This window comes from Oncorhynchus gorbuscha, linkage group LG23 (assembly GCF_021184085.1).
Source record: "Oncorhynchus gorbuscha isolate QuinsamMale2020 ecotype Even-year linkage group LG23, OgorEven_v1.0, whole genome shotgun sequence".
NCBI lineage: Eukaryota > Metazoa > Chordata > Actinopteri > Salmoniformes > Salmonidae > Oncorhynchus > Oncorhynchus gorbuscha.
In genome coordinates this window covers 64,797,822-64,869,532 of record NC_060195.1, presented here as the reverse complement: position 1 = coordinate 64,869,532, position 71,711 = coordinate 64,797,822, and the positions used below count along the sequence as shown (strand labels likewise).

At 45.9% G+C, this 71,711-nt stretch overlaps 3 protein-coding genes across 3 annotated transcripts; all 3 read left to right on the top strand.

The window, feature by feature from the left end:
* The first annotated feature begins 13,210 nt into the window (after positions 1–13,210).
* On the top strand, positions 13,211–17,035 carry LOC124011213 (T-cell surface antigen CD2-like). Its single transcript, XM_046324345.1, has 5 exons — positions 13,211–13,344; positions 14,616–14,894; positions 15,145–15,390; positions 15,613–15,771; positions 15,905–17,035. The coding sequence occupies exons 1-5, from the start codon at positions 13,281–13,283 to the stop codon at positions 16,201–16,203; spliced, it is 1,047 nt and encodes a 348-aa protein (XP_046180301.1). The 5' UTR covers positions 13,211–13,280; the 3' UTR covers positions 16,204–17,035.
* Positions 17,036–28,717: 11,682 nt separating this feature from the next.
* LOC124010716 (prostaglandin F2 receptor negative regulator-like) lies at positions 28,718–47,509 on the top strand. The gene is made up of 6 exons (XM_046323364.1): positions 28,718–29,081; positions 32,851–33,219; positions 36,394–36,804; positions 38,024–38,383; positions 47,059–47,377; positions 47,497–47,509. The coding sequence occupies exons 1-6, from the start codon at positions 29,024–29,026 to the stop codon at positions 47,507–47,509; spliced, it is 1,530 nt and encodes a 509-aa protein (XP_046179320.1). The 5' UTR covers positions 28,718–29,023.
* Positions 47,510–47,535: 26 nt separating this feature from the next.
* LOC124011512 (prostaglandin F2 receptor negative regulator-like) lies at positions 47,536–68,451 on the top strand. The gene is made up of 6 exons (XM_046324954.1): positions 47,536–47,653; positions 49,704–49,923; positions 50,137–50,321; positions 52,284–52,391; positions 65,410–65,715; positions 65,809–68,451. Exons 1-6 carry the CDS (start codon positions 47,542–47,544, stop codon positions 65,970–65,972), a joined length of 1,095 nt encoding a protein of 364 aa, XP_046180910.1. The 5' UTR covers positions 47,536–47,541; the 3' UTR covers positions 65,973–68,451.
* The last annotated feature ends 3,260 nt before the right edge of the window (positions 68,452–71,711 follow it).

The following is a 71,711-nucleotide window of genomic DNA, read 5'->3' as shown; positions in this document are numbered from 1 at the left end:
AGACGTTCCATAAATGCCCTCCAAACACGGGAGATAAATTGGGGGCCCCGATCAGAAACTATATCCTCGGGCACCCCGTAGTGCCGGAAGACATGGGTGAAATGAGCTTCCGCAGTCTGTAGGGCCGTAGGGAGACCGGGCAATGGGATAAGACGGCAGGACTTAGAGAACCGATCCACAACGACCAGGATAGTAGTGTTACCCTGAGAGGGGGGAAGGTCAGTAAGAAAATCCACCGAAAGATGGGTCCACGGCCGTTGTGGAACGGGAAGAGGTTGTAATTTACCTCTTGGCAAGTGTCTAGGAGCCTTACTCTGGGCGCACACCGAACAGGAGGAAACATAGAATCGCACATCCCTCCTCAAAGTGGGCCACCAGTACTTCCTCTCAAGACCTCTCACTGTCCTATAAATACCTGGGTGACCCGACGAGGGTAGACAATGAGCCCATCGAATCAATTGATCACGAACAGCTAGCGGCACGTACCTACGACCCTCCGAACACTGTGGAGGCGTAGGTTCCCCCCTTAGCGCCCGCTCGATGTCCGCGTCCACATCCCATACTACCGGTGCCACCAGCTTAGCTGCCGGAATGATGGGAGTAGGATCGATGGACCTGTCCTCAGTGTCATAGAGTCTTGACAGCGCGTCAGCCTTAGTGTTGAGGGAACCTGGTCTATATGAGATAGTGAAACGAAATCTGGTGAAAAACATGGCCCACCTTGCCTGACGAGGATTCAGTCTCCTAGCTGATCGGATATACTCCAGGTTACGATGATCAGTCCAGATAAGGAAAGGGTGCTTAGCCCCCTCAAGGCAGTGTCTCCACACCTTCAGGGCCTTAACCATAGCCAACAACTCCCTATCCCCCACATCATAATTCCGCTCCGCTGGCCCGAGTTTCTTAGAAAAAAAAGGCACAGGGGCGGAGCTTCGGTGGCACACCCGAACGCTGTGAGAGCACCGCTCCAACCCAAGCCTCGGATGCGTCCACCTCTACTATAAACGCCAAAGAAGGGTCCAGATGTGCCAACACCGGCGCCTTAGTAAACATCGCCTTCAACTTATGAAAAGCTCCGTTCGCCTCTGCTGACCACTGTAAACGCACCGCCCCCCCCTTCAGCAGTGAGGTAATAGGGGCAGCTACCTGACCAAAACCCCGGATAAACCTCCGGTAGTAATTGGCAAATCCCAAGAACCGCTGCACCTCCTTTACCGTGGTCGGAGTCGGCCAATTACGCACGGCCTTAACGCGGTCACCCTCCATTACCAAACCAGAGCTGGAAATGCGATAACCCAGGAAGGAAACTGATTGTTTGGAAAACTCACATTTCTCCGCCTTCACATACAGGTCATGCTCCAGCAGTCGTCTAAGAACCTTGCGCACAAGAGATACATGCGCAGAGCGTGTAGCGGAGTAGATCAAAATATCGTCAATATAAACCACTACACCCTGTCCGTGCAGGTCTCTGAGTATTTCATCCACGAAGGATTGAAATATAGCTGGAGCATTCTTTAAACCGTATGGCATGACGAGGTACTCATAATGGCCCAACATAGTGCTAAATGCAGTTTTCCACTCATCTCCCTCCCGAATACACACCAAATTATAAGCACTCCTGAGATCCAGTTTAGTGAAGAACTGCGCTCTGTGAAATGATTCCACTACCGTAGCAATGAGAGGTAGCGGGTAACTAAAACCCACTGTGATGGAATTTAGACCTCTATAATCAATACACGGACGCAAACTACCATCTTTTTTCTTCACAAAAAAGAAACTCGAAGAGACAGGTGACATGGAGGGCTGAATGTACCCCTGTCCCAGAGCCTCGTGATATAATTTTCCATAGCCACCTTCTCCTCCTGGGACAAAGGATACACATGACTCCTGGGGAGTGCAGCTTTAACCTGGAGATTTATCACGCAATCCACCTGCCTATGGGGTTGTAATTGGGTCACTTTCTTTTTACTGAAAACGATAGCCAAATCGTCATACTCAGCTGGAATGCGCACGGTGGAAACCTGGTCTGGACTCTCCACCGTTGTAGCACCGATGGAAACCCCTACACACCTGCCTGAACACTCATCAGACCACCCCTGTAGAGTTCCCTGTTTCCACGAAATCGTAGGATTATGAATAGCTAGCCAGGGAATCCCCAGAACAACTGGAAATGCAGGTGAATCGATAAGGAACAAACTAATTCGCTCCTTGTGATTCCCCTGCGTAATCATCTCCAACGAAATTGTGGCTCTCTTCACCAGCCCTGACCCTAATGGTCGACTATCTAAAGAGTGCACGGGAAAAGGGGGGTTTACTTTTACTAACGGAATCCTCAACCTCTGAGCGAGTCCGCGATCTATAAAGTTTCCAGCTGCGCCTGAATCTACCAGTGCCTTATGCTGGAGAGATGGAGAATAATTTAGGAAACAAATTAATAGGAACATGTGACCAACAGGAAACTCTGGGAGAGTGTGGTGCTTACTCACCTGGGGTGACCGATGAGTGTTCTGCCTGCCCTCATGATTCCCGGATGAATTCCTCCAGCACCGACCAGACGTGTGCCCTCTCCGGCCACAACTGGTACAGGAGGAGCTTCCTCCTCCGATCTCCCTTGATGCGGTACCTCCTAGCTCCATCGGGATAGGAGCAGGAGGATCAGGAGGTAGAACTGACAGCACCCTTTCAGAACGTCCACGAGCAGCTAGCAGATGGTCCAACCGGATCGACAGGTCTATCAGTCCATCCAGGCCAAGTGTAGTATCCCGACAGGCCAGCTCCCTACGGACGTCCTCTCTCAGGCTACACCTGTAATGGTCTATCAGGGCCCTGTCGTTCCACCCTGCTCCCGCAGCCAAGGTCCGGAAATCCAGCGCGAAGTCCTGCGCGCTCCTCGTCCCCTGTCTCAGATGGAACAATCTCTCACCCGCCGCACGACCCTCTGGAGGGTGATCGAACACGGCCCTGAATCGGCGGATAAACTCCGGGTAGTTGTCTTTCGCCAAGTCGGGCCCGTTCCAGACCGCATTAGCCCACTCCAGGGCTCTACCGGTCAGGCAGGTGATGAGGAACCCTACTCTCTCCTCCTCCGAGGGGGCCGGTCGAACGGTGGGCAGGTAGAGGTCTAATTGCAGCAGGAATCTCTGGCACCCTGTCGCTGCTCCATCGTAATTCCTCGGAGGCGTCATGTGCAGAGCGCTGGAACCGGATCCAGATGGGGGAGATGGTAGAGTTGCTGGTGGGAGGGTCGGTGGGGTAGTAGGGAAACCATTCCTCTCCCAACGATCCATCCTCTCCATCATCTGATCCATCGCTGATCCTAGGCGATGGAGGATGGATGTGTGATGATGGACTCTCTCCTCCATAGTGGGAAGAGGAGTGGTCGCTGCTCCTGCTGACTCCATATCGAGGTGCGGGCTTCTGTTACGGTAAATGAGTGAAGAGGTGTGGAGTCAGGCACAGAGACCAAAAGATGTGGGAAAAACAACACGCTTTAATGTCCCGGAAACATAACATGTACAAAAGTGGAAACACAAATGAACAGAAATATAAACGGACAGCGTGAAACCCAAATGCCAACAAAAATACACTCAAACAACAAAACAGACAAACAAGCCCGCACGAAACAGAAGCGGGCTAAACAGACTATATATAACCCTATCCTAACAACCAAACTAGAAACAGGTGCTACCAATTAGACAAAATTAAACGAACACAGAACAATGGATCGGCGATAGCTAGTAGACCGGCGACGACGACCGCCGAGCGCCACCCGAACACGAAGGGGAGTCACTTTCGGTAATATTCGTGACAACATCAGCTGAAGTAAGAAGGGCTTTATAAATACATTTCATTGATTGAAATTTGTTTGGTTTGGGAAAACCTGCACTACAGTATATTCTGTAGGTAAAGTGCTGTCATGTTTAGCCTATTATTGTCAACTTTAAATAATGTGAATTATAATGAAACATTGATCCATACAATAGCATGGCAAACATGTATTATATGTTTTGAGTAAAATAATTACTCTTCTGAATGTTTTAGTGTCATCATTGGGATTGAAAATTCTCGTGACAACTTGGTCCTTCGAGCCCAATCTCAATACCTGTTTCTGTCGTCCCATGGGAGTGCCGAAAACCGTGCAAGAGTGGATCAGAGATCCGTAGATTAAAGACCTGTCCACATTCTGAGGGTTCTTTACAGGCCGATTGACGAACTGGACGGAAACGGTGATGAGATCCAACCAAAATTTCAATCTCAGCTGCAAGGATAAGGTCAGTCATCTTTATTCATTAGTTTGGGGGTTAAGTTCAAAAACTTGCTTAAAACTTTACATTAATGGACTGAATTAAATTCCTCTAGAGCATTGGTCGAAGAAGAGTGGGAAAGGCTTGATTCTTAAAACAAACAATATATCCCCTAGGGGATCGCCTTGCCATAACAGGTTTTAAGGGGAAGGGATCTAAGGGAGAAGGGAAAAATGGACAGGATCAGACAATAGAAAGTGTTTCAATTGCGATAAGACAGGACATTTCACCAGGGAGTGTAAGGCTCCCTGTAAACATTGAGCCCGAGCAGGGCACAGCCACCGAAACTGCAAACATAAGGGGAAGGACAGGCGCAACAACCGGGAGAGAAAGAGAGAGACAGAGACAACGAGAGCGAGAGTATAATGAGACTCGTCGCCTGAGTAACGCTTGGATCTTTAAAGTAGGACAATTTCCTGGGAATTGTCTCGTTAGTACGTTCCTGATTTTATGACTACAGACAATTATAAATGGGGTTATTTGCGGGGAGTCTTCATCATTTCTAAAGCTTTGGTGGTTCAGTGGTAGAATTCTCGCTTTCCACACGGGAGGCCCAGGTTTGTTTCCCGACCTATACACCAATTGACTAAAATCTGCGTTTCTAATTCAACTATTGGTATGCTTTGCTTGGAAAGATACGGCCGCTAGTGTTTGTTTAAGATATAAACTGAATGTTTTAATAGCTTGTTTAGTTTAAATTGAAAGACGAATTCATTCAAAATAATAGCGATTTAAGGTCATTTGTAATACTGATTTTAAAAATTCTTGGTGGAGTTTTTCAGAGTAGTGATTTTAATTTGATTATGTTATTTGAAATTTTGTCTTATCTTTTGACCAATAGTAGTTTTTTTTCTACATTACTCTCATGGAGAATTATGTGTTGAAAATGGGGCGAATGTGGGTTTATAAAAAATTGTCATAAGGTTATTTTGAAACTCCCACTATTTTGGCTTAAGTAATGTTTAGTAACCTAGCTATGTTTTATTTTCCCTTAGGTAGTTAGCTGTTGTTGTATGCAGATTATATTTTTGTGAGAAATTTAACACAACAAGGCTGTGAAATTGATATAATAGTATAATTATATTTTGTTGTTGAATAATTTTGTTGTTGAATAAGGTTATAAAGTTAGTAAAAATAAGTTAGGTTAAGTATTTAAGATATATTTTAAGCCTGAAGGAGTACGAATAAATGGGGAAAAGATTTTGGTCCGTTCAGCTTCTGGACATCCGACTGTCTGCTCCATAGGTTCTAAAAACAGGAGAGGTCGGGAGGGCAGGCATGTATTCCAGTCCGTATCTCCAGGTTATGTTTAGTTCATCTGTTGGGAAAAGATGCAATGACTCTGTTGAATGTGGCCGTCACCCCCACAGAAAGCCCGAGGCCATAAAAGAGATTACTCCAACCTTTGAGGATTTGGTAGAGGGGGGTGTAATTAGAGAAGCAGATGCACAGTGCAATTCTCCAATGTTCCCCGTAAAGAAAGAAGCCCCCAGTAATGATTGGAGAATGGTATTAGACTTACAAAGAGGGATTCACATGTTGTTTAAACAATTGAAAATAGAAAATACCTATTGTTCTGTCTACCAATCTTACCAAAGACACTGTTGACATATGCGGCAATATTGACAGAGCCACGATTATGGTAGCTAAAACATTAGGTCCAGATATTATCCCTAGAGTTGGTTTACTAGGATCTATTTCTTTAAACAAAGGATGGCATTTTAGCTAATCAGGTAGACCATATAGAATGCCAGAGTTAGGGAGACCAGAACGGACCGACATAGAAATTGAAGATATACTAGCAGAACACATGAGAAGACTCTTAGTAACCACACCCGTATGTCAAAGATTTTACGCCCAACAGGAGAGTTGCAGAAGGAGATAACACACAAGACCCAAACCAGGAGAATGGGTCTGGGTCCAATCCCTAAAGAAAAAAGACTGGAAACAGCCACGGTGGGACGGACCATACCAACTGCTACCTATCCAATATACAGCAAGGTATACGGCAAAGGAAGAGTGCTATGCCTGTGCAACAGCTAAACCCTGATTAACGACTACCCCGTTCCCACTTGATGGAACCAATTCACATGGAGGAGTAGCGTGTATGGTAAAGCTTTTCATGAAAGCAGGAAAGCCTGACAATGATAGCTGTACTGATCTACATTATTTGTATCCCCATGCGCCTATTAGATATAGGCTTCCCCCTTTCATAGTGGCAGGAGGAGACTATAACTGTTTGGCCCGGTCCAATACTCATGGGAGAGACGTGGGGGAGGTGGCAAGATGTTATAGGACTGAAAATGTCACAACTGATCAGACTATGAGAGATCTGACAGGGTGGTTGAGCTCTGAGGTCTTCAGTAAGATAAATGTGCTCTTGTACAATTAGGAATGCTTTTCACCCTCATCCAACACCATGACCTAATGCCAGTAAAGCAGGCAAAAAGAAGCTCTCCGTCTGGGTCCTTTGACGATAGAGTATATATTGATAATATTGGGGTTCCAAGGGGGGTGCCAGATTAATTTAAAGCAAGAAACCAGATATTAGCAGGGTTTGAGTCAAGCATTTTCTAATGGTCAACTCTCAATAAGAATGCAGATTGGATAAATTATATCTATTATAATCAACAGTGTTTCATCAACTACTGTATACTAGAGATGTGATAAAAGGGTTAGCAGAACAGACAGAGGCAACTAGTTTGATGGTATGGCAGAATAGAATAGCATTGGATATGTTACTGGTCGAGGGTGGTGTGGGTGGTGTGTGATATTTGGATCAGAGTGCTGTACTTACATCCCAAATAAGGCCCTGGTCGGTTTAACCACATTGGCTAATGAGTTGGGCAAGGTGGGCAGAGTAGGCCAAGGAGTGAACAGCTAGCCCTGTTGTCTCTCTGTAAACGGCCTCCAGATCTTTTCAACAGGCACAGTTCAGGGGTGAGCCAGGGACCAGAGTGGGAGAATTAGACCGTGTGTGACTTGAGAGGGGCAAGGGCATCAAGGGAGGAGGAGACTCAGGGCTGGGGCAGGTGTTTATCAGGTTTAGATGGTAATAGTCATTTTGTTGTTGACATGATCTCTTGTCAAACAGAAAATGTCAACATTTTTGTCAGTGATAGTCACGAAGAGTCCTTGAAAAGACCAGCATGTTGTTGCCAGGGTCACCAAACTAAACACACCACTGTTAAGTATGGCTACAAGCAGACACATTGGGATGAGCAAATACACCCATGAATGACTACAGCACTTGACATATTAGGCCTATATTCTTTCAGAAATGCAAATGAATCCAACTCTACAGTGGGGATCCCTATATAAAGACAACATTGTAATGTGTTACTTTTGTAATGTTCGATGGTCTGGAAAAAAACATAATGTTTACCCTGAAGCAGTGCAATAAGAAAGGCCTGTTATTTTATCACTGAATAATAAAAGATGTTAATAGCGCTATTACTAATGAACTTGTTAAATTATTGGCTTTTTAATTGTCTGCCCAATGCAATCGCAAAGTAGTCAAGACTGTCGATAAACGTTTTGACTCCTGAGACTGCTTGAAAATAAATCTTAATCACCAAAGCTTGCTCCCGCTCGAGCACCAGGCTGCCCAGCATTATGCACTCCTGCCTCGGCTCGTCACGCGCTTCAGCGATATTGGACTCACCTGGACTCACTTAACCTCTAGTGACTCCCAAACCCGCATGTCCGGCGTCGGTCTTTACAAAGCTTTATTCACATATCAAGTCTGAGAGGAGTAAAACAGTGAGCTGACATTCCCTGTTTATCTATGCATTGTAGATCCTCTGGGTTGGGTTGGCATCCCCTTTGGGTTGTGCCATGGCGGAGATCTTTGGGCTATACTTGGCCTTGTCTCAGGATGGTAAGAGGCGCTGCTGCCTGGTTTTCATGTACACCCCCCCCCCCCCCCCAAAAAAGAGTTTTGACAGTGAATATATGAATGTAACACACATGTAATGTTATTTTCCTTTAACAACAATGGCCACAGAAACAGGAATGTGGAACAGGATATGGAACAGGCTCTCTGGCCACTGGAAAAGGTTCTGGCTGAGGTCCGCTAGCGTCAGGGGTTCTGGCCCACTGGCTGCTGAAGATTCTGGGGGGAGGTCTACTCGCCTCTGTATGTACTAGCTCACTGGCCATCGCGGAAGGTTCTGGAGGACCACTAGCTTTCCAAGGTTAGGGTACGTAGGGTAACCTGGGAAAGAAGTCTGGTTGCCCCCTGGGAATGGGCCTGGCTGGCTGCATGGGCTGCTGCAGACCTGAAAGACTGGACGTGAGTAAGGATCGTGGATTGGAGGGAAGAGGTCCCCGAAGCAATAACAGTTGGTTGTATTCATTAATGTCATATTGGGTGGAAGCTGCGGAAGTTTTAAGGAAGTATTTGTAATGTAAAGTACATTTAAATTTATAGAAATAATAGCCGGTGTCAAAAAATGTAAGGAATTGCCGTAGATCGTACAGTCATGGCCTCCCAATCAATAACAGTCATATGGGGTGGACGGTATTTAAGTTTTTAGCAAGTTTTTTATTTTTATTTTACATATACTAAAATGAATTTAAAATAGCCAAAGTAAAAACATTTTTAAAAAGTAATTGCTGTAGATGGGAGGGAAGAGGTCCCTAAACCAATAACAATTGGTTGTTTTCATGCAAGTGATATACGGCAGAAGCTATTGCTGTATTAAGGAAGTGGATTTGGCATATTCTGATATTAAATTAATTGAAAATAGCCAAAGTTCAAAAATACAACTGTCATTTCCATAGATTGTACAGACCAGGTCCCTGAATCAATAACAGTTGGTTGTATTCATGCAAGCTATATGGGGTTGAAGCTATATATGTTTAAGGAAGTATTTTTTTAACATATTAAAACATTTTATTAATTGGAAACAGCCAAAGTAAAAATGTAAAAAATATTTGTAATATTTCTAAGTCATGTGGTGAGAAATCTGTTGTCTTTCTGTTAACACTAGGTTTCAATTGCCCTTTTAAGACGGTCCCTTAGCTGTGACTACACTTAGAAATGAACTTTTTTTATATATATATATATTTTTTTTTACATATGATATTAAATTAATTGGATGGGAGAGTAGATGTCGCTGAATGTATTTCAGTTGGGTTGAGTTCTCTTTCATTTGGTTGCAAAGCTATTTTAGTTTTTCAGTTAACACTACATTTTAATGGCACTTTAAGCAGTGGCGTGTATTCATGGATGCCAAGGGAAGCCAGGCTCCCCCCCCCAAAATTGACCAAACATTAATTTAAAAAATGGACAATGGCAACAACATCCGCTAAATATGTGTATGTGACCAATGTTTTTTTTAAACATTTTATGCAATATGCTTTGTGGACTTCACTGGACAGAGGTTGCTATCTGGTTTTGTGATTTAAAAAAAAGTGTGGTTGAATTTATTCTGTCACTATCTTATTGTCTCTGCCTTTAGGCCTATGTATCACGGTCGCAAGGCCGATTAAGTAACCGGTTATAGAGCAAACAAGCAATTATCACAACACAGGTTGTACTTTTTTTGCAGGGAGGGAGGTTTATCCTCACACTACTACTGCTTTTAAGACAGTCCCTTAGCTGTGACTACACGGATAATCAGCCATAGAAATGTACATAAAATATTTTTGGGGAAAACAGAACGGAACAGAATACTCAATAGTGTTGCTGTGGACACTGGATACTCCGACTAACACACACACCTGTTTGACCTTGCTGTGATACCGTAGGCCTACTTATGTTACTTTTCTGAGTCAATTCAGGTAGCATTCAATATCCTGCATGCATTTTTGTTAAACCATGGCAACCAGCATTGCAAATAAAGAGATGTGCATAAATATAATCATCCTCTGTCTGTAGATCCTTTCCCCTTAATGTATTTGTCATGTCAGCCAGGCCAATCTTTTCAAAGTAACAATATCTAGTTGAGTAAAATAAGGAGTCTATGGCTTCATTCCTTGTTTCGTTTTTACTTGTTACCTGGTAAATAACCAACAACCATCGTGAGGAAACCGTCCATGTAAGGTGAGGAAACCGTCCATGTAAGGTGAGGAAACAGTCCATGTCAGGTGAGGAAACCGTCCATGTAAGGTGAGGAAACAGTCCATGTAAGGTGAGGAAACAGTCCATGTAAGGTGAGGAAACCGTCCATGTAAGGTGAGGAAACCGTCCATGTAAGGTGAGGAAACAGTCCATGTAAGGTGAGGAAACCGTCCATGTAAGGTGAGGAAACAGTTCATGTAAGGTGAGGAAACAGTCCATGTAAGGTGAGGAAACCGTCCATGTAAGGTGAGGAAACAGTCCATGTAAGGTGAGGAAACAGTCCATGTAAGGTGAGGAAACAGTCCATGTAAGGTGAGGAAACAGTCCATGTAAGGTGAGGAAACAGTCCATGTAAGGTGAGGAAACAGTCCATGTAAGGTGAGGAAACAGTCCATGTAAGGTGAGGAAACAGTCCATGTAAGGTGAGGAAACAGTCCATGTAAGGTGAGGAAACCGTCCATGTAAGGTGAGGAAACAGTCCATGTCAGGTGAGGAAACAGTCCATGTCAGGTGAGGAAACAGTCCATGTAAGGTGAGGAAACAGTCCATGTCAGGTGAGGAAACAGTCCATGTAAGGTGAGGAAACAGTCCATGTAAGGTGAGGAAACCATCCATGTAAGGTGAGGAAACAGTCAATGTAAGGTGAGGAAACCGTCCATGTAAGGTGAGGAAACAGTCCATGTAAGGTGAGGAAACAGTCCATGTAAGGTGAGGAAACCGTCCATGTAAGGTGAGGAAACAGTCCATGTCAGGTGAGGAAACAGTCCATGTCAGGTGAGGAAACAGTCCATGTAAGGTGAGGAAACAGTCCATGTCAGGTGAGGAAACAGTCCATGTCAGGTGAGGAAACAGTCCATGTCAGGTGAGGAAACAGTCCATGTCAGGTGAGGAAACAGTCCATGTCAGGTGAGGAAACCGTCCATGTAAGGTGAGGAAACAGTCCATGTCAGGTGAGGAAACCGTCCATGTAAGGTGAGGAAACAGTCCATGTCAGGTGAGGAAACCGTCCATGTAAGGTGAGGAAACCGTCCATGTAAGGTGAGGAAACAGTCCATGTAAGGTGAGGAAACCGTCCATGTAAGGTGCGGAAACCGTCCATGTAAGGTGAGGAAACAGTCCATGTAAGGTGAGGAAACAGTCCATGTAAGGTGAGGAAAAAGTCCATTTCAGCCTAGCGCATCTTTTTAAATAAACACAATTTATTTCAATCTCGAGTTGAGTAAAAAAAAATGTTGTTCTGGTTAAAAGACAACAGAAAATTGCAGTGAACAGCGCCACGCTCAGGCAGAAAACTGGACGTTCTGTTCTGGCCAGACCAATCTTTTCAAAGAAAACAACATTTCATTCTATATCTATTTGAGCAAAATGAGTAGTTTTGTTGTGATCACCAGGGAATTCTAATAATTCAGGTAGAGGCATTGAGGCAGATACATCTGAATGTTCTATCAAAGTGAGTAGTATAGTTTCCCTGGTTATGTGGCTGATAGTTTGAAATAATATAACAGTAATTAATAGGTGGCATTCAACGCTATAAACCTGTCTCCAATATAACCGCATAGTTTACACAGAACCACCGCAGGCCTTTGACAAATACATCTCCGTGTAAAAAAAACCCATGGACTGTTTTGTCAACGAGCTCATCATATAACCAGGTAACTAGATGACCCCAATAATTAAGGTAATAAACGATGGCATGTTTTATTGCAAACTGTCTGGGACTTGATCGTTGTTTCCCTGTTTACTACTCAAAGATATTTTACTTAAGTCAAAAACGAAATTAACTGCAATATACTGGTCTCAAATATATTAGCGACACAGAACCATGGCGGACCCACTGTAAAATGGAGAATAAAAAAAAAAATCAAATGCGTCCCAGTCCAACATGCCTGAGGAACAGTGGGTAAACTGCCTGTTCAGGGGCAGAACCTTGTCAGCTCGGGGGTTTGAACTTGCACGGTTGCGAGTTCAAGGTGTACATTCTCTCGTAGCATAGGCTAACTAAAACTACCGGTATACTGACTGTTTCAAGTTGACAAAAGGCTATTTGAATTTCAAAAGTGCAGGTGATGCAAGTAACACTAGATGTCAGCATAGTTCTACAATCCATGAAAACTGTAGTTCACTGGCTTGGCCTATTCCAATTCAAGCCCAGTCACCGACACCTGGGTACTTCTGGTAGACAGAGGAATGGAAAGTTATCAACACGTTCTACCATGTTGCTTTCATTTGTCTAATCCTTTCAGATGTTCTCTCCAGTAGGTATATAGGTCTCAGTTTGGAATTGGTAAGTGATAACAGTGTATGAGCTTGCCACTCCTAAGTACAGACCCAGGGTCAGTTTTGAACGATGACCTAGTGTTAGGTTGAGAAAGGAAAAGCTGATCTGAAACCAGCATCATAAGTCAACGTTATATGACTAATGTAAATAAAAAAAGAAGGAAAAGAAGTCCATTTGTTGACATCGTCATCATTTATGAGAATGTCCTAATATGGAGTTTTGTGGCATTTAATGAATGAATAAAAAAATAAAACTAAGTTAAAAAAGGTTGTGTTTAGGACGTGCCTGAGAAAATGGCTGTGTTGATACTGATGAGAAGATGAAGAGTTTGTTTGAAGCTTATTTTAACATATGACATCTCTGCACTGCTGAGGGAGTAGATACATACAGGGCCTGCTGTTTGGATCATTTCCTCTTCTGACACACACACACACACACACACACACACACACACACACACACACACACACACACACACACACACACACACACACACACACACACACACACACACACACACACACACACACACACACACACACACACACACACAGAGAGAGACCCAGGAAAGAGTCTGACTACTAAACTGAAACCTGTACATTTTTCTCACAGTACATGTAGTAACAACACAATGGCCTGTACATTACCACTGGCATTCCTTGTCCTTCATGGATTTATCTCTATTTCGGCAGAAGGTAAGACTCTCTCCCTCTAACCCCCCCCCCAAGCCTTTGGATTGGTTTTTGAAGATTTTTGTTTAGTCCGTGCTTTTTTTTACAGTAAAAAAGATGAGTAATTATTGGTTCAGTTATTTGAGAAGAGGGTTTCTATTTATTTTAAATAGCACGCTTTTCATTTAAATGATCATCAAATAGGGTCAATCTGGTAAATAAAAAGGTCTTACCTATTGATGGTCACATTCATGGTTTGCTATTGAACCTTTACATTTGATCATTGATTTGAGCAATGTTAGGGAGAAAATGAACAACGACGTGGGCATGAAAAATGACAACGAAAATGTCTCTTCTCTTGTAAATGTAGCTGTCATTTTAAACATTTTACCTTTATTTAACTAGGCAAGTCAGTTAAGAACAAATTCTTATTTTCAATGACTGCCTAGGAACAGTGGGATAACTGTCTTGTTCAGGGGCAGAATGACAGATTTTTACCTCGTCAGTTCGGGGTTTCGATCTTTGATATCGCAATTTTATCTCATTATTAGAATGATTTGTATGGATATTGTAAATGCTATTTAGATATTTTAAGATCATTATGTGGGACAATACTTATTTCTTTACTTAATTGTTTTTTTTCCATGCCAATGTGATTTATTTGACTTCAATTACCATTTGATATATAAATGTATAAATTATCGGTCATTTGACCAAGATTAACATCCTATTTACTCAAGGAGAAGGCTTAATTTGACCATCTCTGTCTATGAGATTGTCCCCAGATCGGCCATTTGTTTTAAAGAGGTTTATTTTAGTATCTGTGGCCTTTCAGACAGTTGTGGTTTTAGACATGTTCTGTTTCAAACACCCAGTACACAAAAACAGGAAGACTTATTAGAATGATCTGGGTTACTGTGGCTAACCCAACCAGTTGAACATGTCTTTTCATACAGTAACATTATTTTAATATTATCCAAGTTAGAAACACTTGGTATAAGTTGTGACACTTTATTTTATGGACCTGTTTTAGAGCATATTTGCCTGGTAGTTGGCCTAACTGACAAACCATGAGGAACAGTTGTACTTGAAATTAACGTATTTTACTTTGAAATGTAGCATACATAATTGGTCATTTATACTGTAGATAAATGCTTGACCAGAAATGTCAAAAATAAGATTTGAATTCGATCACATTTTCTAACTCTTTATTGACCCCAAAATGTAATAAAAGTGTGCTACCGTCAGCAACAACAGAGAATTATTCTGATCTCTTTTCTTCTCTTCTATCACAGATTCATGCAAATATTATTTCCAACCTGGAACTGACTTCACCATCCGTCTTAATTACAATGAATTGAGTTCGAAAGAAATAACCTGGAAACACAATGGCAACGTTATATTTAAAAGAAAGAATGGAAAGTTCAAACCAGGCAAGGCTGAGGACATCTTAGATGATGGGTCTCTCCAACTCAAAGGCCTGGTGTCGGCAAACGAAGGTACTTACAAAGCAGAGGTGTTCAACAGTGACGGGACAAGCATCAAAGATCAGTCCTTCAGACTGTGTATGAAGGGTAAGTCTCTTTCTCTCTTTCTTTCCAACCATACAAGTACCAACCATCCTTCTGTAGCTCAGTTGGTAGAGCATGGCGCTTGTAACGCCAGGGTAGTGGGTTCGATTCCCAGGACCACCCATACGTAGAATGTATGCACACATGACTGTAAGTCGCTTTGGATAAAAGCGTCTGCTAAATGGCATATATTATTATTATATATTTACCGTATCCTCTCCTTTAGAGACACTGACATTTTGTTTCCCTCCAGAAAAGGTCTCCAAGCCCTCCGTGGAATTCAGCTGTTCTAAAAAGGACGTCACCTTTACCTGTATCTTGACAAACACTGAGGGAGTGACTTTCAAGTGGAGAAAGAACGGAGAGCCTTTAAATGGGGAGAAAAAAAAAAACTTGATCATCGGTCTGAAAGAACTGAAAGAGCCGGACACCATCACCTGCTCTGCAGTCAATGAGGTCAGCGAGGAGACAAGTGACATCATCAAACCAACATGCAAGGGTACAGTATGTTTTGAAGGGCTCAATTGCAATTCTCTTTGTGTATCTCTCTGTCTCTTTCTCTCTGTTGTTTTTTCTCTCTCTGTTTTTCTTCTTTTGTTTTCAGGAAAAAAAAGTGGCCGATATTTAAGATTGGGCACCACATAAAAAAGACAAAAAGACAGTAAAACATCTCATTTGTCTCTCGTTCTGCTCCACCCCTCATCCCCCACCCTCATCTCAGCTGTCCTAAAACCGATTGATCAGCGTTCACTGTTTGGTTTTGATTTCTTGACCATGGTGGGCATCCTGGCCGGGGGAGGGGGCTTGGTACTCCTCCTCATCATCATCACCTTGGTGTGCTGTTGCCTCAGCCGACGCAAGAGCCAGATGCGCTTTGAAGGTAATCGCTTCAGACCAAAACTCAAATGTCTATGGCTATTGTGTTGATGTCCTGCGCACAGAAACATTTATGGTGTCTACAGTATCTTTCTTTTGTTCCCTCCCTCATTTCATCTGTTCATTCTCCTTCACAGAGGAAAGAGAGTTGAGACTAGCCCCCCTGACCAAGACCCAGCCTCCTTACCACTCAGAGGGCCAGACAAAGCATCCTTCTCAACCAGAGGGCCAGAAGCAAAGGCAGAGACCCCCCGGTGGGGCCCCACCTGGTTCCACCGGCCCCAGGCCCACGGCCAGAGCCTCCAACCAGGCAGAGCCCCAACCCAGAGCCCAGGCTCGAGGGAGGCCTCCACAGACACCAATGGATGACGATGAAGAGCATCCCCCACCACTACCCCAGCCCAGGAAGAAAGGCCCTCACCCCTCCAGACAATGAGTCTGGAAACAGGTTTAGCCTATATACTTTCTGATCCAAGGAAAGGAGTTCCAGCAGTCTACATGTTGAACATTTTGTTATCTAAAGAATAGAAAAGGAAGGAAAAAACACCCAGACAGTGTTCTATTGTACAAATTAATGTAGATTATTTTTACACTCGTTTTTATATAAATTAAATGTTTTTCTTCCAACGCCTTTTCAAAATTTGGTTTCATTGTTTTTATGTTGAGTTGAGTGTTTATCAAAATCATCCATAGGTTGTAGCCTACCTATCTATCCACCTCCTCTTGAAGTAGTGATCTTAACTTGATGTCTGTGTAGTTGTCAATAAAAAGTAAAGAATTACAGGCACATACTGTAGTCATTGACTGAATTATGTGATTGCCAACCACAAAGCTAATAATGAAGCTGAGCTTTGAGGCAATGTATGGCATCTTTCAATGATTAATAGCTTAAACACCTGGATTCACTTCAAATACTATTTAGAGTGTTGCAATTACTTTCAAATACATTTTGAATTTAGTATATGGATATTTTTCTATGAAAGTACAAGTACACCTAACAAAAATATTAAGGCAACATGTAAAGTGTTGGTCCCATATTTCATGAGCTGAAATAAAAGATTCCAGAAATTGTCCTTTTTCAAAAAAAGCTTTTCTCTCTCAAATTTTGTGCACAAATCTGTTTAAATCCCTGTTAATGATAATTTCCCCTATGCCAAGATAATCCATCCATCCACCTGACAGATGTGGCATATCAACAAGATGATTAAACAGCATGATCTTTACACAGGTGCACCTTGTGCTGGGGACAATAAAAGGCCACTCTAAAATGTGCAGTTTTGTCACACAACACAATGCCACAGATGTGTCATGTTTTGTGGAGCTGTGCAATTGGCATGCTGACTGTGGGAATGTCCACCAGAGCTGTTACCAGAGAATGTCATGTTAATTTCTCTACCATAAGCCACCTCCAACGTAGTTGAATTTGGCAGTATGTCCAACCGGCCTCACAACCGCAAACGTTGTGAACAGAGTGCCCCATGGTGGGGTTATGGTATGGGCAGGCATAAGCTACAGACAACGAACACAACTGCATTTTACCAATGGCAATTTGAATGCACAGAGATACCGAGATGAGATCCTGAGGCCCGTTGTCGTGCCATTCATCCACCTCCACCTCATCTTTCAGCATAATAATGCACAGCCCCATGTCGCAAGGATCTGTACACAACTCCTGGAAGCTGAAAATGATCCAGTTCTTCCATGACCTGCAGACTCACCAGACATGTCGCCCACTGAACATGTTTGGGTTGCTCTGGATCGACGTGTACGACAGCTTGTATTTGAAAATAGTTTAAAATAGTACTTTCAAATTATCTAGTTGATTCGGGCAGCATTATTTGAAAATACTCAGATACACAGGAAATAAGTATTTCAAATACAAATAATTAAAATGCAAATGTATTTGAACCCAGGTCTGATAGCTAACAATTGCAAGAGGATAAGAATAGTTGTGAAAATGTTTCCATTCACATCATTGTGCATTTGAGTCATTCTCTGTATTCACACCTCTGAATAAAGCGCTCATGTAAACTCTTGTTTTCCTGTTACATCGCTGAGGCCTCTTGGCTGTGGTTTTTAGCACAGCACCAACCAATAGCATGCAGGGAGCAAAGATGCTGAAAGCAACACTTATCTGAAGCCTTCGCTTCCACACCTCTTACATCCTTTTCCTGTGTGTGTGTGTGTGTGTGTGTGTGTGTGTGTGTGTGTGTGTGTGTGTGTGTGTGTGTGTGTGTGTGTGTGTGTGTGTGTGTGTGTGTGTGTGTGTGTGTGTGTGTGTGTGTGTGTGTGTGTGTGTGTGTGTGTGTGTGTGTGTGTGTGTGTATGCTGAACTGCACAACTGTTTGATTTGGAAAAAACCTCTCCATCACACGCCTGTTCTCTATATAAACCCTAGATAGCGCTTTGCTTCCATGTTCATTTAATCTGCTCGCATGCCTATTCAACAGTAATAGTGGAAGTGGGTGGGCCAGGGACCTACTTGTGGGCCATTAACGTTTTCCTTTGTGTCACATTTAAACTAGTTAGTTGACCGAAATCTGAATATGTTCCTGAAAGACTTTGGCTGGGTCACGGACAGCGAGTAACTGGCAGGAGTCACAATAAAGTTAACCGAACGTAGCAGGCGTAAGAGAAACGCCTGAACGGAGTTCCCACATCCAGGTTTTCAGTGAAAAAGGAAGCTAGGTTGAAAATAGCTGTATCCCCGATACACGTTGGGGCTACAGTAAACTCAGGTTTATCACTCAGAGCCATGTTCGACAGTCTGAACTCTGACCCCTAAACAAATCACTTCCCGTCTCTGAGTTAAATCAATGTGCCCTTAGGCACAGATCTAAGATCAACCTACCCTCCACAAATCCTATAGCCATAATCGTTTAGGAGAAAACACAAAATTGACCTAAGATCAGGTTTGAGAGGCAACTTGCACCTACGGTCTAAAACAAAGTGAGAAGGCTTGTGGTTTGACCTTCAGTTTCCGGTCTGGGTTGTTAATATTGTACAGTCAGTCACTTTCAGTTATTCACACTGAGGTACTAAGGCTTCAGCCTTCAGACAGAGACGTCATTCACATGCATTCCATGTTAAAGATCGGTAAGGAGAAAATGGGTCAGAAAGATGAGAGCAACAGTCACTCTGTTGTATGGCCCAGTATAAATAGAGGTCTGGGTGACGGTGATCCATCCACTGTTTGGCTTTGGGCACCTTTCCCCAACACACACACTTAGACCCACAAACACACCCCAACGCTCAAATAAAATGCTTCATAAACAACAGGTGTAGCCTTTCATTTTTTTTAAACAGTTTTTCTCAATTGCTAAAACACTAAAACCCATTGGCTGAACAAAGTTCTCAGTTGCCTGGACATTTAGCTAATTATGCAATCTGTGTCAATACCTTAAACCATTTCACATGGTAAAAGACAATTTGCAGATCTCACTTAGACTTTTCAGCAAAACTCTAAACACATTCTCATTCTCAAAACACATTCTGCACTCTAATGCACATGTCATCCATACTGGTAAACACAAGTGGCAACAATCAAATACATTTAGAGAAGACATGTCATTGATTGAACACAACCACTCAAAATGTATTTAACCTGTTTCAAATGATGCGACACAACCAATATAAGCCAGTTCAGAGAGCAAACAAGTTGTTGAAGGAGAAAGTCTGAGAATGGATAGTAGAAACAATGTGAGAGGACGAGGACGAGTGTGTATGCGAGGTGGGAGACGAGGAGGAAGAGGAGGACGAAGAGGAAGAGGAAGACAAAGAGTGGAAATATCTGATGAAATTCGAGCAACAGTTATAGACCGTGTTCTTGTCCATGGACTGACAATGAGGGAAGCAGGACTTAGAGTGCAACCCAATTTGAGCCGATTTTCTGTGTCCACCATAGTAAGGACATTCAGAGAAGAGAACAGGTACAGTATACTACTGTATTTTTGTAATTGCAAATTTACTCTACTACACTATATGCAGCTGTTTCAATAGACATTTGTAAAGTTAATCACTGTATGTATTGTACTGCATGAATATGTTTTGTAACTGCACAACTACTTTTTGTAGAATTGCAAGGCAGCCACATGCAGGTGGAAGGACAGCTATATTCACTCGGGAGCAAGAGGCCGTTATAGTTGGTATGGTCCTTCAAGATAATGCCATACGACTCAGAGAAATCCAGGAACGAGTGATACAAGACAGCACACACTTCCAGGGAATCGACAGTGTGAGCATTTCCACAATTGACCGTGTCCTCCATCGTAACAGGATGCGAATGAAACAAGTATACAGAGTACCTTTTGAGCGCAACTCACCAAGGTTTTATATTTTTTATTTCACCTTTATTTAACCAGGTAGGCTAGTTGAGAACACCTTTATTTAACCAGGTAGGCTAGTTGAGAACAAGTTCTCATTTGCAACTGCGACCTGGCCAAGATAAAGCATAGCAGTGTGAGCAGACAACACAGAGTTACACATGGAGTAAACAATTAACAAGTCAATAACACAATAGGAAGAAAAAAAAGGGGAGTCTATATACATTGTGTGCAAAAGGCATGAGGTAGGCGAATAATTACAATTATGCAGATTAACACTGGAGTGATAAATGATCAGATGGTCATGTACAGGTAGAGATATTGGTGTGCAAAAGAGCACAAAAGTAAATATATATATATTTTTTTAACCTTTATTTAACCAGGCAAGTCAGTTAAGAACACATTCTTATTTTCAATGACGGCCTGGGAACAGTGGGTTAACTGCCTGTTCAGGGGCAGCACGACAGATTTGTACCTTGTCAGCTGAGGGGTTTGAAGTCGCAACCTTCCGGTTACTAGTCCAACACTCTAACCACTAGGCTACGCTGCCGCCCCAAACAGTATGGGGATGAGGTAGATAAAAATGGTTGGGCTATTTGCCGATAGACTATGTACGTACAGCTGCAGTGATCGGTTAGCTGCTCACATAGCAGATGTTTGAAGTTGGTGAGGGAGATAAAAGTCTCCAACTTCAGCGATTTTTGCAATTCGTTCCAGTCACAGGCAGCAGAGAACTGGAACGAAAGGCGGCCAAATGAGGTGTTGGCTTTAGGGATGATCAGTGAGATACACCTGCTGGAGCGCGTGCTACGGATGGGTGTTGCCATCGTGACCAGTGAACTGAGATAAGGCGGAGCTTTACCTAGCATGGACTTGTAGATGACCTGGAGCCAGTGGGTCTGGCGACGAATATGTAGTGAGGGCCAGCCGACTAGAGCGTACAAGTCGCAGAGGTTGGTGGTATAAGGTGCTTTAGTGACAAAACGGATGGCACTGTGATAAACTACATCCAGTTTGCTGAGTAGAGTGTTGGAAGCAATTTTGTAGATGACATCGCCGAAGTCGAGGATCAGTAGGATAGTCAGTTTTACGAGGGTAAGTTTGGCGGCGTGAGTGAAGGAGGCTTTGTTGCGGAATAGAAAGCCGACTCTTGATTTTCGATTGGAGATGTTTGATATGAGTCTGGAAGGAGAGTTTACAGTCTAGCCAGACATCTAGGTACTTATAGATGTCCACATATTCAAGGTTGGAACCATCCAGGGTGGTGATGCTGGTCAGGCGTGCGGGTGCAGGCAGCGAACGGTTGAAAAGCATGCATTTGGTTTTACTAGTGTTTAAGAGCAGTTGGAGGCCACGGAAGGAGTGTTGTATGGCATTGAAGCTCGTTTGGAGGTTAGATAGCACAGTGTCCAAGGACGGGCCGGAAGTATATAGAATGGTGTCGTCTGCGTAGAGGTGGATCAGGGAATCGCCGGCAGCAAGAGTAACATCATTGATATATACAGAAAAAAGAGTCGGCCCGAGGATTGAACGCTGTGGCACCCCCATAGAGACTTCCAGAGGACCGGACAGCATGCCCTCCGATTTGACACACTGAACTCTGTCTGCAAAGTAATTGGTGAACCAGGCAAGGCAGTCATCCGAAAAACCGAGGCTACTGAGTCTGCCGATAAGAATATGGTGATTGACCGAGTCGAAAGCCTTGGCAAGGTTGAAAGAACTGCGAGCTCAGTATGTGCAAGTAAGTCTACATTCAGAAACATTTACTGTAATCCAGATTGTCTACAGTACTAACACATACAATGTGAATGACATTACTCTTCAGTACATACAATGTATGTGAATCAGAAGCCTTATTGTACTCTATCGTATAGCACTGTCACTGTACGACTTACAAAATCCTACATACAGTATATTGTATTTCTACACAGACAATATTTGACTTGGAATCGTTGGACGGACCCCATGAGTTCATCTTTGTCGATGAAGCAGGCTTCAATCTAACAAAGAGGAGAAGGAGAGGCCGAAACATGATTGAACAGCGAGCCATTGTTGAAGTCCCTGGTCAACGAGGTGGCAATGTCACAATCTGTGCTGCTATCAGCAACCATGGTGTTCTACATCACCATGTTACACTCGGGCCATATAACACCCAGCACATTCTAAGATTTATTGCCAATCTAAGAGATATTTTATTTGAGCAGCAGGTTCAAGAGCAGCAGGGTCAAGAGCAAAATGAGAATCCCATTCCCACCTATGTGGTAGTGTGGGACAATTGTCAGTTTCCACTGAGCTGCTCAGGTAAGGGAATGGTTTAACATCAATGGGCAATTTATGAACTTGTACCTCCCTCCATACTCGCCTTTCCTGAATCCGATTGAGGAGTTTTTTTCCTCTTGGAGATGGTAAGTGTATGATAGACAAACCTGCACCAGAGTAAATCTGCTGCAAGCCATGGATTTAGCCTGTGGTGATATAGGTGAGGAATCATGTCAGGGCTGGATACGGCACACAAGAGGCTTCTTCCCCCGTTGCCTCAGGTGGGGCAATATGGCTTGTGATGTCGACGAAGTGCACTGGCCTGACCCAGCCCAAAGACAAGAAGAAGCACATTGATCACATGTTTACTCCTTTGATTTTTGTCCCTTTTAGTATTGTATACTGTAGTACAGTGCATTGTAGGCTGTATACTGTACAATGGACAAATTGTATGGCCCTGAACATTGTGCTTTCCATTTATTAACAGTACTGACTGCTCAATAGATTTTGACTGGTTGCAGGTTCATTTCAATAAAGAACAATAATTACATTATCACAGAAACAAATGCCAAGTTTGTGAGATGCAGGGTCCAGTACTGTAAAAATAGGGGTACAAGGAGGAGGAAGAACAAAAAACTAAATTGCAAAGAGCAAAGCAGAGTAGTAATTTCTGATCAATTTTGAGCTACTATGATAGAACATATTTTAGTTAATCAAAAGACAATAACGGAAAAATATGAATATTTCTTTAGATTAAAAATGTACTTCTCCCTGAGAATAGTATGTTTTGAACAATGTGTTTTCTATTTTTCAGTGTATTGTTTACTGACTGCTTAAGAGTGTATATCATTTTGATCACTTTGTTTATGATTTGAGAGCAGTGTTTGATTTTGAACACAGGTAAAACTGTTTTGAGGCAAATGTTTAATTTTGCGAGAGGAGTCAGAGGTTATGTAAATAGTGCTTGAAGATGAAGAAGGTTTTGTGTTTAATGTTTTCAGGAAATGGAGCAAGGTTTCAGAAATTGTGTTTTAGCAATTGAAAAAAACTGTAAACCAGGCAAGTCAGTTAAGAACAAATTCTTATTTTCAATGACAGCCTAGGAAAAGTGTGTTAACTGAAGAACAACAGATTTTTACCTTGTCAGCTCGGGGATTTGAGAGAGAGATATGTACAGCTAACCAACAATTCCGTCCCATTCAAAATCCTATCCATCCCTAAACCTAACCTGTACCCTTACACACTAATTCTAATTCTAACCCTAAACCCCCTAGAAATAACATTTGACCATGTGGGGACCAACAAAACGTCCCCAGTTGGTCCATTTTTTGTTGTTATTTACTATTCTTGTTAGTTAAACACGTCCACACACGCACACGCACTCACACAGGTAAAAATAAATGCATCATAATGCAGCATTTTGCACCCATGTCCCATTGAACCACTGACACCCCCTTTAACCCCAGTCCCCAGGGGTCATGAACCCTGACCTTTCACCTGCCCTTCTGTCCATCCACTGGCTTTCCTGATACTCATTGGTGTGTGTGTGTGTGTGTGTGTGTGTGTGTGTGTGTGTGTGTGTGTGTGTGTGTGTGTGTGTGTGTGTGTGTGTGTGTGTGTGTGTGTGTGTGTGTGTGTGTGTGTGTGTGTGTGACAGCCGTGAACTTTAACCCCTGCCCTCCCTCACACAGCATGACTTTGTAAACTATACCTACAGCAAATACAGTGGCCAGTCTTCAGAGGTGTCAGGTTCTTCTGCCACCCAGTCCCAAATCAACCCCAGCACCAATCCCTATTCATTCATTTCACTCACTCACACACACAACATAAAACAAAAAATGTATTTAACTAGGAAAGTGAGTTAAAGAACAAATTCTTATTTACAATGATGGCCTTCCCTGGTCAAAACAACACTGGGACAATTGTCGGACTCCAAATCACAGCTGGTTGTGATGCAGCCTGGAATCAAACCAGGGTCTCTAGTGACGCCTCTAGCACTGAGATGCAGTGCCTTAGACCGCTTCACCACTCTGGAGCCCAAAACATGCACACACATTTATACTGACTCTACACACACACACACACACACTGACATATAATCATCATATACGTTGCTGCTACTCTGTTTATCATATATCCTGATGCCTAGTCACCTTACCCCATGTGGCAAAGAAGGGGGTTGAGTGAAAAATGACAGATATGTGAGAGCAGATCTAATAAACGGGCTCTGCCCGATCACTAAAATGGCCACGCCCATCAGAACTACAGATCACAAAATGGCCGACCGCCAAAACTACATTGTGGAGAGTGCCCGGAGTACCAGTTAACAGCTCCCCGACCAGCTGTTAGAAGCCCGTTTGTGACACTCCCCATAATCGAAACGCCATTTGAGAGGATAGCGATGGATATAGTGGGCCCACTACCCAAATCCGCCAGAGGGCACCAATACATTCTGGTCATTCTAGATTATGCCACTCACTACCCAGAAGCCACTCCCCTTCGGACGATGGCTTCCAAAAATATCGCAAAGGAATTAGTGCTCTTGTTCACCAGGGTAGGGGTTCCAAAGGAGATCCTTACTGACCAGGGGACCCCCTTTATGTCCCGCCTTATGGCGGACCTTTGTAAACTGTGGCAGGTGAAACAGTTGAGGACATCGGTTTACCATCCTCAGACGGACGGGCTGGTTGAGAGATTCAACCAGACCCTGAAGTCAATGCTCAGCTCAGGAAGGTAATCGATAAGGATGGGAAAAACTGGGATTGCATGTTGCCGTATCTAATGTTTGCCATTAGAGAGGTTCCTCAAGCCTCGCTGGGGTTTTCTCCCTTTGAGCTGGTATATGGGAGGCATCCCCAGGGAATCTTAGACATCGCCCGGGAAACCTGGGAGCACCAATCCACCCCGTATACTAGTGTCATAGAGCACGTCACGGCAATGCAAGACAGGATAGCCACAGTCATGCCCATCGTCAGAGAGCACATGAAACAAGCACAGGAGCACCAGCGGCACACTTATAACCGGCAGGCTACCCTGAGGGAATTTCAACCGGGAGATAAGGTGTTAGTGCTGATCCCCACGGTAGAGTGCAAACTACTAGCCACATAGAAAGGACCATATGAAGTACTGGAGAGAATAGGAGAAGTTAATTATCGGATCCGACAGCCAGGTCGACGGCCCCAGGAACAGATCTATCACATAAACCTGTTAAAAGCATGGAGAGAGAGAGAAACACAAATGGTCACATACCCCACACACATTCAGGAGACAGCCAAAGTAAATATTTCACCCACTCTGTCCCCAGCGCAAGTACAGGAAGTAAAGACCCTGATCCAGAAAAACAGAGATGTGTTTTCAGAGATGCCTAGCCGAACTGAGGATACGGCTCATGATATTGTTTCCCTACCAGGGAGAAAAGTGAGCATGAGGCCATATCGGGTACCCGAGGCTCGACAGGCCGCAATTAGAGCAGAGACGGAGAAAATGTTGACAGCTGGAGTGATCGAAGAGTCATAGTGAGTGGTCTAGCCCAATTGTGATGGTCTCCAAGCCCGATGGGTCTTTGCGGTTCTGTAACGACTTTCGGAAGGTAAATTACATCTCCAAGTTTGATGCCTACCCCATGCCCCGAGTAGATGAACTACTGGAGAAAATTGGTAATGCTCGGTACATTACGACCCTTGACCTGACAAAAGGGTACTGGCAAATTCCTCTGACCCCAGGGCCAAAGAAAAGACAGCCTTTGCAACACCTGACGGTTTGTTTCAATACACCGTCATGCCATTCGGCTTACACGGGGCCACGGCCACCTTTCAACGGCTCATGGACAAAGTCCTAAAACCGCACAAAGCATACGCCACAGTTTATTTAGATGATGTGGGGATCTGCAGCCCTGATTCGGAATCCCACTTACCCCGGGTACAGGCAGTGTTAGACTCTCATGGCGGACCCTGCCAAGTGTTATGTGGGATTAGAGGAAACAGAGTATCTAGGATACACTGTGAGAAGAGGGTTAATCAAACCCCAATGTAAGGAGGTGAAGGCAATTAGAGAATGGCCGAAACCAGTAAATAAGAAGCAGGTTCCTAGGGCTTACCGGTTACTACCGGAAGTTCATCCCAAGTTATACCACAGTGGCCGCCCCACTTACCGACATGACTAGAGCCAGAGGGCCAAACATGGTCAAATGGGATGAAAGGGCCACCACAGCATTTAGGACATTACAGGAGGCTCTCTGCTGTAATCCAGTGCTGGTGGTACCAGACTTTGAGAGAGAGTTTGTGGTTCAGACGGATGCCTCAGAGGTCGGCTTGGGAGCAGTGCTATCCCAAGAGGTAGAAGGGGTGGAACACCCCATGCTGTGTTTAAGCAGGAAGCTGGAACCACGGGAAACCAACTACTCAGTCGTTGAGAAAGAGGCGGATCGGGGGGGGGGGGGTCGGATCTAGGGGGAGAGATGTGTGGCAAAGAAGGGGGTTGAGTGATAAATGGCAGAACTAATAAAAGGGCTCTGCCCGATCACTAAAATGGCCACCCCCATCAGAACTACAGATCACAAAATGGCCGACTGCCAAAACTACAAGTCCCAGAAGCAAGGGGAACCCTCAGAAGGTGGAGCCGACCCACAAATAAAGGGTCAAGAAAAACCAGGAAGAGGGAGAGAGAGTGCTGGAAAGATCTATGAACAATAGAGAAAGAGACAATAGAGATTGGCTGGATTTACCGTGTATGAGCTGGACTGTTTTGGACCTACCGAGAACCCGATTCGTGTACTGAACCCTGCTATCCTTGACCTCACCTATAGCCTGGGTGGACCAGAACAGAGAAAAAAACACACAGGTACTGTCCTGTTCAAAATAACTCTCATTCTTGGGTGATTTGGTGACAGTTTACCACTTAATGTGTGATAAACGCTCCTAACCTTGAAGAGGTTTGCCACACCCTATACATATCTATCATTCCAGTATCCCTGCACATTGTAAATATGGTATTGGAGCTGACCCTGTATATAGCTTACTTCTTGTGTTCTTATTTCACATGTGTTTTTGGTATACCTTATGTTATTTTTAATACTAAATTGATATTGATTACTGCATTTAGTGGTTTAGAGCTTGCAAGAAAGACATTTCACTGTACTTGGGCATATGACATTAAAGGGGAATTTCACTCAAATGATATTTTGGTCTTTTTTTTCATTAGTCCACTGTTAATACAGTCCCAAAATGTTTAGCATGTCAGCAGTCAAGTTTTCAAGATATTGGACTTAACAAGAAAGGTTTCTCCAGCCACATCATCATTCAACTTCTGATACATGTTTTGGGGCAGCAGGTAGCCTAGTGGTTAGAGCGTTGGGCCAGTAACCGAAAGGTTGCCTAAATAAATAAAGGTCATAAAAAAATCACGAGGCTTATCTTCCAAACACTAGCTTCGAGGGCATTATTATCACTTAAATGGGTTACCAACATATTAAAATAATGATTTACATATTTTAATACAAACATATATTTTGATTAATTTATTCATATTCATCCACAAGATATAGTCCCAACATAAATCAAGAGTTGCTACTGAAGCCGCCTGGTCGTTCTTTTTATTGGTTTGGTTGCCAGAGACGTGACCCAGTAGTTAAGTATCTTTGGACGTGACCCAGTCGATTGAAATAAAACAAGAATTATGCTGATTCTTAATTTCAACTAGCTGAGAGAAGGTGCCTGCCTGTCTGTCTCATCCCGACATGTTCATTACTATGCGACAGCTGGAGATCGGATTTCAATATTGAAACAATTTTGCAAATGTCGGAGAGACAGACATTAAGGTTAATACAAATCTCAGCTGTTTAACTAAATGTTAATCTAAAAGAAATGTGAGATAATATCTAGATGCTTTTTATAGTGGAGATCATGTTTATAAATTGCCTGGCTGGGCTGATGAGACAGTGGGTTGCGCAGTCAAATCAATAGGCTGTTTAAGATCATATATGTAGTTTGTGGGAACTTGTAGAATAGACACCGGCTGGAATGCAGTTTTAACCAATCAGCATTCAGGATTAGATCCAACCTTGTATAATATCTTGACAATTTGACTGCTGACATGCCAGGCATTTTAGGACTATCAACAGTGGACTAATGAAAATATAGTTTGAGTTAAATTCCCCTTTAAAACTTGAAACTACACACCTCTTAGTGGCCCCTTGTAGATGTGCAATGATCTGAAAGCAACATTTCAATAGGCTAACGTTACACATACTGTATCGATGATGATGATATGCTGTAGGCCTAGTATTCAGCTCGAAATAGCCACTAGTGTGACTACATGAGATGAGACTTGGGACAGAGCTACCTGTGAAAATCCCGCCGCTACTCCCCTCCTCCAAAAACGGACTTCCGGACACCGCAACGTTGTTCCCTCCCTCTCCCGTTCCAAAACCAAACACCGATTAACGACACTCAGTATGAATTATGCGAGCGTACACGGTCGCTACCAGTGGACTTTCACTGCACGCACGTCCATTTAACGGATATCTGAACGTCTACTCGCCAGTGTCGGTTCTCGTGGACAGCATTTTGGGGATTTCAGAGAGGTCGCCGGTGATTGGGTTTTTGAACTAAAGGTCCGGAGAGGACTCCTTTCACCCGTGGCGGATTTTAATGACAAAGGAACGAACTGGGAGTTAAAATGACGCGAATTTGCAGGATGGAACATCTATCTCTTCTACTCTTGTTTTTATCGATGGGTAAGTTATATTTGAAAAAGGGTTGTCAAACGGTCTGATATCGTCATAATAACGCGTGCTGTCGTTTAGTGGGAACTATTAGATTGACATGCACACGCGGGCACGTTTTCACTTAAAACCTGATAAGAATCTCCATTGACAAAGCAATTAGTCAAATTAATTTAAAGGCAATGTTATCAACGGATTTTTACTGATCATGCTGTTCCTCCTAAATTAATTACACATGACTGAGTTTTACTAAAACGAACCTTTTTTTAAATACGTGAATAGATTTTTCCCACGCCCAACTTCATCGTTACATGTAGGCTACGGTGGTTGGTCACAGGTGAGGGTGTGTGGCAATTTTCCATTTCAGCTCCTCAAATCCTGGTCGAAACTTTTTTTCATCGTTCAATCAAAGGAATACGAGCGAGAACTTTTAATTAATTTAATGGCATCAATTAAGTTGACAAGCCTTGACAATGGTCCAGTTACATGGAGGCACCATAACACGCGATGGGTAGCCGTCCAATTCGCATAGATCCCCTTTGATAAATTGAACTAATGTAGTTGAACTTGGAATGGCGCACTGTCCACCACTGATGTACCTCTCTGTTATTATAGTCATTGGTTCTTATCTCAGTGATCAAGGAAGAAATATAATTTTCGTTTAGTTGATCGGATCCATTTTATTTCACAAGGGTGTGTCCGATTGTGTAGGATGGGGAGTGTGTGTGTCAACGTCTACTTTGCGTCGCTCAGGGCTTCCCTGTGTTTGTGTGAGCGGCTGAGTTTTTACATTGGTGTGGTACTGTGAGATTATCACATGTCAACAGTTAACATGTCTCCAGCCTTCCTGGAGCAGCCGATGTGTGTGCCATTGAGCCATTCCCGATGGCTTTAAATTGGTGCATATATTATAACGATTTTTTTTTCTTCGGTTTTACGGCACACGTTAGTCACAAGCCGGAGTCTCCCGACTTGTGACTGGTCAACAGTAGGGATTCTACAGGAAAGTCTGTCATTTAACGAGATGACTCGTATTCATACACTTTATTTTAATTGAACTACTGCACCAAACAGCTTAGTTAGATTAGTTGTGCACTGAACAAAAAATGTAAACGCGACGTAAAGTGTTGGAGCCATGTTTCATGAGCAGAAATAAAAGATCACAGATATTTTTCATAGCACAGCTTTTCTCTCAAATTTGGTGCACACATTTATTTACATCCCTGTTAGTGATTGTTTCTCCTTTGCCAATATAATATATCCACCTGACAGGTGTGGTATATCAAGAAGCTGATAAAACGGCATGGTCATTACACAGGTGCACCTTGTGCTAGGGACAATAAAAGGACACTTTAAAATGTGCCGTTCTGTCACACAACACCGGGCCACATATGTTTTGAGGGAGCATGCGATTGTCATACTGGCTGCAGGAATGTCCACCAGAGCTGTTGCCAGAGAATTTAATGTTAATTTCTCTACCATAAGAGCCCATTTCTGCTAGATCTGAAATGTGGTCGGTGCTACTGTATGGATGGTGTGACACAATTACGAAGCCTAGGCGCACAGAGGTCAAATTGAGCTCCGTACTGGATCGCCGTGCACTTCTCAAATTTTGTAAGAATGTGGAGGGCTCCGTATTGACGTGAATGCTTGTGATGGTAGGGAGGTCCTGTATGAACACACACTGACTTCCATGACAACGTCCTTCACAACAGCTCTGCGCTGTTCGGCAAACTGCATGACTTCTGCAGAGGCCAAATCATTGTAAGTACTGCACAGCCAAAGCAGACGGCAGATTGACAATGCCTCGCCGTTTAGCCGCCTCCGTCGTCCTCAATCCGGTCTCGCCGCAGACCACTTGTATGGCATCGTGTGGGTGAGTGGTTTGCTGATGTCAATGTTGTGACGAGTGCCTTGTGGTGGTGGGGTTATGGTATACAGGAATATTTTTGGCAAATCTTGACGGCAAGGAAATATAACCACTTTTCAGTGCGGCCCACCGGACCTTGTTGAAGACCGAATGCGGCCCCCAGGGCAAAATGAGTTTGACAACCCTGGCCTAAACAATGAATACATGCACACGACCCCAAACATGTTGACGACGTACGACTGCCCTAGCTCTCCAAAACCCTTATCTGTATTTATGGTTTTCAGCAGTTACATTTGCCCATTTGTTGCATTACATTTACATTTTACATTTAAGTCATTTACAGACGCTCTTATCCAGAGCGACTTACAAGTTGCCTCCATGTTAACTACAATTCCTACGCTGTTTTAACAATTTTGGCAACATATGCTCATATGCCCCTTTATCTTTCACATTGGCAAGAAATAATTTTCTGTGTAAAAAAATCTGCACTTCCTGTAGCAGTTTTGCACAGATCAACAAGCTGTGTGCCTCCAGTTGACAAACGACACTTTCTCAGATTACAAACAGGTGTTCGGGGACGCTAGACTGCTAATTGGCACAGGTGGCCACTTATGTCTAACCTAAACAAGTGATAAGGCCATGTGGGAACACTAAACCTAACTGGGCTGTCTCATATTGCCTGTTTACTCTGTGGCCCTCCGGCTGTTTGTTTGGATAAGAGTGGCTTAAGAGTCGCGTGCTAATATTAGTCACACTCCTAAGTGGTGTCCGGCCAATATAATATCACTTCTCTTATGACGTAGGGTAAGTCCAAGAGATGACACCCCCAGAACCAGACTGTTCCAGCAATGTTTTATGGACCACCTTCCCTCAAACGTCTATTTCTCCAGTTCCTTGAGTGTCCCAACACGCTAAAACAGGAAATAGGGTTAAGTGTACTGTGTGTCAACAAGGTGTTTTGAAGTGATATGTTAATCACTAAGGGTCCAACTAAGGCAGTGGTGTAGGATCATATTGGAATGCGGCCAACGTTACCATTAGAAGTAGAGCGTGATGGAAATGTTCCCAGAAGGCTTTGCTCTTTGGTTGTTCCATTTGGGATGTAACAGGGACTATTTCTGGGCTGTGGGGTCGTTCTTTTGAAAGCTGCTGGTGCGTCGTCCCTTTGTTCTTGCCAAATGAGCTGACCTCTTATCATTTTTCCTGATACTGTTCTTTGGTTTGTGGTGTGTGTGTGGGTGGGGGAGCATGTGTTGCTCCATGCTGGCCATGGCATGTGCACTCTCTTCCCCTCAGCCTGTTCAGACAAGCCTGGTGTGTGTGCATGTTTGCTGCTCTTTCCCCTATGCCCATCCAAACAAGCCTGTATTTTATATAGGTCTTCTCTCTCTAGCTAGAGTATGTGGTCTAGGCTGTTCCCTTCTCTAGCAAGACTGTCTCTCTCTATGGGTGCATCTAAATAGTCTCTAGTGGCTTCCTTTCCTTCTACTCCAGTCTAAGAAGGTTACCATAGGCTTTGCTTTCCCCTGTTACTCTATGTCAGTGGCAATAAAGGAAAGGAGACGAGGAGAGGAACCGCTTCAGATTATTGATTCACCCGTTGAGTGCAGCGACGCTAAGGTTCAGGTGTCAATATGTGGGCCTTTTTATAGAACACACACCCACCCACACACACACTGTGGGTTTGGAATCACAGAGGAATCAAACCAAAGGTAGTATCTAAGTGTATATTTAGCCTGACCTGTGCTAAATATATCCATGTATCTCAAATGTATGCGTATTGTTAAGCAGAGAGGCTTTCAAGAGATTAGCGAAGGAAGTCTGATGTGGTAGGAACGCTGTCATTGTGTGGGGGATTCTGCAGATTTTATGTATCTGTCAATGACGTGTATGTGTGCGTCTTCTCTCTAGGTGTATCCCATGCCAGGGTGGTGTCTGTGTCCCCTGGCCCTCTGCTCCGTGTGGAGGGCCAACCTGTCTCACTGCGCTGTGATGTCACTGACTACGAGGGGCCCAGGGAGCAGGATTTTGACTGGACCATGCAGCAGGGGGAGGCGGGGTCTATCCATGTAATCTCCACCTTCGACCCAAAGTATTCGGACTTGTCGCTAAGCGACCGGGTGGCCAGTGGGGATCTGAGCGTGGTGCGGCTGGGGGACAGCGTGGTGGAGCTGAGGATACAGGAAGTGAGGTCTTCAGACAGCGCCACGTACCTCTGCAGTACACCCAGTACGGACTCTGTCTTCAGCGGGAACTACGATGCAGGGGTAACGCTCAAAGGTGGGTCAAGACACGAGTATGAGAGAGACTGATAGACTGTCTTAACCATCAGTGTGGAATCACCGTATATCCATTTAGAACTGTATTAACTTCAAACTAGATAAGTCAGATCTCCATTATGACTTCTAGTTTACATAGAGGCTGGCTGGGTTGGAAGACCCATACAGTGTGTGTGTGTTCATGTTCTCTTGTTGTGGTTCGTGTGGTCTATTGAACACGGCTCATATCCCTTGCTTACACATGACACGCTCTCTTAAGCTGGTGTGTTTGTCAGACCACACACACACACACACACACACGTGCGCTTATATACTGTATACACATGGACACAGCTGCACTTTCCTTAGATGGACTGGTTCAGGATCAGCTATGTAACTTTAACCCCAATTATGCTAATCTGCTTTGGGGAGGGAACCGGTTCCTAGATCTGCTGCTTTGGGGAAACATTAGTGAGGGGTGATCAAGTGGTGATTTCACTCATGTTCACACACATTCAGTCTTCCAACACACACACATACACACACACACACACACACTTGGAGAGCAGATTCCAGATGGGTGTATTTATCTCATGTCAAATGGGGGTTGTTATTTCTGTTGAGCTGACTGTTGCCCTGTTCTGAACAGTCTGTCTCAATGAGCTGAGGGAGAGGAAAAGAAAGAGGCTTAGTGGTGAATTGTGCTGACGAGGAGAGCTGGAACAGGTAGAGGCGTGAGATTATATTGTAAAATCTAAGTGCTCTTGAACTAGTAGGTGATTTTTAGTCCTGCTTGTAGCCGTGCTGTAAAACAATGTTTCATGGTGGTGTAGTTGAACTAGTAGACGGTTTGTGTACAGTAAGATCCATTGATGTAACACCATGTAGTGTAAATGAGTTTACTCTGGTATGAAGAGTCACCTGTGTAGGTGAGGCAGTCTACTGACCTCTCCTATTGGTGTCTACGCAAACGGCATTCTCCACCAAAACTTTCAGTTTTGTGTTTGCTTGGCTCACTTGTCTATCTAATATATTATTTTCTTCCGGCTAAAGTGGCATTGACATGTATAATGCACATTGCATTCGAAAAGTATTCAGACCCCTTGACTTCTACATTTTGTTACGTTACAGCCTTATTCTAAAATGGATTAAATATATTTTTTTCCTCAATCTACACACTACACCATAATGACAAAGCAAAAATAGGTTTTTACATATTTATTTTTACGTGTGTGTGTGTATACAGTTGAAGTCTGAAGTTTACAAAGACCTTAGCCAAATACATTTAAACTCTGTTTGACACAATTCCTGACATTTACTAGAAGGTAAAGATTCCCTGTCTTAGGTCAGTTAGGATCACCACTTTATTTTAAGGATGTGAATTGTCAGAATAATAGTATGATTTATTTCAGCTTTTATTTCTTTCATCACATTCCCAGTGGGTCAGAAGTTTACATACTAATTGAGTGTATTTGTTAGCATTGCCTTTAAATTGTTTAACTTGTTGTCAAACGTTTCGGGTAGCCTTCCACAAGCTTCCCACAATAAGTTGGGTGAATGTTGGCCCATTCCTCCTGACAGAGCTGGTGTAACTGAGTCAGGTTTGTCGGCCTCCTTGCTTGCGCAGGCTTTTTCAGGTCTGCCCACACATTTTCTATAGGTTTGAGTTCAGGCTTGGGGTCATTGTCCATTTGGAAGACCCAACTCTTTTTTTTTCTTTTTCTGACAATTTATTTTTGCTCCCACCCTGAACAGACTGAATGCTGCTTCTGCTATGACAACTATTCATGATCCACTGAATGGCTTTCAGCACGTTCAACATTAATAATGGCTTTCCGTTGGGCGATGTTCACTTTTTCTGTACCCGAACACATAGACAGGAATATGTTTAGCTAGTTGGGGGGGGGGGGGATTTTTAACTGAGTGTGACAGTGATTTGGCAGCTCCAGGACACTAAGTCCAATATCAAAGACTTGGTAGAATGGCAGCTTACTGAGCTTAGAGTATGAAGGTTCATCAGAATATGAACACTTCAAAGCACAGTATCATTCTTGTTTAGAGGCTGAGGGAGCGGGAGTGAGGAGGAGCGTAAGAGAGGGAGTGAGGAGGAGCGTAAGAGAGGGAGTGAGGAGGAGCGTAAGAGAGGGAGTGAGGAGGAGCGTAAGAGAGGGAGTGAGGAGGAGCGTAAGAGAGGGAGTGGGGAGGAGCGTAAGAGAGGGAGTGGGGAGGAGCGTAAGAGAGGGAGTGGGGAGGAGCGTAAGAGAGGGAGTGGGGAGGAGCGTAAGAGAGGGAGTGGGGAGGAGCGTAAGAGAGGGAGTGGGGAGGAGCGTAAGAGAGGGAGTGGGGAGGAGCGTAAGAGAGGGAGTGGGGAGGAGCGTAGAGAGAGGGGGGGGAGGAGCGAGGGGGAAGAGAGAGGGAGTGGGGAGGAGCGTAAGAGAGGGAGTGGGGAGGAGCGTAAGGGAGAGAGGGAGTGGGGAGGAGCGTAAGAGAGGGAGTGGGGAGGAGCGTAAGAGAGGGAGTGGGGAGGAGCGTAAGAGAGGGAGTGGGGAGGAGCGTAAGAGAGGGGAGTGGGGAGGAGCGTAAGAGAGGGAGTGGGGAGGAGCGTGGGGAGAGTAAGGGAGTGGGGAGGAGCGTAGAGAGGGAGTGGGGAAGAGAGGGAGTGGGGAGGAGCGTAAGAGAGGGAGTGGGGAGGAGCGTAAGAGAGGGAGTGCGATGAACAGACATTGCGAAAGAGCCACAGGCATAGTCTCCCCCCTTCGTCTCTCTTCTGTTTATTCAGCTATGATGGTCAGAGTAAACCACATCAGAGGAGAGAGAAGCGCTGTTATCAAATCTAAACCCTCCTTACACATACTGTTGACAGCAGCACCCCCCCCATTACACCCCTCACTGACAGCCTAAACCGTGTGTGTGTTTGGGGTGGGGGGGGAAAGGGGCAGATAAGGAAGATGCGCATGTGTGAGCTTGACATTTGGTATTAATAGATTTTTCATGGATTATAAAAGCAGTAATGACTCTTGGCGATGAAGAAGAACGAACATGATGACATTTTGAGATGGGTTGGCTTACGGCAACATCTGTTAGCGTTCTGTCACAATGACATTTTAACATGCAGTAAAGAACCATGTCGCTGTAGTGAAGCAGCAAATTAACGATGCTAGCCGTGTGTGTGTGTAACTATGTCCTTTCTCTACAGTCATTGCTAACACCCTGAAGGTGGCCCCGGAGGCCCCAGAGCCCGTGGTCCCCGAAGGTGGCGACATCACCCTCTCCTGCAACGTCACCCGCCACTTCACTGATCCCACCTACCTGTCCGTCACCTGGTCGCTACGGAGACCAGGCATCCCATTGGTGGATATCCTGACCGTTGGCCCAGATGGGGATGTGGTCACAGGAAGTGGCTCCGCGCAGCGCTATGCTGACGGAGGGCTCCGATTGGCTATTCGCAGAGATGGGGCATTTGGATTGGTTGTTGCCGGGGTGACGCAGGCTGATGCAGGGATGTACGTGTGCACGGGGAGGGAATGGATTCATGAGGAAGGGGGTCAGTGGAAGAACATTGTGGAGAAGGCTGTGGAGATGGGAGCTGTGGCAGTCACACCTACAGGTAAAGGGGGTGGGGTGTGTTTTGTATGTACTTTAGCATGTGAAACATTCAGCCGATCCTAAATCACTCCCCTTTGACCTTAACCTCGAGATATTTGCAGATCTGTATGGTCTGGATTGGTATAAGCAGTGCAATGGAGCTTCCACCTTACAGATGTAAAAATATCGAAGGGTTAGGACCAGCTGAGAGAGCGGGATCTGGGGGATGGTTGTCGTTTCTATGGCCTCTACTTTATTTTAGCCTAGCAGCATTTCTTTGTGTTGGAGAGGCTCTTGACCCAGAGATCTATCTCAGCCCCTCCCCCTGTCAGGCCTTTATCCCTGGGTGTGTGAGGAACCCCTGACACACACACACAGTGGTTGCCTGGGACACCATATCCCCTGAACCCTCTCCTGCATGGTGAGTGATTAAAATGGGGTGAGAGACTGAGGGACTAGCTTAGCAGGAAGACAACATGGAGGGACTGTGGGCCTTCCTTTACATGCTGTATCTAAGTACAGACTAGTGTAGCCATGCAGCCACTATTGACTGTCTACTGAGATGCTAAAGTAAAGAGGATTGGAGAAGTCTAACAGGGGCCTTTGTCCTGGCTCTCTTGTCTAAACATACAGAGTGAGCTATAGTGAAGTCATCTCACCTACCAGATATCCCAGTCTCCCATAGTAGCAGTATCCAGGATTTAATTTGAGAAATATAACCCCCCCCCCCCCAAAAAAAGCGTTTAGCTCCAGTTCAGTCTCTGGAGTCATGAGTCGTATCATGTTTTAATGTGATTTTCCTTGACTTTTCTTTCTATAGCTTTGAAACTCTTACCATTTAGCCTAAATCGTTCTCGGCATATATTCACTTTTAATAGTTACCCATTTATACTTGACATTTTGTGGGTTCTAGAGCTTTTGAAATTGGCTTTTTTTAATAAATAGTCATCCTTGATCTTCTGTATGTGGGTCTTTCAACTTCTCACTGTTGGTTCTTTTGATCTGGATGGTTTTAATCAAGTTTTCCATGTTGAATCCCTTCTACTCTGTCTTCTCTTGATGTGTAGAATACTTGTATCTCCATGTCCAACTGTGCTGGAGTGTTCTATATTTTCACCATATTGCTTCTACTTATCCAACCGGTCCAGTTCTACAGGTGTCTAGCAGTTAGGACCTCGGGGTTGTTTCCTTGTTTATTGGTTCTAACGGCAGCCATTTTGTCTTCTCCCTCCGCCTTCCAGCTCGTTCCTTGTCTGTCGTGGCCATGTCCAACACCACGCTCAACATGGACGACACCCTGACCCTCACCTGCCTGGTCTCCGCGGGTAACTTGGCCTCCCTGGCCCTGGAGGTCACCTGGCTTGTGGACGGACGCACAGCGGTCAGCCTGGGCCGTGACGGGGTGGTCTCAAACGGGTCCCCCTCGGTGGGGCTGGAGCGGACAGGGCCAGGGGAGTTTAGGCTGGTGGTGAGGGGGGTAAGGGGGTCTGACAAGGGGATGTACTCCTGTAGGGTCCGGGCCTGGGTCGGAGGAGGAGGAAGATGGTACCAGGCTGCAGAGAAGACCTCCAACCCAGTACAAGTTCTAGTCACACAGATCAGTGAGTGAAAGTGCTGTTAAAATATCTACTGTATGTTTTTCAGGTCTTGAAATGCAGTCCAACCAAGATTACCATATCTAACATACTATTAATAGCATTGGCCTCTCACTAGGCTTACTTTGAACACATGCTTCACCATGGCAGTACATCAGTGATGCCTTGTACTACAGAGACACACAGGAACGAACACACATACACACTCACACACAGGCACCCGCAGAGTGAGCCTATCCTTTAGTCAAGCCTTTTTTCTGACATACCTGCCCCCACAGTGAAAAGTATTGATTATTCATGCCTGTTAAGGCCTAGCGAACTCCTTTCTCTGGTTTTACACCCTGTTTCGCTCCCTCTCTCTATTTAACCAGGCAAGTCAGTTATGTACAAATTCTTATTCACAATGACAGCATGGTTGCTCTGGGACCTAAGCGGTGGTGTAGGGTGTAACTGCATGTGATCTGACAGGTTCAAGGTGCCGTGGTGTCACTCATGCCATCCTCCAGAGTGTGTGGGTGGTCGTGTAGGGATTCATTAGGGACCACCGTAGCAAAACATTTTGCAATGCATAGATTCATGTCGTCCCTCCCAGTTTGGTATAGATTTTCATGACCTTTTAGGCCAGTGGTTCTTAACTGGTTTTTCCTCAGGACCCGAATTGAATCGGGTTGTCTCAGCCCCGTCCCAATATTCTCATTGCGAAAAGAATCGACAAAATACAATCTGGATTTTTAAATGTTATATAGATGGCAAATGTATGACAAGGGAACCACATTCCAACATTTCGTTGTCATTCATTCAATCCTCCCCATATTCTTGATGAAGAATGTTAATGATGGTTTTGGGTTTCTGAACTTTAAATGTTATTAATCATTAGTTTTAAGAGGTACCTGAGGGGTGTCATAGCTGAGGGGCTACACCAGAAGTTGGTGGTTAAGCTTGGAACGTACTGATACTGAGTGTAGGGGAAATGATCACGTGGCAGGCATTGATAAGGGGAGAGAGCCATGGATTAGTGATGAAAGGGGTCCAGGTCATGTTTTAAGGGAGAAAAGTTTATGGTCTGTATCACTTAGTTTCCTGCCTAGTAATAAAGATACAATGTTTGTTCAGATGTGTAGGAGGAGACTCTGCATAGGAGAAAGGATTAAATATCAGTGCTCGTGTGAATGACTTTGTCTAATGCGGCTGTATTGGCCCTCTGGGAAGAATGAACTTGGTTTGCACTTTCATAGTATCTAGAGTTTTTACACTGAAAATTAGAATCTAGCAGTAATAAATTCACTGTTTTGAGACTTCCAAAATAGCATTGCTAATGGCGTTTTATATTGAAAACACTCTGAAGAAACCTCCTGTGACGCACATTTGCGTCGCGATCCAGCAGTTGAGAATCGCTGCTTTGGCTACGTGTTGTATTTGTGTGTGAGGAAATGCCATAAAGTCCATTGGGTTAGCATGATAATAAGCAACCCCACTGCTCCTAGTGTATGAAACCATCTTAGAATTCAGATCTTGAATGCGCCACATAGTAGCTGTTGGTGCTGCAGTAGCTGTGGGGTTAAATCTGCTCTGGAACTAGGTCTGCCTGGTGCTGGTTCTCTAGAGTCCCAAACCTGACGCTCCTCTGACACACACACACACACACACACACACCAAACACTGTGCAGTGAAAACGGTCATGGAGGAAAGGAATGTGTAGCCGGAGGCCAGAGTGTAGGAGTTCCCTCTAGTACCATAGAGCCCTACACCAACAGACTCACCAACCATATGTATGTGTTGGTGGTTACTAGATGTCTGTTTTCTGTCTGCCATTGTGCATGTTGAGAGAAGTGCCCTGGGTTAAGCTTAGTGGGAGAGGGGCGTAGGCAAGGCCAGACATCAATGGAAGAGGAACTCTGCCTACGTCTGGAAGACACACATTCACACTCTCACCCAAATCCCATGAAATTCAGACCTACTACGCTGAGGAAATGGTAGTTACAGTGCCTTTGGAAAGTATTCAGACCCCTTGACTTTTTCCACATTTTGTTACGCAACAGCCTTGTTCTAAAATTGATTAAATAAAAATAAATCCTCAGCAATCTACATACAAAGCAAAAAACAGGTTTTTAGAAATGTCTGCACATTTATTAAACATTAAAAATACCTTATTTACATTAGTATTCAGACCCTTTGCTGTGAGACAAATTGAGCTCCGGTGCATCTTGTTTCCATTGATCAACCTTGATGTTTCTACAACTTGATTGACCAAGAACCCAATGGTCACTCTGACAGAGTTCCTTTGTAGAGATGGGAGAACCTTCCAGAAGGACAACCATCTCTGCAGCACTCCACCCATCAGGCCATTATGGTTTAGTGGCCAGATGGAAGCCACTCTTAAGTAAAAGGAACATGACAGCCCGCTTGGAGTTTGCCAAAAGGCATCTAAAGACACTCAGGCCATGAGGGAAAAAGATTCTCTGGTCTGTTGAAACCAAGATTAAACTCTTTGGCCTGAATGCCAACCGTCACGTCTGGAGGAAACCTGGCACCATCCCTACAGTGAAGCATGGTGGTGGCCGAATCATGCTGTTTTTCATCGGCAGGGACTGTGAGACTAGTCAGGATCGAGGCAAAGATGAATGGAGCAAAGTACAGAGAGATCTGAGTACTTTCTGAATGCACTGTATGTAGTAATGTGCATGCACACACACACACTCTACAGGATACCTCCAACTCCCATAAACCTCTCTGTCCAACAGTAGAGGTGTAGTAAAAAGAGTTGGAAGTCACTGTGTCCTTCTAATCCCCTATGGAGCTGCAGAGGGGGCTAGCTACCCTGGTGCGTCTTTCCTTGACTGATTGGTACTATTGTTTGACTCTACATCTGCAGTCCATCACAACAATAGGTACTGTATGTCACAATGATGACGGAAGCATGACACACACCAGAGGTGGTACCTTAGTTGTGGAGGACGGGCTCATAGTAATCACTGGAACGGAAGCAAAGGATTGGTAACATAAACATGGTTTCCAAGTGTTTATCATTCCATTTACTCCAATCCAGCCATTATTATGAGCCGTCCTCCCCTCAGCAGCCTCCTGTGGTTACACACGCACACACTTAATGAGCCATTCTTAAAGGTGCAATTTGCAGAAATCCTGTTTGCTAATATTCTAATAGTTTGCCTAATTTCAGTTTGTGACAAAACAAGCAGTCATTCTATAGATAATCACACTGTGCCACCTAAACTGCTGTGAAACACCTTTTCAATAGCCCCAAATCTTGTTTTTAGTTGTTTGAGGCTGTTGCACAAAACAGAAAGTAAAATATGCCAAGACATTCAATGAGGATGACAGATCTGTAATTCACATTTCTATGTGAATTTGGTTGAGTCGCCCAAAAAGTGACCTATTACAACTTTAAGTTGCTGTTATTCTTCCTCCATCCTACAAACCCCCCTGTGGTGTTAGTGCTGTGTCAGCTCCCATACAATCACCCAGAGTCACCATAGAGTTCAATGGGTTCTCTCCAGTGGAGGCTCCTGAGAGGAGGGGGAGGACCATCCTCAGTGAGTTTCATAAAAATAAACCGTTAAACATGAATGTTACACTTTAGATAAAACAATACAAAATATATTCACCAAATTATTGATTAAAACGCACTGTTTTGCAATGGTCTACAGTAGCCTCAACAGCACTCTGTAGGGTAGCACCATGGTGTACGAATGATTCACACCCTAGATCAGCTAGATGCAGGCAAGATTGTGGAAGGTGGTATTGAATGTGTCACTCTCACCTTGATTACAAAAAATTACCTTGGTGACTTTCATTCACAGGCTAGGTTGTAGCAAACTCATGATGGGGATAGATTTGCTTATCATGTAGTAGCCTAAACCTATCAACGTTACATTGAGCTGGGTGAATCCAACATACTGGAACAGAAAATAAGACTAATCATAAAATAAATGATCATTCTCCCTCATCATAAACGGCACCGACCACCTCTGGTTCTCTCTCCAAATCACCTTCATGTCTTGAGTCAGGCTTCAGGATGCTCAGTGGCTGCTGTATACTGAGGGAGTGAAGGAAAAGTGATGATGGAGGGTGTTGACAGGGTGGCGACTGAGTGGAGGAATGCACTCTGGGTCATATCTGGTTCAACACAGACTCGCACCACATGCTCAAACACCCCAGTGAAACCAGAGACCCTCCGATGAAGGCCGGAGCTTCTTGGCAGTGGAGAGGGTCCTCTGAGAACATTCCTTGGAACATGCTTAGTCCCTTTTCTTTCTCTCGCTCTCCTTTTCTCTCGCCTTGCTCATCCATCTGTCTCTGTCTTCACTCCAGATAGAACACCTGCTTGCTCGGTCCTAATAATTAAATCTCCCCTTGGCATTTTGGTTTGTTGCACAGCATGTGTGTGAGACACACTAACTATATATTGTGTGTGTGTGTGTGTGTGTGTGTGTGTGTGTGTGTGTGTGTGTGTGTGTGTGTGTGTGTGTGTGTGTGTGCGCAGACACATACTCTTGAGTGTGTTTATTTATCGGCACCAATGTTGAACTATTTTCATGAAATATACAGCATTTCATTAGTTCCGTCTGGTTTGTGTGGTAGTCTGTATGAACAGGTGAACTCTAGTAAGTTAGTAAACGTCTCTAGAGTTGAGATGGTCAGTTATCATCCGTTTATAATCTACGGGAACTATCTCTATGGTAACACACCCAAAAACTTGAAAAGGGCGCAGAACTCCACACTCAAACGTCACACAGTGTCGCACTCTTAGCTCCCAGGGAAACATGGTGGCTAAAGTATATTGTTCCCTTACTGAACGAGGTCAAAGTACAACTCATTTTATGTTCTTACCTGAACTTCATACTGACGTAAGATTGGATGACTTATTTCAAACACAGGCCAGGCTGCGTTTACCGTTGACACTCCAGACCTGTATTAACAGTGAGTCACTCACCCTCACCCCCCCCCAGAGATATTTGGCAGTTAACACTGTCAGCTTGCCCCTGCTGACACGACCCTAAGACAGGTCTGATCCAAATGAATTGAAACACAAACTGTTTTTATCATGGCTTTTAATCAACTGAAATGTCCTCCGCAGTGTCTGTCTTTTTAGCATGTGTGTGTGTGTGTGTGTGTGTGTGTGTGTGTGTGTGTGTGTGTGTGTGTGTGTGTGTGTGTGTGTGTGTGTGTGTGTGCTTGTAGTTTTGTTTTATAGGTCACACTTTTAAAACCTCTCTGGGATATTCGGGAAGGTAGCATCCCACCTCAACAGCCAGTGATAAGTGCAGGACGCCAAATTCAAAACAGAAATCTCATAATTAAAATTCCTCAAGCATACAAGTATTTTACACAATTTTAAAGATAAACTTCTTGTAAATCCAGCCACAGTGTCCGATTTCAAATAGGCTTTACGGCGAAAGCACCACAAGGATTATGTTAGGTCAGAGCCAAGTCAAAGAAAAACACAGCCATTTTTCCAGCCAAAGAGAGGAGTCACAAAGAGCAGAAATACAGACAAAATGAATCACTAACCTTTGATCTTCATCAGATGACACTCATAGGACTTCATGTTACACAATACATGTATATTATGTTTGATAAAGTTCATATTTATATAAAAAAATCTCAGTATACATTGGCGTTATGTTCAGTAGTTCCAAAAACATCTAGTGATTTTTGCAGAGAGCCACATCAATTTACAGACATACTCATCATAAATGTTGATGAAAATACAAGTGTTATGCATGGAATTTTAGATAAAATTCTCTATAATGCAACCGCTGTGTCTGATTTCAAAAACACCTTTTCAAAAAAGCACACCATGCAATAATCTGAGTACAGTGCTCAGACAATAAAAGAGCCAAAAAGATATCTGCCATGTTGTGCAGTCAACAGAAGTCAGAAATAGAATTAGAAACATTCACTTACCTTTGATCTTCATCAGAATGCACTCCCAGGAATCCCAGTTCCACAATAAATGTTTGATTTGTTCGATAAAGTCCCTCATTTGCCCAAATACCTCCTTGTTTTTCACGCGTTTAGTACACAATCCAAAGTCACGACGCGCCAGCAAGTCCATGCGAAAGTTCAGTTGAAAGTTATATTACAGTTCGTAGAAACATGTCAAACGAATTATAGAATCAATCTTTAGGATGCTTTTTATCATAAATCTTCAATAATGTTCCAACCGGAGAATTTCTTTGTCTGGAACGCGAGCTAACTTTCACATGAACATGCGTCACGACACTCTACCAGACACCTGGCTCAAACAGCCCTTATGAGCCCCCACTTCACAGTAGAAGCATCAAACAAAGTTCTAAAGACTGTTGACATCTAGTGGAAGCCTTAGGAAGTGCAATATGACCAATATGACCAATATCCCACTATCTTCGATAGGGCATGAGTTGAAAAACTACAAACCTCAGATTTCCCACTTCCTGGTTGGATTTTTTCTCTGGTTTTTGCCTGCCATATGAGTGCTGTTGTACTCACATCATTCAAACAGTTTTAGTAACTTCCGAGTGTTTTCTATCCAAATCTACTAATAATATGCATATATTAGCAACTGGGCCTGAGTAGCAGGCAGTTTACTCTGGGTACCTTATTCATCCAAGCTACTCAATACTGCTCCCCAGTCCCAAAGAAGTTAAGACAAGCAAGCGCCTAATCCTGAATGTGGTTAGTTTGTAGAACAGTGGTTGTCAACCCCTATGCTGTGCTAGGCTATACCCAAACCATGTCGGTTTTTCAATACGACCTTTCAAGTAAACAGAACGGAGGTTCTAGTTAGAGTGCACCTGAGATAGCACCCCAGTCTTTAGCCACAACCACAACCCAGAAGTAGCTGTATGAAGAACATTTAATGTATTCTACATCTCTATGGTCCATACCAACCAGTTGGGAACCACAGCCAGGCTAATGGAAACCTAGTTGTGGTGTTTGGTTTCAAAATGTGCATTAGTCTTGTTTTTGTTGAGGGCCATTACCTTCTTCATCAGAGCAGAGTAGTGTTCTTCACTGCCTGGTATCAGCTCTCTACTGGGTGGACTAGATTTCAGCTTTCTATTCCCTTAACAAATGGCCCTGGAACAGCTCTTGTCCTGTGCATAATGCCTCAGTTTATCCGGTCCTGGGTAAGTAGGGGAGGGTGGGTGTGCACCTGTGTACTTGTGTGGGCACGTGAGTTTGTTATAATGTATGTTTCGTTCCATTTGTAGGCCATTAGCAGGAAATGTGTTTGAGTCGTTCTGCAGTGTGAGTTTTCCTTTGGTCTATTAATGGAGTGTATGTGTGTGAGAAAGATGGATGAGGGGTGTGAAAGCGGCGGAATGGGCACATGGCTAATTGGCGGGGATTCTCTCCTCGCAAAGGAAGGAGGATTTTCGCAGATGATCTTGTGATGATCCTCACAGCAGTGTAGCAGATGGTGACAGTGCATGATTCAGCCCCTGTGACGTCCAAATGACACAACGTGGAAAACCCACGATCACACACACACACACTAATCGAGAGCAAGGAATATGTGTGTTCCCTGTTCATTGGAGCATAAAGGGACAATCTGTAGACTAGAGGTCTGACTGAGATACCAGCCCAATCACCTACTGAGACCCAACACACACTCCGCCACTGACACTTAACATTGATACACTGTGTGTGAGTGTTTGAGAAGTCTGATTGCCCCATTTGCGCGCACACACTAGGAATGGGGTTTAGTGAATTTTTTTCTATTTGAATTGTATCATGAATTTTTGTCAGATATCTAGATATTCGTAATAATTTTAGTATTTTATTTATTTTTTGCTCAAGTTTTTAACCTGAGCACTGCTGTGGGAAGGAGAGAGGCTGATTCTCTGCTGAGGGGTCAGTGAGATTGGGGCTAGCGAGACGAGTACCCAAGGCAACCCGGCGACAGCCAAGACGGGCTAACTAGAAGCAATTTTTCATCCCATTTATCAATACCTGTCTGGATTGCAGGAGCCTAGAAGCTAGCTAGCCAGCTATTGCTAGTTAGGCTATTTGAGGCCATATGCTGTGCTTTCTCCCCAACCCCATTCAGATAAGACAGCCTACCTGTTGGTTATTTTTGTTCTATCTTGCACTGCATTAGTGAACTCTCATTCCACTTGCTACACATTGAGCCTCTTTGCCGTTTTGATTGGCCAACATAACCAACAAGCTACACACGTGAAGGCTAACGGTCTTTAATGAGGCGCATGTCGTGAATCACATTAAAGTTCATTTTTATTCATTCAATTCATAATTTGAAAGGTCCTGGTATAACTGTCACTTTGATATTTTACCTTAGAAAAATACTTTAAAAACACCTTTTCTCTCTCACAAATGAGTACTCCCAATGATTTGAATACTAACTCCCGTTCGGATATTCAGATAACCGTGCACATCCCTAACGCACACACACACCACCCATTGGATTCATGGCTACAGACCGGGAAGAGCTCTGCTCACCACTACCTTAGTGGCTGTGAAGTGGCTTCCAGATTATTCCTTTTTAAATAACTGGTCTGGTTGTGTGTACAGCAGGAGTCAACATGTTACACTACCCTGAATGCACTAAGGTGGATGTTATTTCACCATGTCCCTTTACTTTACTGTCCCTTTACTTTAGAGTCTGTTGATTAATGTTTCTCTCCTCTCCCACCCCATCTTTCTGTCCCTCCCTCCAGAGCCTAATTTCGCAGTGACCCTTACCCCTTCGTCGACCCCGCAGGTCACAGGTGACCCAACGGAGCTGGCGTGTCATGTGACCAACATCACCCACTTCCTTGCAGGGGGCCGACTGGGCGTAACCTGGGAGTACACACCACTTCCTGGTCCACCTGGCGACCGCCTGACAACCACACAGGCCACCCTCCCTATTGGTTCCCTGGATGCCCACGGCAACCTGAAGTCTGGGATGCTGTACCGTGATAGGTTGGAGTCTGGTGCCATCGTTCTGACCCGAGTAGAGCCGGATACATTCAAGCTCCGCTTCCTACGCACACAGTGTGTGTGTGTGTGTGTGTGTGTGTGTGTGTGTGTGTGTGTGTGTGTGTGTGTGTGTGTGTGTGTGTGTGTGTACCTCAAGCACAATCATTTGTTAGACAGACAAGTTTGTATTAAAGCAAGAGCTGCTAACAAGTGTGTGTGTGTACCGTCAGGACGTGGACATGGGGGCGTATGCGTGCAGTGTGACAGCGTGGACTCCCTCTAGGCAGGGTGGAATGGAGGAGGCAGCAGAGTTCCTCACCCCCCCTCTGACCGTCCGATGGGAACCCAAGCGTAAGTAGTGACTCTCATATCATCTCACTCTTCTCCTCCCTCCTTCCTTATTTATTTCTCTTTTGATGAAACCACCCGAATATAGAAATGTTGCTATTTAATACATTTGTCATTCTGCTATGTTCAGTTGTTTTCTATGTGATGTGTTTGAGGTAATAAGGGACGTGTGTTCTGAATGGGAGTCCAAGCTAGAGGATGTAAAACATTACCATGTAACCATGGCTTGTTTCATGTTGGCTGCTCAACAGACATGGCAGAGGAAGTCGAGGCGCCAATGTATGTCTGACAACAGGAAAGCCTGTACCATGGCACACCACAAGTCTAGGGCACACACACACAGTGTCAGTCAGGTTGGCGTGTGAGTGTTTGTATTTTATTATGGAGCCCCATTAGTTCCTGCCAACGCAGCAGCTACTCTTCCTGGGGTCCATACAAAACATGGAACATGACATAAAACAGGACAAGAGTAGCTCATGGACAGGACTATATACAATCGGGAGGGTGGTCTACTTGATGTGGAATAGAGTTCCATGTAGTCATGGCTCTATGTAGAACTGTGCGCCTCCTGTTGTCTGTTCTGGACTTGGGGACTGTGAAGAGACCTCTGGTGACATGTCTTGTGGGGTATGCATGGGTGTCTGAGCTGTGAGCTAGTAGTTTAAACAGACAAGCTCAGTGCATTCAGCTTGTCAACACCTCTTACAAAAACAAGTAGTGATGAAGTCAATCTCCTCCACTTTCAGCCGGGAGAGATTGACTTGCATATTATTAATGTTAGCTCTCTGTGTACGTCCAAAGGCCAGCCGTGCTGCTCTCTTCTGAGCCAATTGCAGAAGTCCCTTTTTGTGGCTCCTGACCACACGACTAAACAGTAGTCTAGGTGCGATATAACTAGAGCCTGTAGGACCTGCCTTGTTGATACTGTTGTTAAGAAGGCAGAGCAGTGCTTTATTATGGACAGACTTCTCCCCATTTTAGCTACTGTTGTAAACTGTTTTGACCTTGACAGTTTACAATCCAGGGTTACTCCAAGCAGTTTAGTCACATCAACTTTCTCAATTTCCACATTATTTCTTACAATATTTAGTTGAGGTTTTAGGGGTTAGTGAATGATTTTGTCCCAAATACATTGCTTTTAGTTTTAGAAATATTTAGGACTAACATATTCCTTGCCACCCACTTTGAAACTAACTGCAGCTTTTTGTTGAGCATTGCAGTCATTTCAGTCGCTGTATAGCTGCTGACGTGTGTAGTGTTGAGTAATTTTTTTCAAAGCAGGTGGCAAAACATTGGTAAAGATTGAATTAAGGGACCTAAACAGCTGCCCTGAGTGACAGCTATGAGTCCTAGTTTCCACTGTTGATTTGAGTCTAAATAGTTCTCATCAGTCGCCCTTCGGCTTCCAGATTCTCACAAAATAACCTTTTTACACACACTCACCCAAACTGAACTCTGTGAACCGCGTAAAGCTGGTTAGATGATGGCGATCTAGTGTAAAAGCTATTGAATAGCGATGAGGATATACAGTAGGGAGTTTGTATTTTTCTCCCCCTTCTAGTTCTGACTGTCTTCCTCTGTTTCCTCCCAGCAACTCTGGGAATCCCCTTCTCTCTCTGTTCATCTCTCAATCTCTCCCTCTTCGTCTCACTCTCTCTGTCCATCTTTCTCTGCAGAGCTCAGTCAGTGTCTTTGTCTATTCATGAAGTCCGGACTTTCCTACTGATGGTCTGTCCACTCAGTCCCTGTGGCTACTACTGACAGCTGGTTGTTAGGTTAGAGTAGCTGTGGTTGCAGAGCGTCTGACTGTTTACTGTCTGTCTGTAGTCCCGGTTACTCCTTACCACTCTACTAGCCTCAGGCTCGATCTTGATTGATTGCACTGCTTCCCTTGCCATTACCTCGGTACCCGGCCCACACTATCACACAAATCCCAGTTGCTCTCATGGTCCTTGATTTAGGTTGCGCTCCAGGCAGCTTTCTAAGTCATAAAGTCAGTCTGATTGACTGACTCACTGATTATTAATTGATTGATTGATCTGTCTCCCTCCAGGTTCATCTCTAACCGCCGTGGCACAGCGTGTGCGTGAGGCGGTGGCGGGCGGAGCCACCTTTGAGATGAGCTGTACCATATCCCTTGTGCACTTGCAGGACCCGGGCTACTCTGTGCTGGTGCAGACTCAGGACAGTGTGGACTCTGCCACTAGAACCGTCCTCTCTCTCAGTCCTGACTCTGTACTACAACATGGAGGGGCTACAGACCCTAACCGCAGGTACACACACACACACACACACACACACACACACACACACACACACACACACACACACACACACACACACACACACACACACACACACACACACACACACACACACACACACACACACACAGAGTACTGAGCAGTATGCATCATAAGATGAATGAAGTTGTTGTGTTATTACTAGTGACCTATGTTGAAAGTAAACTGGGTTCTGGCTCCCAGGGACAGCCTGGTTCTGACTAAGACGGGTCCGGCTGAGTTCCGCTTCCGTCTGGCCGGAGTGCAGCAGGCTGACAGGGGCTTCTACTGGTGTGACATCACCGCCTGGACCAAACAACCAGGCCAGGCCTGGACCAAAGCTGTCAGCGCCAAGTCTAACAAGGTCCAGATCAACTTCCAGGAGACTGGTACGGGGATAGAACACACACTCTGACCACCACTGAGCTACATACAATATATTCTGTGTCCTACTGAGTCTATACCCCTAGACCACTGCTCACATATGCTGAACTCTACAATGAATATTCTGAACTCTAAATATACTCTCTCACATGTCCTACTGAGTCTATCACATGAACCACTCACAGACTCTAAATATTTACTGAAGCTCATGAACTCTAAATATATCACATGAACTCTAAATATACTCTCTCACATGAACTCTAAATATAGTCTCTCATATGAACTCTAAATATACTCTCTCATGAACTCTAAATACATGAACTCTAAATGAACTCTAAATATACTCTCTCACATGAACTCTAAATATAGTCTCTCATATGAACTCTAAATATACTCTCTCACATGAACTCTAAATATACTCTCTCACATGAACTCTAAATATACTCTCTCACATGAACTCTAAATATAGTCTCTCATATGAACTCTATATATACTCTCTCACATTCCCTGCATCGGCCTAGTTGGCTGTGTTTGATGTTCGTGGGAGAGAGATGTAACTAATTACTGAAACCTCTATTACTGTCTCTGGGGAGGTAGACCTCTTGAGCACGCTCTCTCTCTACATCTCTCTCACTGTGGAAAGACACGCTCTCTCTCTTACATTTGAGTCATTTAGCTGTCTTAGAGGAGCAAATATAGTAAAGTGCCTTGCTCAATGGCACATCAGCAGATGTTTCACCAAGTCGGCTCGGGGATTCAGACTAGCAACCATTCGGTTACAGGTCCAACGCTCCTAACCGCTAGGCTACCTGCAGCCCTTCTTCCTCTCTGTGGGGTGGAAGCTTCAAAACGGCACCCCATAACCAACCTCTCCTGGACAAATCAGTTAGAAGCTGCAATGATCCGTATCACTGGCTCTCTTTCTCGTGTCTGTTGAACCTGTGTTGGAGGAGACACCATACTAAGTCCCTCTGTAGGTGCTTATCCACACACACGCACTAGAGGTCGACCGATCATGATTTTTCAACGCCGATGCCGATTATTGGAGGACCCAAAAGCCGATACCGATTATTAATCGGCCAGTTTTTTTCTTTTACTTTTACATTTGTAATAATGACAATTACAACAATACTGAATGAACACTTATTTGACCTTAATATAATGCATCAATAAAATAGCCTCAAATAAATAATGAAACATGTTCAATTTGGTTTAAATAATGCAAAAACAAAGTGTTGGAGAAGAAAGTAATATGTGCCAATATGCAATATGTGCCAATATGCAATATGTGCCATGTAAAATATGTGCCATGTAAAATATGTGCCATGTAAAAAAGCTAACGTTTAAGTTCCTTGCTCAGAACATGAGAACATATGAAAGTTGGTGGTTCCTTTTAACATGAGACTTCAATATTCCAATGTAAGAGGTTTTAGGTTGTAGTTAATACAGTATTTTATAGGACTATTTCTCTCTACCGTTTTCGATTTCATATACCTTTGACTATTGGATGTTCTTATAGGCACTGTAGTATTGCCAGTGTAACAGTATAGCTTCCGTCCCCCTCCTCGCCCCTACCTGGGCTCGAACCAGGAACACATCGACAACAGCCACACTCGAAGCATCGTTACCCATCGCTCCACATAAGCCACGGCCCTTGCAACGGGGAAGAACTACTCCAAATCTAAAAGCATGTGACGTTTGAAACGGTATTAGCGCACAAACAGCTAACTAGCTAGCCATTTCACATCGGTTACACCAGCCATTAGGCTGATAGGAAATTGAAATCGGCCATTCCGATTAATCGGTCGACCTCTAACACACACACACACACTCTGACTGGCTCAGTGAGCTGAGAGGAGCTGTTTGGACTAGCACCTTTGAAAGACCTGGCGAAGGACCAGTGTTAGGGGTGTAAACGCAGTGAATGAAACCCCTGACCTCTAACCTCTGTGTGTTCCTTCCTGTAGGCCCCTTGTTCGCTGTGGCCATCCGCTCTGACACCACCACTCTTTATCCCTGGGAGACCGCCAAGATGGTGTGTGCCCTCAGCGTCTCTGGAGCATCCCCCAAGTCAGGTAGGGGACGACACACACACACTCTCATCGGGTGATGACTGTATCCATAAGACACAACCTTCCAGTGTTGAGACAGACTGAGTTAATTAGTTTCTTATCAGCTCTCCTGTTCACATCTCTCCATCCTCTCCTCCCTTCCTCCTGTCCTCCTCCTGCCTTTCCTATCACTGATCTCCCAGCTCAGGGAGGAGTGCAGTGTGATCTCTTATTGGAAGTCATTCTCTCTCATCAACTATCACTTTGTCTTCCTCTCCCTCCCTCAGCTATTAGATGACCCAACTCTGTGTCTGTCTGTCGGTCTCTGTGTCCTTTCTCCTCCTCCTCTCTGTCTCATTCATATTGTTATCGGTCTATATTCTTCAGTCCAGTCTAACACGAGACCGGTCAGAGATCAGAACAGTATTCTGCTCATAGCAGCTGCGTGTGTTTGTCAGAATGTGATTGTGTGATTATGTACGGGGGGGGGGGTCATCATTTTTCAGAACCCCAGCTGTCGGTGTGTGTATGGATTCACATGCATACACACACATACGCCTTCCTGTTATTCACGTGCATATCAGAGAACGTAATGGAATGTCATGGTAATCTTATGGGCAGTTGCAGCTTCTTTTCCTGATGGTGGAACATAGCAGTTACCTACAGGGAGACAGCTGGAAGGCTGCAGGGGAATGGTATTACTGAACTACACTGTTAGTCTGTTAGTTACCTACAGGGAGACAGCTGGAAGGCTGCAGGGGAATGGTATTACTGAACTACACAACCAATCAGCTGATTATCAAGACCTCTCGTTTTGTTGAATCAGGTGTTAATTAATTAGAGCTGGGCTGGAGTAAAGCCTGCAGACTCTGACCTGTAGCTTTAAGAATTCCATGTCTCATCTGTGAGCCAGACTTACCTTCGTATTAACTTGGTCATGATGCCTCACAATCGGTATTGTGACGCACTATTCAAGCCAAATTGTTCCTACTGATACTAAAGCGGATACATCTCGTTTCCTTCAGGTGTGGCAGTGGTTTGTTCAGTTTAGTCATGTGCCGACTGATACGGTATTGCCCAACTCTGACGTCTGCGGTGTCTTAAACTCACGTGGGTAGGTGTGTGTGTGTGTGTGTGCTGTCGTTTAGTCATGCACCGGATGGTGTTACCCAACCATTATTGTCTTAGCGTGCGTACACACACACACAAACACTATTTATTCCTTCTTCTCTTACAGAGGTGGGGCATATTTAATCCATATATTAATGCTGTTGATGTTGGATATGTGAGGTGCTGTAAAACTGTCAACAGTACAGCTGACCCGGGTGCTAGAGGGGGGGTACAGCTGACCCGGGTGCTAGAGGGGGGTACAGCTGACCCGGGTGCTAGAGGGGGGTACAGCTGACCCGGGTGCTAAAGGGGGTACAGCTGACCCGGGTGCTAGAGGGGGTACAGCTGACCCGGGTGCTAGAGGGGGGGTACAGCTGACCCGGGTGCTAGAGGGGGTACAGCTGACCCGGGTGCTAGAGGGGGGGTACAGCTGACCCGGGTGCTAGAGGGGGGGTACAGCTGACCCGGGTGCTAGAGGGGGTACAGCTGACCCGGGTGCTAGCGGGGGTACGCAGCTGGAGGTTGAATGTTTTGAAGGGGTGCGGGATTATATAACGTTTGGGAACCACTGCTCTATAGAAAGGAGAGTGACTGGATGGTACCTGACAGGACTGATGGTGTGGTGTAAGTGTTGAGTAATCCACAGTGATACTCTATATACAACATGTACAGTGCAGGAACAAGCCTGAGCAGGAGAATCACATTCCTATACAGCACTGGAATGGACCTACCCACAAGACCGTCACAGAGAGACCACAAGATGACAAACAGCCACCTTTCCTTGTTTCCTTTCCTAGCTGATATAAATGGACAGATGGATTAAAAAATATATATATTGGTCTATCATCATGTCCTTTCAGATTAGTGGACATCAAGGAAATGCATATATATTAGATCATTAGGACGCAGCCGGTGTGGTGATTGTGTGAGACCGACAGACTGCACGTGTGTTGGTGGGAATGTTGCACTTGTGAACTGATGCTGTTGAGAAAGCTAGCTAGCTGTTGGCCTGGCGTGCTGATGCTGTTGAGAAAGCTAGCTAGCTGTTGGCCTGGCGTGCTGATGCTGTTGAGAAAGCTAGCTAGCTGTTGGCCTGGCGTGCTGATGCTGTTGAGAAAGCTAGCTAGCTGTTGGCCTGGCGTGCTGATGCTGTTGAGAAAGCTAGCTAGCTTTGGCCTGGCGTGCTGATGCCTGCTGACCAAGGCTAACGGGAGACGTCAGATGTTCACAACGTGAGGAATGCACAGCAAAGGTATAGTGTGTGTGAGTGGTTGGGACACGAGGATGTTGTCATCAAAGAGCAGAGTTATGGGTTTGTTTGTTTGCAGTTGAAGCTGACAAGCAACAGCTGTTTTTCTCAGATGCTGTCGCGTCTCTGTACCCTGTCTCTGTACCCTGTCTCTGTACCCAGGGTACGGAGTCTGTTTCCTTAGGGGAGACACTGAAGACGTTGTCCCTGCTTGTGCCAGTTGCTGCCATGAGAGGACATAACATAAAAAGGACAACAGGAGGTTAAATTAAGATCAAGAGAAAGATGGAACATAACATTGTTTATTGGTTATAATTTTCTTTGAATGGAGTGGAATATGGACTCGGCCCAGTACCGCATCACATCCGGCCTTGATTGGTAGTCCCATTGAGAAGCGCACAATTGCCCCAGCGTCGTCCGGGTTTGGCCGGGGTAGGCCATCATTATAAAAAAGAATTTGTTCTTAACTGACTTGCCTAGTTAGATATAAAAAAATAAAAACATGTAAACCCACTAAAGAAGCATGTAAACGTCTGACTAGGATGGAACCATCCTTTACGTCTAGAGTAGTTCACTGAGTCTGTCTAGTCTCCTCTCCTAGCCTGCCCCACAGATTCAAACTAGCCTGCCAACCCTGTTCTCTTCTCCTCTACGGCCAGTAATTAATAGTTCTATTCCATGGTCCATTACCCCCTCACAGGGAGAAGAGGAGACTGGAGAGATCTCCTAAAGGACTGGTGAAGAGAGAACGGTCTAACTCACTGGTGCGGGGAAAGAGAGGCTCTCACTCAGGCCATTAAGTCCTTCTGGTAATAAATGGGAGGACGGCTTGAGCATAGAAATAGAAGGGGTAACAGAACAGAACAGACATGAGTTGTGTGTCAAATGGCACCCTACTGCACGATATGTCTCTTTGGATCAGCCCATAACTCTAAGAAATAGTACATTTTCCACATTCCACCCAAATATTGGCGACACAATAGAATTTACGCGACGTCATGACTTGTTAGCGTCAATTCCAAATGAGACACCCAAAATGGCCGCCGCCAGTCGGTCACGGCCCGTTGTTCGTAATTGGAATGGCCGTTCTGCTCATTGTGATTCTACGAGGTCCATGCAGTGTTTAGTATTCCTGTGTGCTGTGTTGTAGCAGCGCTTTATGGCCCACGTGTAATAGACTTTGTTCTATCAGACATCAGTGGCAGTATCCCTGTTGAGTTCTGTGTTCTGGATGCCTGTAGTGTCTCTACCACTATTGGTCTTTACCTTCTGCTGCTGCTGGCAAAACTAACTAACTCCCCCCTCTGGGGATCAATACATGGAATGAACCAATCAAATGTATTTTATTCAGTTCATTTCAATGTGAAGACAATCTAGTTTTATTTCTCCTTAGCGGTTCCTGGTGTTGATGAGATGGAGGATGGTGGAGGTAGAGGATGGTGGAGGATAGAGGATGGTGGAGGATAGAGGATGGTGGAGGATAGAGGATGGTGGAGGATAGAGGATGGTGGAGGATAGAGGATGGTGGAGGATAGAGGATGGTGGAGGATAGAGGATGGTGGAGGATAGAGGATGGTGGAGGATAGAGGATGGTGGAGGATAGAGGATGGTGGAGGATAGAGGATGGTGGAGGATAGAGGATGGTGGAGGATAGAGGATGGTGGAGGATAGAGGATGGTGGAGGATAGAGGATGGTGGAGGATAGAGGATGGTGGAGGATAGAGGATGGTGGAGGATAGAGGATGGTGGAGGATAGAGGATGGTGGAGGATAGAGGATGGTGGAGGATAGAGGATGGTGGAGGATGGAGGATGGAGGATGGAGGATGGTGGAGGATGGAGGATGGTGGAGGATGGAGGATGGTGGAGGATGGTGGAGGATGGTGGAGGATGGTGGAGGATGGAGGATGGTGGATGGTGGAGGATGGTGGATGGTGGAGGATGGTGGATGGTGGATGGTGGAGGATGGAGGATGGTGGATGGTGGAGGATGGAGGATGGTGGAGGATGGATGGAGGATGGTGGAGGATGGTGGAGGATGGATGGTGGAGGATGGAGGATGGTGGAGGATGGTGGAGGATGGTGGAGGATGGATGGAGGAGGATGGATGGAGGATGGTGGAGGATGGAGGATGGTGGAGGAGGTGGAGGATGGTGGAGGAGGTGGAGGGTGGAGGATGGAGGATGGTGGAGGTGGAGGATGGTGGAGGGTGGAGGTGGAGGGGATGGTGGAGGGTGGTGGAGATGGAGGATGGAGGGGAGGATGGAGGAGGATGGAGGATGGAGGATGGGGAGGTGGAGGATGGAGGAGGATGGGGGAGGTGGAGGATGGAGGAGAGGAGGAGGGAGGTGGAGGGGAGGAGAGGAGAGGGGAGGTGGAGGGGAGGAGAGGAGAGGGGAGGTGGAGGAGAGGAGAGGGGAGGTGGAGGGAGGGAGAGAGGGGAGGTAGGGAGGGGAGGATAGGAGAGGGGAGGTGGAGGGGAGGAGGAGAGGGGAGGGGATAGGAGAGGGGAGGATAGGAGAGGGGAGGTGGAGGAGAGGATGGGGAGGGGAGGTGGAGGGGAGGAGAGGTGAGGGGAGGATGGGAGAGGGGAGGTAGAGGTAGAGGAGAGGTGAGGGGAGGTGGGGGGAGGATAGGAGAGAGGGGGTGGAGGGGAGGATAGGAGAGAGGGGGGTGGAGGGGAGGATAGGAGAGGAGGTGGGGTGGAGGGGAGGATAGGAGAGGAGGTGGGGGGGATCGAGGAGTGGGAGGATAAAAGGGCCAGTGGAAGGAATCTTACAGCATACTGTTGTCAAGCTTGTTAATGGGAACACTGGTGATGATGATGTAATTGTTTTGCCGTCTTGGTTATTGTTGCTACGCGTGCGGTTCAAAGAGCAGTATGTTCAAGGAATTACAGTCCACTGAAACAGCTGGGACCAATCTGAGGCAATGTGATGGTGTGTGTGCTCGCAGGCATGTGTGCATGTGCGTGAGAGAATGTTATCTGCAGGGCCTGGTACAGGGGGTCTTGGCAGGTTCCTCTTTTTGTTTCTCTAAGGTGTGGTGGGTCACCTTAATTCCCCTTTAGATATCTTCTATTTGGATAGTGTAATGGGTGTTCATACAACTCCAGGGATGTTGTTTCAATATCTTCATGTTCTCTCTTCCTGTCCTTTGTTATAATTGTATTCCATGTCAAAGGAGGCAAACGGTGGCTTTATGAAGCTTTATAACTTAGTTCCCATTTGAAAGGATCTCCTAAGTGGCTTCATAGAAACACTGCTTACTATTCAATATAAAAGGCCCGGCTACCAAACTATTAACCCTTTACCCTCACAGCCCCTGTCATCCCATATACTGGTTGAAAATGGCAGAGTTGGTCATTAATGAGCACCTCAATTGGAATGCAGGGGCTGTACAGTAACATGTTGTATATGACCTCAGAGCTCAAGCTGTCTGCTTTACAGCGTTGTATGAGTTTCAACTGGCAGACGTTCTAAATGTGTTTATATGACGTCAGAGCTCAAGCTGTCTGCTTTACAGCGTTGTATGAGTTTCAACTGGCAGACGTTCTAAATGTGTTTATATGACGTCAGTTTCAGCGTTCTAAATTGTTTATAGCTCAAGCTGTCTGCTTTACAGCGTTGTATGAGTTTCAACTGGCAGCAGCGTTCTAAATGTGTTTATATGACGTCAGAGCTCAAGCTGTCTGCTTTACAGCGTTGTATGAGTTTCAACTGGCAGACGTTCTAAATGTGTTTATATGACGTCAGAGCTCAAGCTGTCTGCTTTACAGCGTTGTATGAGTTTCAACTGGCAGACGTTCTAAATGTGTTTATATGACGTCAGAGCTCAAGCTGTCTGCTTTACAGCGTTGTATGAGTTTCAACTGGCAGACGTTCGTTCTAAATGTGTTTATATGACGTCAGAGCTCAAGCTGTCTGCTTTACAGCGTTGTATGAGTTTCAACTGGCAGACGTTCTAAATGTGTTTATATGACGTCAGAGCTAAAGCTGTCTGTGTTTAGTTTCAACTGGCAGCGTTCTAAATGTGTTTATATGACGTCAGAGCTCAAGCTGTCTGCTTTACAGCGTTGTATGAGTTTCAACTGGCAGACGTTCTAAATGTGTTTATATGACGTCAGAGCTCAAGCTGTCTGCTTTACAGCGTTGTATGAGTTCAACTGGCAGACGTTCTAAATGTGTTTATATGACGGGTGGGTTAGAGTTCCCATTGTTGGAGCCTCTCCTGCCCATGATATGAGACAACATACACATGGTCCCGTTCATATAAAGTGGCGTGGTTTACATTGTTACCTAGAAACGTACTACCACTACTACTTTTACTAGTCTCAGCACCTGGAACTCGTCGCGGATGATTTTGGCTACTTTAGTAATTTAGTTTGTAATCTGAGCGAGGGGAATGCTGTAAATCTAGAGGAGTCCGTGTGTTCTGAAAGACGAGACGTTGAAGGATTATAATACCGGTTTGATGTCATAATGTGTACCTCACATTTTAAAATGTATTTAATGTAGGACTGTATTTTATAACTAGTAATGTTGACAATAGAACAGGCTTTCAAACGATGCACACCTGAACCACGTTGAGCTTTATAATGGGCCGTTTTTTGATTGACATGCATGTTACTGACACTTTCCCTCGACTGAGATGTCAAGAAGGCAGAGCAACGCCTTATGGACCTCTTCCCATTTAAGCAACCATTTTCTATGTTACTGAATGTATCCAGAGTATTTTTAGATTTTCATTATGAGAAATGCTGCAAAAAGTACTAAATGTAAAATGCACATAAAAATGAAGTGTACAGTCGTGGCCAAAAGTTTTGAATGACACAAATATTAATTTTCACAAAGTCTGCTGCCTCAGTTGGTATGATGGCAATTTGCATATACTCCAGCATGTTATGATGAGTGATCAGATTAATTGCAATTAATTGCAAAGTCCCGCTTTGCCATGCAAATGAACTGAATCCCCAAAAAACATTTCCACTGCATTTCAGCCCTGCCACAAAAGGACCAGCTGACATCATGTCAGTGATTCTCTCGTTAAGACGGGTGTGAGTGTTGACGAGGACAGGGCTGGAGATCAGTCTGTCATGCTGATTGAGTTCGAATAACAGACTGGAAGCTTCAAAAGGAGGGTGATGCTTGGAATCATTGTTTTTCCTTGTGCCATTATCATTGCTTTGCACAGAAAGGGCTTCACAGGCAAGGATATTGCTGCTGGTAAGATTGCACCTAAATCAACCATTTTATAGGATCATCAAGAACTTCAAGGAGAGCGGTTCAATTACTGTGAAGAAGGATTCAGGGCGCCCAAAAAGGTCCAGCAAGCGCCAGGACGTCTCCTAAAGTTGATTCAGCTGTGGGATCAGGGAACCACCAGTACAGAGCTTGCTGAGGAATGGCAGCAGGCAGGTGTAAGTGCATCTGCAAGCACAGTGAGGTGAAGACTTTTGGAGGATGGCCTGGTGTCAAGTAGGGCAGCAAAGATTCACTTCTCTCCAGGAAAAACATCAGGGACAGACTGAAAGTCTGCAAAAGGTACAGGGATTGGACTGCTGAGGACTGGGGTAAAGGTATTTTCTCTGATGAACCCCCTTTCCGATTGTTTGGGTCATCTGGAAAAAAGCTTGTCCGGAGAAGACAAGGTGAGCGCTACCATCAGTCCTGTGTTATGCCAACAGTAAAGCATCCTGAGACCATTCATGTGTGGGGTTGCTTCTCAGCCAAGGGAGTGGGCTCACTCACAATTTTGCCTAAGAACACAGCCATGAATAAAGAATGGTACCAACACATCCTCCGAGAGCAACTTCTCCCAACCACCCAGGAACAGTTTTGGTGATGAACAATGCCTTTTCCAGCATGATGGAGCACCTTACCACAAGGAAAAAAAACAAAGTGGCTCGGGAACAAAACATTGATAATTTCGGTCCATGGCCAGAACTCCCCAGACCTTAATCCCACTGAGAATTTGTGGTCAATCCTCAAGAGGCTGGTGGACCAACAAAAACCAACAAATTCTGACAACCTCCAAGCATTGATTATGCAAGAATGGGCTGCCATCAGTCAGGATGTGGCCCCGAAGTTAATTGACAGCATGCCAGGGCAGATTGCAGAGATCTTAGAAAAGAAGGGCAAACACTGCAAATATTGACTCTTTGCATCAACTTCATGTAATTGTCAATAAAAGCCTTTGACACTCATGAAATGCTTGTAATTAAACCTCAGTATTCCATAGTAACATCTGACAAAAATATCTAAAGACACTGAAGCAACAAACCTCGTGGAAATTAATATTTGTCATTCTCAAAACTTTTATTTTTCATATTTGTTCTGTTAAAAAAAATTCAATTTGGCCCGATCCATCTAGTCCAAATTCTAGGAGTGAAAAGGGTTAAGACTGACAACAGCCCAGCTACCAAACTATCTCTTTAAGACTAACGTCCACTGACCAGTCCTCAATTAGGTCTGCAGGAATCGGCCTGATTGGTCCGTTAGTCCAGCGGTTCTCTACGTTTAGGCTCGTGTCACATCCAGTCACCTCTTGAATCCGGACACCGAGGTTGTGGAAACGAGGGGTCGCGGTGCCCTCCGTTCCATCTCTATAAATATAGATGTATCCCTTCCTGCCTTTCCCAATCTTATTCATCATCATCATTACCATCAGCATCTTCATATGTTTTACTAAGTAGGCCTTGTATTAGCATTTTTAATGGACAAATCTTCAGTTAGTCACACATTGTCAATTGAATAGAAAGTGAAAATGTTACTTAAAGTTAGGATTCACCCCATAGTACCTAATTATTTATTTGTACTTCCAACTCCCCAGTGGAGAGAACTCTGTATTGGTGGTTAAGATGTCCAGTAATTGGAGGCTGCTGGACAGGACATCAAATCTGACTGAAGAAGTCATAACACATTCTGGGTCACTGGCACTGCCCTCGCTCTCACTGCTCTCACTGCTCTCACTGCTCTCACTGCTCTCACTGCTCTCACTGCTCTCACTGCTCTGGTTGCTCTCGCTGCTCTCACTGCTCTCACTGCTCTCACTGCTCTCACTGCTCTCCCTTGCTCTCTCATTGCTCTCTCATTGCTCTCTCATTGCTCCCTCTCTCTCCCCCTCTCATTGCTCTCTCTCTCTCCCCTCTCATTGCTCCCTCTCTCTCCCCTCTCATTGCTCCCTCTCTCTCCCCCTCTCATTGCTCCCTCTCTCTCCCCCTCTCATTGCTCCCTCTCTCTCCCCTCTCATTGCTCCCTCTCTCTCCCCTCTCATTGCTCCCTCTCTCTCCCCCTCTCATTGCTCCCTCTCTCTCCCCCTCTCATTGCTCCCTCTCTCTCCCCCTCTCATTGCTCCCTCTCTCTCCCCCTCTCATTGCTCCCTCTCTCTCCCCCTCTCATTGCTCCCTCTCTCTCCCCCTCTCATTGCTCCCTCTCTCCCCCTCTCATTGCTCCCTCTCTCTCCCCCTCTCATGGCTCCCTCCCTCTCTCTCCCCCTCTCATTGCTCCCTCCCTCTCTCTCGGCCCCTCTCTTCCTCCCTCTCTCGCGGCTCCCTCCCCCTCTCATTGCTCCCTCCCTCTCTCTCGCGGCTCCCTCCCTCTCATTGCTCCCTCCCTCTCTCTCCCTCTCATTGCTCCCTCTCTCTCCCTCTCGCGGCTCCCTCCCTCTCTCTCGCGGCTCCCTCCCTCTCTCTCGCGGCTCCCTCCCTCTCTCTCCGGCTCCCTCCCCCTCTCATTGCTCCCTCCCTCTCTCTCCCTCCCTCATTCTCCCGGCTCTCTCCCCTCTCTCGGCTCCCTCCCTCTCTCTCGCGGCTCCCTCCCTCTCTCTTGCTCCCTCCCTCTCTCTCGCGGCCCCTCCCTCTCTTGCTCCCTCCCTCTCTCTCGCGGCTCCCTCCATTCTCTCCGGCTCCCTCCCCTCTCTCATTGCTCCCTCCCTCTCTCTCGCGGCTCCCTCCCTCTCTCTCGCGGCTCCCTCCCTCTCTTGCTCCCTCCCTCTCTCTCGCGGCTCCCTCCCTCTCATTGCGGCTCCCTCCCTCTCTCTCGCGGCTCCCTCCCCTCTCATTGCTCCCTCCCTCTCTCTCGCGGCTCCCTCCCTCTCTCTCGCGGCCCCTCCCTCTCTCTCGGCTCCCTCCCTCTCTCTGCTCCCTCCCTCTCTCTCGGCTCCCTCCCTCTCTTGCTCCCTCCCTCTCTCTCGCGGCTCCCTCCCTCTCTCTGCGGCTCCCTCCCTCTCTCTCCCCCTCTCATTGCTCCCTCCCTCTCTCTCCCCCTCTCTGCTCCCTCCCTCTCTCTCCCCCTCTCATTGCTCCCTCCCTCTCTCTCCCCCTCTCGCGGCTCCCTCCCTCTCTCTCGCGGCTCCCTCCCTCCTCTCCCCTCTCTCCCCCCTCTCTCCCCTCTCCCTCCCCTCTCTCTCCCCTCTCGCGGCTCCCTCCCCTCTCTCTCCCCCTCTCGCGGCTCCCTCCCTCTCTCTCCCCCTCTCCGGCTCCCTCCCTCTCCTCTCCCTCTCGCGGCTCCCTCCCTCTCTCTCGCGGCTCCCTCCCTCTCTCTCGCGGCTCCCTCCCCTCTCTCTCGCGGCTCCCTCCCTCTCTCTCGCGGCTCCCTCCCTCTCTCTCGCGGCTCCCTCCCTCTCTCTCGCGGCTCCCTCCCCTCTCTCGCGGCTCCCTCCCTCTCTCTCGCGGCTCCCTCCCTCTCTCTCGCGGCTCCCTCTCTCTCTCCCTCCCTCCCTCTCTCTCGCGGCTCCCTCCCCCTCTCTCGCGGCTCCCTCCCCTCTCTCGCGGCTCCCTCCCCCTCTCTCGCGGCTCCCTCCCCTCTCTCGCGGCTCCCTCCCCCTCTCTCGCGGCTCCCTCCCCCTCTCGCGGCTCCCTCCCCCTCTCTCGCGGCTCCCTCCCCCTCTCTCGCGGCTCCCTCCCCCTCTCTCGCGGCTCCCTCCCCTCTCTCGCGGCTCCCTCCCTCTCTCTCGCGGCTCCCTCCCTCTCTCGCGGCTCCCTCCCCTCTCGCGGCTCCCCCCCCTCTCGCGGCTCCCCCCTCTCTCGCGCGGCTCCCTCCCCTCTCTCGCGGCTCCCTCCCTCTCTCTCGCGGCTCCCTCCCTCTCTCTCGCGGCTCCCTCCCTCTCTCTCGCGGCTCCCTCCCTCTCTCTCGCGGCTCCCTCCCTCTCTCTCGCGGCTCCCTCCCTCTCTCTCGCGGCTCCCTCCCTCTCTCGCGCGGCTCCCTCCCTCTCTCGCGCGGCTCCCTCCCCTCTCTCGCGGCTCCCTCCCTCTCTCCCCCTCGCGCGGCTCCCTCCCTCTCTCTCCCCTCTCGCGGCTCCCTCCCTCCCCCTCTCGCGCTCCCCCCCCTCCCCTCTCTCCCCCTCGCGCGGCTCCCTCCCCCTCTCTCCCCCTCTCGCGGCTCCCTCCCTCTCTCTCCCCTCTCGCGGCTCCCTCCCTCTCTCTCCCCCTCTCGCGGCTCCCTCTCCTTTTCTTGTTCTCTTTTTTTCTTCTTGTTCCTCTTTCTGTGAGATGTTCTCTAAAGGTGGCTGTAGAGACACACACATAGTATTGATGTGTAATCTGTGTGTGGGTGGGACAGTAATGATAGTCCCTTTTAGACACATTAATGACCGGTTAAAGCTGCTCCTCTAGACCTTTGCTACGAGCCCCTAGCACAGAAACACAGATGTATGAATACATGGACAGAGAAACAGATGTATCCATATGGAAGATGTGTACTGTGTTCTATGTTCTCTCAGTGATATCATGTCTACATGTGGAGTTTTCTTCAGATCCATAAATTCCCATCACAGATCAACATTGAGACGGTGGCAACACCCGAAACTAACTGTAGGTTCAGCGATAGGCTGATAAAACCTTTGGCCTCAACCACATGGGAAGGATTTCTATAAAATACTTAATTTTCTCCTCCCCCTTCCACTTCTGTGTCTCCATCCAGTCCCCTCCCCCTCTCTTCTCTCTCTAGCCAGTCTCCCCTCCATGTCTCTCCCTGTCTCTCTAGCCAGTCTCCCCTCCATGTCTCTCCCTGTCGCTCTAGCCAGCCTCCCCTCCATGTCTCTCCCTGTCGCTCTGGCCAGCCTCCCCTCCATGTCTCTCCCTGTCGCTCTGGCCAGTCTCCCCTCCATGTCTCTCCTTGTCGCTCTGGCCAGTCTCCCCTCCATGTCTCTCCCTGTCGCTCTGGCCAGTCTCCCCTCCATGTCGCTCTGGCCAGTCTCCCCTCCATGTCGCTCTGGCCAGTCTCCCCTCCAGGTCGCTCTGGCCAGTCTCCCCTCCAGGTCGCTCTGGCCAGTCTCCCCTCCAGGTCGCTCTGGCCAGTCTCCCCTCCAGGTCGCTCTGGCCAGTCTCCCCTCCAGGTCGCTCTGGCCAGTCTCCCCTCCAGGTCTCTCTGGCCAGTCTCCCCTCCAGGTCTCTCTGGCCAGTCTCCCCTCCAGGTCTCTCTGGCCAGTCTCCCCTCCAGGTCTCTCTGGCCAGTCTCCCCTCCAGGTCTCTCTGGCCAGTCTCCCCTCCAGGTCTCTCTGGCCAGTCTCCCCTCCAGGTCTCTCTGGCCAGTCTCCCCTCCAGGTCTCTCTGGCCAGTCTCCCCTCCAGGTCTCTCTGGCCAGTCCCCTCTTCCTATCCCTACATCCAGTTTCAATCTGCTGATAGCTGTATTAAATAAACCCAATGAAGTGGTTTTAATAGAATTCTCTCCTTTTCCTCCCTCAGATGACCTGTCCTACGAGGTACGTTGGTACCTCACGCGGCTGAGGGGGGGGAACAAGGGCACCCTACTGGCCAGCGTGGACCGCTTCGGTCTGGTCAAGAAGGAGGTGCGCAACGCCAGCAGTGACGTGTCCCTGGAGCGCACAGACACACACACCTACGCCCTGAACATCCACGCCACCCAGGACAGCGACAGCGGGGAGTACCACTGCCAGGCCACGCCCTGGTACCTGTCTGCCTCCACAGGGGCCTGGACACATGGGGCAGAACTCACCTCTACCAGGGTGTTCCTCACTGTACGATTCCCCAGTGAGTAAGGATGGGGGGGGGCACTGTGTGTTGTGTGTGTGAGTACAGTAACTAACACTTTCTCTCTCGGTCTGTCTGTCTGTCTCCCTCCAGTGTGGGACTCTCTGAAGCTGCCTCTGCTGTACGGTTCTGTAGCCTCTGTGTCCGTGGGGCTCTTCTCTCTCCTCCTGGGTTTCATCTGTGCCCACTGCTGCTGCCGCAACACCACACACACCCCCCGCTCACGCAACAAACTCATGGACCTGGAGATGGATTGACTAGCACAGGCCCGCTGGAGCGACCACCGCTTCTCCAGCTGATGAACTACGAGCACGCGCACGTTACCGCGCCGGCACATTACCACGGCAACGGCAGACAATTGACCAATCACAGCCCTTCGGGTGCGCTCCGTGGAGCTTTTAAGCGCACCAACGGGAGAGGAGGAGATAGGACAATAGGACATTTACTGTGGAGCTGTAGAGGGGAAAAAACCACTGAACTGAATCAACTGCTAAAGAAGAGTGCAGGATATCTAGTCTGCCTATGTGACCGTATTGATGTTAGGTATTGCACAGAACAGCCCTGGAGTATTCCTACCTTAGTGCACTTTGTCTACGTTTGTCCTCATCACTAGTTTTTGAAATGAGACTTTTAAATGGAGGTGTGTGTGTGTCTGTATACCATATTTGTGCTGTTTGCCACACCTGAGGCTGGGAAAGAGAGCCGCTTTACCCATTTTGTCCTGCCCTGTTCCTGGTGTGATGTCATCCTGGTGTGATGACATTTCAGTGACTCGACAGCAACTAGCCAGGTTCCTTGGTGCACGTTGATGACCTCAGAAGCTCTCCTCTAGAGCGAGTGAAAGACACTTAAGGACCCAGAGCTCACCTGCTGTAACCCCCTACACTGACACTGGTGCTACCCCCACTGTGAAGGACGTTGATGTTATGTTGGACCTAGGGTTTATATGGGGCAGGTTGAGGAGCAAGCTGGCCAATAAGAGAGTGGACTAGTGGTGGTGACTGAGAGGAGTGGTATGATATGGACTGACACAGTCAGAGGGAGACTGTTTATATAGGTAGCATACTGGATTAATGCGTGGAACCTGCAGTCCTCCACACACTCTCCCAGCCAATGCCTGGCTCTAGCTGAAGGAGTCCCAACGTGGCTTCCTCGTCTCCTCTCCTTCATCTGCACTGATCAATAAACACAGGATGGATCTAAGCAATATAATGTTTGAAGCCTACCCGTTTCATTCACATCAGTGCAGATGAAGCGAAGAAGACGGGACGAGGAAGCAAGAGCATGGAGATACACCCCTGGAATGCAATGGAGAAGGATTTGAGATAGAACTGTCAATAAACCCATTCCTGAAAGCAACCTCCATGTCACCTCCCAGTTTTTAGTAGGGCCCAGTCACTTAGGGAGTCTTCTTCCCCTGTCTCTGGTACAGTACAATAGCTGTGTGTCCATAGAAAGGACTATGCTGTGTTTGTATGGGGCTGGGGCTCTCAGGGCTGTTGTGTGTGTTAGTGGTTGGCCCAGCAGTATTCTGCCCAGCGACAAAGACCAGCCCTACCCTCTACTAATTACCCCAACCTAGACCCAGAAGGCCCTTTTAGAATGGTCCTGTACCTGATGTCAACTCCCACCACTGAAATGCTACCCTGTCTGTACACACACACTCTATATGCTGTCAACACTCAACATACTGAAATGCTACCCTGTCTGTACACACACACTCTATATGCTGTCAACACTCAACATACTGAAATGCTACCCTGTCTGTACACACACACACACACACACACACACACACACACACACACACACACACACACACACACTATATGCAGTCAACACTCAACATACTGACATGCACACCAACAGTTAAACACACACTCCTCTTATCCATTGCCATGTACCTCAACATCTACAAATCAAATCACACTCCTCGTGCACACGCACGTTCAACCCTACACACACACTGTCCTGTATACACACTGTCCTGTATACACACTACCAATGTAACCCTGAGTGAATGCACATCTTGTGAGAGGCACCAGCTGTATCTAGGTTCTGGCCAGGTACCAACTGGGGCTTTGGCTCTGGGATCTGACCTGGTTTAACTCACTAGCGCCCCCGATGGGAGAAGAGCTGCTGTGTGCCAATCAATAAACCAGGACCCTGTTAAAATACTTAGAAATTGCATCCTTCTTGATCTGACATGACTGGATTGGTGAAAGATGTGTAGTGGAACCCTGGCTATCAGCTGCCATACATCATGTACTTGAAGGAAAGAGATGCATTTTATAGTATTGGTATCAGGCCTCGAGCTGTCCCACTGTGTGGGTGAAAGGTGTCCCTAAGCACTGACCCAAGGTCTGTTCTGTGTGCAACCTTGTAAGTATTTAGTTCAGATTTGGACTTGGGGAAGCTGATCCGAGATCTATTCGAAGACCCTCCCTAAAGTCTAGAACCACAGACCGATAGGACCACCGCCAACACAAAACACTGCAAGTTCTTTAAAAAAAATCCTTACTGTCATTTTATTTTTTGTAATTTGAAATAGATTTCTAAGTCTTTTTGTAAACGATTGTCAAGCCCGATATGGATTTTTATCTGACATGAATATCTTATTCTGTGCCGATGTTTCTCTGGGTAACGATCAATCAGGGTTTTTTATGATTCGCCTCTGCTTCCAGGCCTCTGAAAAACTTCAAATATTTCTGCCAGAATAAATGTTTTATAACAGTACCACGACTGAAGCTGGTTTGTTGTATCCCTCCTTCCCTCCATCTCTTGTCGTTCTTCAGGGAACAGCCTCTGTCCTCTCTCTCTCTCTCTCCTTCAATTACAAATGCAGATGAGTGTTATGTTTAGAACTGTCAGCCTCCAGTGAGTTATTTTCCTCACCTTCAATCACGTTCTCTCTGTTCTTCCCCTCTATCTTTTTCACTCCTGTTTTTCTTAATCCCTCGCTCTCCTTTACTCCCTAAATGTCTCTCTCTCGCTCCCTTCTCCCCTCTTTCTCTCTCTCCATCTTTCCCTCGCTTTAAAAAAATTGACCCAGATATTGGTGCTGTATCCTCCATGCCCCTTCTGGTGATGAGTGTGTGTGTGTGTGTGTGTGTTTTGTCTGGACACAGATCGTTTAAGGCCTTGTTTGATCCTCAATGGTGGTTCCTGTTTTTAGACATCATCTCTGGGATCTGTTGGTTGGGCCTGATGGCTCAGAACAACAGTTTACAACAACTCTAGACCTGGGTGGCCTTTTGTTTCACATCTGTCCTCCAAATGGACTCCTAGCCCCTCGGCTAACTCTGTAAACACCCCTGTAGGTCTGAATGCATCGTCTAGAATGAAACAATATGGTCAGTTGTGTGATAAGCTTAAGTCCAATCCAATCCTGCTTCTGAAACCATGTACATCCCTTGTCAAACTCATTCCAACAAGGGACTGAGTGTCTGCGGGTTATTTTCTCCTCCAATGCACCTGATTGTTGAAAATAAGGTCACTAATTAGTAAGGAACTACCCTCACCTTGTCTGGCTTAATTAGAAGGAACAAAACTAAACCTGCAGACACTAGGCCCTCCATGGAATGAGTTTGACACCGGTGACGCACAGGCAGGTTAATGATTCCGGTATGTTGGTTGTTCTAGCTCCGCAGCAGCAGGAGGCAACTGTAGGGAGGGGACTGCATGAGTACACACAACAGTACACCGCATAGAGTAAATATGAAACTTGAGAGGCGGGGAGTGTCCAGGGGGGAGAGCCATGCCCCGGAATGTGGCAATGACTCGTCAACGCGTCGCCATGGCAACTGTCTACAGTCGGAGGGTGTGTGGTGGGGGGGATGGAGGAGAGAGAGGAAAGAACAAGTTGGGGGTGTGATATCTGATCTGCTTCCACCACCTGCAACTGCTCTTTCACACACACACACACACACCACACACACACACGTAACCTACATCTATGTTTAGTTTCCCCCTATCCACAGTTATATTCTGTCTACTATACACACAGAATGCTATACACACACCTCCAGTAGTGTCATACTCTGGGAGTTGGTTGGAGCATTCCTTGTAAGGCTGTGTGTGTTCTTCAGGGTGACCGTCCCAACTTCCTGTGTCCTCACTAAGTAGCCTTGACCCCTGACCTCTAACCCTTAATAAAGAACACATATCCCATCAGCTCTGACTGCATCACCCTGTTTGTCCATCCATGCTGGCACAGTCATATTTCTGAGTGACTAACATTAATGCCTATTAGCTCTGCTCATGTTGATTTAGCACAGCCATACAGACACTATAATAAACACAGGACGGAGCCACAGAGAATTCTGCCAATGCGGAGCAGACTTTATTAGCCTACATTAAGGCCCTGCCTGCGGTCATCTAATATAGGGAATCCGAAACTCGGCCCTGGGGCCTCCCATTTTGGTGAATTGTTTTTTTTTGAATCCGCTGTGTAGTGCTACGTCAAAAAACTAAACGTGCACCGGGGGGGGGGGGGGGCACCAGAACTGAGTTTGGGTAACCCTGATCTAGTCCATTGTTATGCATGCTAGCCCCATGGGGCTATTCAGGTCAGGTACCCTCGCATTGCCATACAGCTGCTGGCATTGTGGTGTTGCATCTCCTAGATGCTCAGGATGGCTCAGTGAAGAATGGCTGAATATTGAATTAACCCCATACCCATACATCCTACACACACAGCAGGGCCTCTGTGGTCGTATTCCATTCCACTGTCATAGATACCTTGGCTTTTCTCCTTTCCTCAACAACCACTCATCTGATGCTGTGACAGACGAGAGCTTAACGACTGCATCTCAATAGCCTAAAGTGGCTTCCTCTCGTCTCCTCTGCTCTCCCTCGTGTTCTGGTCTGAAAACACAGGGTGATTGAAAGCAATATGGTGGATGGATGCCTACCAGGAATGTGCTTTCAATAATTCAGTGCTGCAATCTACTGGCTGTTTTTGTTTGTTAACCTAAAGGGTAAAGAACTTCCATCGGGATATATATAACTCATGTAATCTCATTCTCCCTCCCTCTTTGTCCCATTCTCTCTCTCTCTCTCTATCCCTCGATTTCTCTCTGGTTACGGCAGTCTCCTTCTCTCTGTTAAAACAGCTGAGTCTAAGTTTTATGTTCCTTAGGTCAGTGAACAGATCAGATGTCTCCAGACAATAAGACGCCCTCAGTCCCGCCTCTGTTACACACACAGCTACTCTACCTGACTCAATCCCCCCACCATTTGTAGAACTACTCTGCCTGACTCAATCCCCCCACCATTTGTAGAACTACTCTGCCTGACTCAATCCCCCCACCATTTGTAGAACTACTCTGCCTGACTCAATCCCCCACAATTTGTAGAACTACTCTGCCTGACTCAATCCCCCACCATTTGTAGAACTACTCTGCCTGACTCAATCCCCCACCATGTGTAGCACTACTCTGCCTGACTCAATCCCCCACCATTTGTAGAACTACTCTGCCTGACTCAATCCCCCCACCATTTGTAGAACTACTCTGCCTGACTCAATCCCCCCACCATTTGTAGAACTACTCTGCCTGACTCAATCCCCCCCACCATGTGTAGAACTACTCTGCCTGACTCAATCCCCCCACCATTTGTAGAACTACTCTGCCTGACTCAATCCCCCACCATTTATAGAACTACTCTGCCTGACTCAATCCCCCCACCATTTATAGAACTACTCTGCCTGACTCAATCCCCCCACCATTTGTAGAACTACTCTGCCTGACTCAATCCCCCACCATTTATAGAACTACTCTGCCTGACTCAATCCCCCCACCATTTATAGAACTACTCTGCCTGACTCAATCCCCCCACCATTTATAGAACTACTCTGCCTGACTCAATCCCCCCCCAAAGTTCTTTCCAACCTCATCAGTCTCCTGTTTCACCACGTGCATGCGTTAGGAATGCTTATCCTGGAGAATCTTATAGTCTAGCGCTGCCATTGTGAAGAGGGATTTAGGATGTTACTA

Coding starts and splice junctions, on each gene's coding strand:
- LOC124011213 (XM_046324345.1), top strand. CDS start 13,281: ATGGCCTGTACATTACCACTGGCATTCCTTGTCCTTCATGGATTTATC. Junction 14,895..15,144: donor CTTCAGACTGTGTATGAAGG/GTAAGTCTCTTT, acceptor GTTTCCCTCCAG/AAAAGGTCTCCAAGCCCTCC. Junction 15,772..15,904: donor GAGCCAGATGCGCTTTGAAG/GTAATCGCTTCA, acceptor TCTCCTTCACAG/AGGAAAGAGAGTTGAGACTA.
- LOC124010716 (XM_046323364.1), top strand. CDS start 29,024: ATGACGCGAATTTGCAGGATGGAACATCTATCTCTTCTACTCTTGTTT. Junction 33,220..36,393: donor TGCAGGGGTAACGCTCAAAG/GTGGGTCAAGAC, acceptor CTTTCTCTACAG/TCATTGCTAACACCCTGAAG. Junction 36,805..38,023: donor TGTGGCAGTCACACCTACAG/GTAAAGGGGGTG, acceptor TCCGCCTTCCAG/CTCGTTCCTTGTCTGTCGTG.
- LOC124011512 (XM_046324954.1), top strand. CDS start 47,542: ATGGGGGCGTATGCGTGCAGTGTGACAGCGTGGACTCCCTCTAGGCAG. Junction 47,654..49,703: donor CGTCCGATGGGAACCCAAGC/GTAAGTAGTGAC, acceptor GTCTCCCTCCAG/GTTCATCTCTAACCGCCGTG. Junction 49,924..50,136: donor GCTACAGACCCTAACCGCAG/GTACACACACAC, acceptor TCTGGCTCCCAG/GGACAGCCTGGTTCTGACTA.